Below are 72,089 nucleotides of genomic sequence, written 5' to 3'. Positions count from 1 at the left end.
AGTTATGTGACATGATGCCCTGAGTGATCATCTCATGCCCCCCATGGTGCAAGAGCCCTTACATGATGCCTTGAGTCAAATGTGCATGTGTGTGCCCAGAAAGGGCCATGGGTGCTTGCTGGCAGATGGCCATTGGGGCACAGCCCACCCTGTAGTCATAAAATCAGGTGCAAATGAAGGGATGCAGAAGTTTGCAGAAACAACACTCACCCTCACGACCCGAGTGAGGTCGTTGAATTTCTTTCTGCATTGGACAGGGCTCCTGGTCACCATGCTGCTGGAGTTGACTCTCTGGCATACATCCCTCCAAGCTCATCGGTAGAGAACATCTCGCCGGCGCTCCACTGCGGCCACCAATTGCTCCAGAGCCTCATTGGTGAAGCGCTCTGCTCTCTGTCTCACCTTCTCCATCTGGTCCAAGTTTTTAGCGCCAGAGGAGGCCCTGCGCTGATTCTGAGGCCTGCAAGGCGCAGAGTGTGGATGCTGAAGCTGACTGACCCACCCCTTTGAGAGCTGGCCGGCGCCTGGAAGTCTCATGGTCATCGGTAATTGAGAGCACCTGCGCAGCGCCCGTCCGCTCCGATATTGGGTTGCGCCGGAAGTTTCGTGCCTTAGGAGCCCCGTGTAACGCCTGAATTCGCGCCTCAATCACCTTTAGGGGCGATGCAACCCAATATCGCGCCAGGTGGCGATAAGTTGCGTCTGGCTATAAACTTTGCGCTGCGCCAATTTAAACGCCCCAAGCGGGGCTATACCCAATTTCTAGGCCCTAGTCCCTGCTGGACCTTGTGGCCACGAGTTACCAGTGGCTGTCAAAATCACCAACGCCCTCAAATTTTCTGCTTCTGAATCCTTCCAGGGCTCTGCCGGAGACATATCCAGGATCTCCCAGTCGGCAGCCCACAAATGCATAAGACAGGTTGTTTGCCAGGGCAGGCAATTAAGTAAACTTCACCTGCGATGATGCCAATCAGAATGAGCTTGGATTTGCATCTCTGGCTGGCTTCCCACAGGTGCAGGGCAATCCGGGCACCCCCAGATCAACCAGGAGTATTCATAAACTGCAAGGGCTTCCACTCCATCAATGTGCAGCTGGTGTGCAACCACAAAAAGATAGTTCTGCACAAGATTTCCAGGGAGCTGCCATAATGCAGCAGTCCAAGCTCCCTGACGTCTTTGAACCTGGAAGCACACTTAAGGGGTGACTGCTAGGAGAAAAGGGATACCCTTTTCAAATTTGGCTGATGACACCTGTCAGAAACCCGACCAATAAAGCCCAACAGCGCTACAATGAATGCCATAAGACTAGCAGATGTGTGATCGACCAACCTGAAGATGTGCTTCAGGTGCCTAGACAGATCACAACAGCCAGGGTGTCCAGAAAGGCTGTGGTGTGCTGCGCTCTGCACAATGTTGCTCAGCAGTGAGATTTGGACCTGCAGGAGGAACAAGGCGCAGAGCTCAGATCTTCTTCGGACAATTCTGAGGAGGGGGAGGGGAAAGGCGAGGAGGAGGAAAGTGATGAGGGCAATGCGCCACCAGCTGTTCTCATTGCTGCCCGGGATGACAGGCATGCCATTATTAACGCAAAGTTTGCTTAGGTTGCACCAGTGGACCGATGTCAGAAGCACATACAATGGCCACTCTTCTTGCCCATCCCCCTGCCACTAACATAAAGCAGTCCTGCAAATAACTAACCACCCCTTGCACATCCTCCCATTGGTCCCTATCAATTCCTGTCTTCCCATTCATCATCAAACAAGTTAAAAGACAACTTGGCAGCCAGCAACCAAGAATGGGCAAGACAGGGAAGTGATGCAAAAGAATGAAATTTACATGATTGAACTAACAGAAACTTCACAACATAACATTTTCTCATACACACATGTGCATATCCTTGTGCAACTACAAAGCATTACTCTTCCTTTCCCTACTGCTCTTACATGGGGCAACCCCTGTGGCTTCAGCAGAGGTAAGCTGCTCATATCCCTGCTCTGACTGCTGAGATGCTCTTGGTTGACATCCTCTGGTTTTGGACCCCATGAGGACCTTGCTAAAGACATAGGGACATCAGGCAGCATGTCGTGTATTGACTGAGGTGGGGGTGGGGGGGGGGGGTGGGAAGGGGGCGCAATGGATGAGAAGTGGAAGCGCTTTGAGTGGAGTCCAAACTTCCATGTCCCCTTTTGCCATCATCCCTCTCATGGCTCTCATGAAATAAAGTCATATGACCAAGTGCTGTATGATATGTGAGTTGTTGATATTTAATTGTGTCACCAGATAGCTGGGAAGTCCATGTCTCCGCATCTCTGATGGCCAGGGATGCCGAAATGCCACTAATCTCCAATGCCTCCTCCTCTGCACTTGTGACTGTAATGGCATGTGTTCATCCGATGGATGCAGTGCATTTGGTGAGGGTGACTATCAGGAAGAGGCATGAAATTGCATAAGGATGAGTGCCCAGTGGTGGATGGATAGATGGGGATGTGAGGAAGTGCATAGAAAGAGATGGATGAGTGCGTGTGCAAGGTAAGCGGATGTGAGGAGTAATGTGATGGAGTAGACCTGAGAAGACAGAGTGAGAGGGTGGGATGATGTGCACAGCAGGATGTCGGCGAATGTGCAACTGTACTCACCTACATCCTGCCCAAGTTAGGTCATTAAAGCGGTTCCTGCACTAAATCCAGGAGCATGGCACATTGCTCTTGCTGCTGACCTCCTGGGCAACCTTCAGCCATGTCTTCTTTGTGTCAGCAGCAGGTTTCTTCCTCCCATTGCTGGGGAAGAGTATCTCTCTTCAGCTCCTCATAGCCCCCAGCAGCACAAAAGATTATTGCTTAAGATAAAAAATCACGGGACTGGGGGTAATATTCTGGCATGGATAGAGGATTGGCTATCTAACAGAAGGCAGAGAGCTGGGATAAATGGTTCATTCTCAGACTGGCAATCAGTAACTAGTGGTGTTCCACAGGGGTCAGTGCTGGGTCCCCAACTCTTTACAATCTATATTAATGATTTGGAGGAGGGGACCGAGTGTAACATATCAAAGTTTGCAGATGATACTAAGATGGGAGGGAAAGTAGTGAGTGAGGAGGACATAAAAAACCTGCAAGGGGACATAGACAGGCTAAGTAAGTGGGCAGAGATTTGGCAGATGGAATACAATACTGGAAAGTGTGAGGTTATGCACTTTGGCAGGAAAAATCGTAGAGTAAGTTATTATCTTAATGGCAAGAAACTGAAAGTACTGAAGTACAAAGGGATCTGGGGGTCCTGGTGCATGAAACTCAAAAGGTTAGTATGCAGGTGCAGCAAGTGATTAAGAAGGCCAATGGAATGTTGGCTTTCATTGCTAGGGGGATAGAATATAAAAATAGGGAGGTATTGCTTCAGTTGTACAAGGTATTGGTGAGACCGCACCCGGAATACTGCATGCAGTTTTGGTGTCCATACTTAAGAAAAGACATACTTGCTCTCGAGTCAGTACAAAGAAGGTTCACTCGGTTAATCCCGGGGATGAGGGGATGGACATATGAGGAGAGGTTGAGTAGATTGGGACTCTACTCATTGGAGTTCAGAAGAATGAGAGGCGATCTTATTGAAACATATAAGATTGTGAAGGGGTTGGATCGGGTGGATGCAGGGAGGATGTTCCCAATGATGGGTGAAACTAGAACTAGGGGGCATAGTCTTAGAATAAGGGGCTGCTCTTTCAAAACTGAGATGAGGAGGAACTACTTCACTCAGAGGGTGGTAGGTCCATGGAATATGCTGCCCCAAAAAGCTGTAGAAGCTACATCATTACGTAAATTTAAAACAGAAATAGACAGTTTCCTAGAAGTAAAGGGAATTAAGGGTTACGGGGAGCGGGCAGGAATTTGGACATGAGTCTAGGTTCGGATCGGTCATGGCCCTGTGGGTAGCGGAGCGGGCCCAGGGGCCGTGTAGCCTGATCCTGCTCCTATTTTGTGTGTCTAATTCTGTTAGATTCAGGAGATGGTTCTGTGATAGTAGATTGGCGGTTAGGATCAGATCAGCCGTGATCTTATTGAATGGCGGAGCAGGCTCAAGGGGCCGATTGGCCTACTCCTGCTCCTATTTCTTATGTTCTTATGTTCTTATGTAAGCGAGCTGCCATTGAAGCTAGGAACAGCCTTTGAGCGTCCTGATTCCATAGTGATAATTTTTCCTCTGTTGCTTCCAACTCCAAGTGCCTGAAAATTCCATCTTTGGATTGACCCTTTAAATACTGGAGTGGGTCATGTGGGTTCTCATCACGCCCGCTGCCCGCAATCAACGGCAAACCTGGAAGTAAAATGCTAATGAGCTGGCTGCGTTAGAAAGTCATAGACAGATGCACTGAACTTACTTGCGGGATTCCCCACGATATTGGACCCACCCGCCCACAACGCGTCTCCGAGTTAATATCAGGGCCTGAGAATCAGCTGATCAACACCAGGTGAACTTTATCAGACATCCACACACCTGCACTTACGAGTAGAAGTCACTGGATAGCAATCAGGAGTGGGAACCTGATTGACTTTTTTTTCTCTTTCTAGCCCAGGCTGTGTTGGGGTTAATTGCAGCAGCACTACATCCACTCCAGCTAAGATGAGCTAACTTAGCATGGACTTGTATTAAACGTGTGACCTTCCTGGTTCAGTTCCACACAAGACTTACCAACTGAGTCATTCGGGGAACTTATTTTCTCTGAAGTGATGTTAAAAATGTCAATATCTTCCATTGCCTACCCTTTATGTAGCTCATTCATATTCGTAGCTAGCTGCTCAGAGGATGTCAATTGTGGGTGGTCGCCTACAGGATAAATGGAGAATGGTGTGAGACTAACTCACAGACAGCAACAAATATAGCTCAGACCTTATCTCTGCAGGAAAGCTGGTATGTCTCAGTGTAATACATAAAAAGCAGCTGCTGACTGCATTCTTTCTAGTCTGAAAAACCCATATCTGTTTTTCTATTCCTTTCCAAAATGCACTTTATTTTCCTATTAAAGGTAGTCATTACTAGGTACTACCATAGACGGCCTAACAAATTCCAGCTTAATATTAACATTGTTACCAACAATAGAATATTGAACTGTATAGCCAAAACAGTAGAATATATGTCAGAGAACGCCATGTTCAAACTTTTCAGTGCTTTGGTCAGACCACTCATTGAGTACGGTGTCCAATTTTGGTTTGTGACACAAAAGAGACAGTCAAGCTTTAAAGGCAGTGCAGAAAAGAGGCACAAAGCTGATCCTTAGTCTTAGAGTTCTAAGTTATGAGGAAAAATTAGAGAAGCCTGGGCTTTTCAGCCTTGAAAGGAAGTATCTGAAATGTGATCTTATACGATAGTGAATGGTATGGAAAAAGTAAATCCACAAAATTACTTTATATTAAATTGCAAGAGTAGGACAAGGTTCAAACTAGTAAACGGCAAATTTAGGACTGATATCAGAAAGTTCTTCTTTACACACAGAGTGATGAAGGTATGGATGGGAGTCCCGGATAGAGCATTGGAGACCAAAGCCTGGAATCATTTTAGAGCCAGTTGGATGCTGTAGTGGGTGGATTTCAGGGTCATTCTAGATGGATGAATTAAGATGGTTCAAGTTGCCTTTTTCTCATCTGTATTTATCTTGCGATCTTGTGAACACTGTAAATGTAAATTACTGCTCTGGTTCTTATTGGTAGTAGAGGTCATCTGGCTGGGAGGTGCTATTGAAGTCAGCTTTGTGAGTTGCTACAGTGCATCCTGTAGATAGTACACTTGCAAGTGTATAGTTTTGGTCTCCATGTTACAAAAAGGAGATAGAGGCACTGGAGAAGGTACAAAAATGATTTACAAGGATGATACCAGAACTGAGAGGATATACTTACCAGGAATGACTGAACAGGCTGGAGCTCTTTTCTCTAGAAAGGATAAGGCTGAGGGGTGACCTAATAGAGGTCTTTAAAATTATGAAGGGGTTTGATAGGGTAGGTGCAGAGAAAATGTTTCTGCTTGTGTTGGAATCCAAAACTAGGGGCTATAAATATAAGATAGTCACTAATAAATCCAATAGGGAATTCAGGTGAAAATTCTTTACCCAGAGAATGTAGAACTCATTAACAATGGAGTAGTTGAGGCGAATAGCATAGATGAATTTAAGGGGAAGCAAGACACATGAAAGAGAAAGGAATAGAAGGGTATGCTGATGAAGTGAGATGAAGTAGGGTGGGAGGAGGCTCATGTGGAGCATAAACACTGGCATAGACCAGTTGGGCCGAATGGCCTGTTTCTGTGCTGTAATTCTATGTAATATGTACATACTGCAGTTGGTGGTGGAGGGAGTGGATAATGCACCAGATTTTGCTGAAAATGCGCAAATCGACCAGCAACTTGTAGCGAGGAAGAGATACCCTGTGAATTGTGAATTGCCACAAGTTGCTGGCCAATTTGTGCCACTCCACTGTTGGCTTCATGAAAATGGCATCTTGCCCTTAACCTCCATGTCATTTTCATGAAGTTGCTGCATTTGCACATTAATTGCCCATTAAACTCACCACAAGAACTTAAGTCTAGTAATTAATAGCATGAGTATCCTTTTAATGATGTGATCATTGTTAATGACTGCCAATCAACCTCTCCTGCTCAGAAAGTAAATAATTATAAGTGTGGAGTCTTATTGCTTCAGGTTGTGAATTGTTTTAGGAGATTTTTTTATTACTTTTCCTTTCTATCTTTTTTCTCTCTCTCAATCGAATCAGGTAGTGGGGAGGGTGGATGAAGGTACTGCACTTGATGTTGTATACATAGGGCTAGAAATTTGGTGCATTTGCGCTTCTCGTTACAGGGGGGCGCTAACAGGGCGCAAATGACTTTTCGCCCAGGTGCAGTGCTGCTAACGACTCCCGCTAAATTCAACAGGAGTTTAGCACCAGCGGTAACCGGTAGCTCCCCGCTGCACAGGCTATGACGATGTCATCACCGTGCACAATGCCCCGTTTTCGTCCCACCTGCAAAATTGGCCCACGCCCCCTGAATCTGTGCTGGCCGATGACAGCAACCGATTCAGGGGCGGGAACAAAGCGGCAGGAAGCTCACCGGGCATTAAGTAAAGGGGAGGTGGCGGTCGGGGATACAAAACCTGCTTGCTTACTTGTCGCGACCCATTGCGTCTTTGAACTGCATAAGGGATCGATGACTTTAAAAATAGAGAAATAGGGTTGGATTTTGATTCAGGGGTGGGCTGGGGTCGTGTAATCCGTATTTTGTGTTAGCCACCCGATTCTAAATCAATATGGGAGAATGATGCAATTTTAACTTAATTGGCCAAATGAGTTCCAACGTGTGGGAACTCATGGCAAATGAGTTTTTCCAATCTGAAAGTTGCCTCCGATGATGTCATCATTGCTGCTGCATTTAAGGTCTGCAACAAGCCTTGCTTCTTCTGCAGACTGTCAACCTTTTGGAAGAGGGACCTGGAGGCAGAATGACCAGCGAGAGACCTAGGTCTGTGCCCAGGTTTGATGATGCTGCCCTGCAAGCTCTAGTAGAGGGAGCAAGAGCACATAAAGAGGTGCTCTTCCCTTCTTCAGGGAGGAAGAAGCCTCCCCATCAGACCAAGGCTGTGTGGATCCAGGTGGCAGAGGAGGTCAACTCGTTGTCAGTAACCCGCAGAACCTGGCTTCGGTGCAGGAAGAGATTTCATGACCTTCTGTGCACTGGAAAAGTGAGTATGAATTTCCCATCACCCTCAATCTGATCCCCATTGCCTCTCCTCACCAGCACTCAGCTTTACCAATCTCTTCCTCCACATCCATGACACTGACATCCATGCACCCTTACCCATTCGTTCTCTCTGTATTGTCACATTCACCTAACTATTCGACTATGCAGCCCTCACACTCCCTATCACTGTGATGCTATGAAAACAACTAACATCACACAGGGAGGGTCCTTAGTCTTGCCACCTCACTCCATCTTTGTCTCCTTCTAAGCATCTATGCTATGGATTCTTTACACTCACTCCTTCATTCTCACTCAACCTCCACTTGTCTCCCTCATTGCAGGAAAAGAGAGCTCATAATAAGAGAGAAAGAGCGAGGACAGGAGGAGGGCCGCCCTCAGTGGCCCACCTCACCCCCTGGGAGGATGCGGTCCTGGAGATCGTGGGAGTGGAGGACGATGCGCAAGTGGGGGATGGACAGACGGGTGCATCACAGCAAGCTGGTGACAGAATAGTTTTCCATCTCTCTCAATGACATTGCATGAGTCGTTGATAATGATTCTGAAGCTCTAACAGATGGACTTATGATCATCTGCAATATGCAATGTGCATGTAACCTTGGCATCACATCTCTGACTCTTTCCTTTACTCCCCCACAGAACCATCGCAAGCACCCGTCTCCACTAGCCAGGAGGAAGAGCCTCAGCATCCAGACTCCTCAGAGGAAGCTGCAACCTCTGAGGGCGCAGCGTCAGCAAAATTCAGTGCACCCAGCACCAGCGCAGATACTCACACCTCGGTGGGACCATCGCGAGATAGAGTAGTGTTGTCACCTGGTGTATCACAGCCCACAAGTTAGCATCAGCAGATTGTGGAGACAGGGACAGCAGTGGAGAGTTCTAGTCGGAGGGCGCAGGACTCTGCCAGCTCGGCTCAGCTGCATGTCAACCCTCTGCCTCTGGGTCCATCCATAAGATCAGCGGTGCTGGAACTCCAGGAACAGATGCAGGAGTCTCTGGCAGGTTTTGTCTCCAGGGTCGCTGCGAGTGTGGAGCGAATGGAGGAGTCCATTGCGAACATGAGCAGAGCCTTTGTGGAGTTATTGGCGCATGAACGCATCACCATGGAAAGGATGGCAACCTCCATGGAGGTGATAAGTCGCCAGAGTGCTGAAAACATGGTGAGTGTTCTGAATAGAATGACATCTCTGGAGGAGCGATGGTCATCTATTGAACAGAGAAACCATAAATTCATGGAAGTCCTTCTGAGTAGGACTGCCAGTGCAGATACGGGTCCCCATGACCCCCCTGATGTACAGCAAGGTGCTCTCAATCCACTTGCAAGCGCTGAGGGGGACCTGACCCATGAGAGGGAAGTTGGTGGCAGACATCAAGGAAGTGGGGGCTCCTCTTCAAGCGCTCACACTTCCATGCCACTGCAGAGCCCTAGGTCAGAGCCCCACCAGAGTCCACACCCATCTGAGATCGACGTCTCAACCCCTGCACAGCCGCAGGAGCAGCAGACTGTTGCCGAGCCCTCACAGGTTTGCAACCCCAGAGGACACCCGCCAAAGGTGTTGAGACAGGGGCAGCAGGAAAGTGAGCAAGGGGCCTCCACATCTGCTGAAGCCACAGGGGAAGCACCACGTAGGAGCATGCGTAAGAGAAAGATACTGCACAAATAGTCACAAGGGTAGTCACTTGGGTGAAATTTGATATTTTATGTTAAAAAGCCATCAGATGATTAATGTAAATAAATGATCTGATGGCTACTGCTGTAGTTGTGGCGTGTGTCATTTAGCTAATGGGACTTCCACATTGAGGGCTTAGGATTACTTGGTATATGCCTCAGTTGAGGAAGCACTCAGTGAAGATGGCGAGAGGGGTTTCCCAGGAGGTCACACTGGAGATGGGTGTCAGGCTCCAACCTTCCACAGCTGTGGTTATGCCTTCTAAAAGTTCCCCCAGACCTGAGACAACAAAGTCCTGCCACCTGCAAATGATGGCTGATCAAATATCCTATTTAATGGTGGAGCTGCAGCTAATAGTCAGCAATCCAATTGTGCTCCCGCCAGGTTTCATCGTCGTGTTTCAGAACAGGCGTGCTTCACATCGGAAAAGGGTTAAAATCACCAAGGCCTATCAACATGGCATTATAGAGGCAATTTAGTGCTTGTTAAGGACCTTAACGGCCTATCCCGCCTCTTGGAGGCGGGACGGAGACGGGACCAGTAGACACGATTTAATTAAAATTGCTTGGAGGCGGGATGGAGGCGGGGTTGGGTCCGCCTGCCAGTTTTTGCAATTTTAACCCCCCAGACGCCTCCAATCCCGCCTCAACGGCTCGCTGAAAATCGAGCCCATAGAGTACAAAAGCAAGGAAGGTATGCAAAATTTTTATAAAACACTGGTTAGGCCCCAGCTGGAGTTTTATGGCCAATTCTGGGCATCACACTTAGGAAGGATGGCAAGGCCTTAGAGAGGGTACAGAGGAGATTTACTAGAATGGTACCAGGGATAAAAGACTTCAGTTACGTGGAGAGAGCAGAGAGATTGGGGTTGTTCTCATTCAAGCAGAGATGGTTAAGGGGAGATTTTATAGTATTCAAAATCTTAAAGGGTTTTGACAGAGACTGTCAAACTAAGAGAAACTGTTTCCAGTGGCAGAAGGGTCAGTAACCAGAAGACACAGATTTAAGGTAATTGGCATAAAAAACAAAAACGACATGCGGAAACATTTTTTTTTATGCAGCGAGTTGTTATGATCTCGAATGCACTGCCTGAAAGGGTGGTGGAAGCAGATTCATTAATAGCTTTCAAAAGGGAATTGGATAAATACCTGAAAAGGGAAAATTTGCTTGGCTATGGGGAAGGAGCAGGGGAGTGGGACTAATTGGATAGCTCTTTCAAAGAGCCAGCACAGGCACAATGGGCCAAATAGCCACATTCTGTGCTGCATCATGCTATGGTTCTATAATTCTATTGTTCTTTCCCTTTTATTATTTTGCTTTCTGTACCTGATTTGAGTTCATGCGATACACTGTTTGTCCCGTTGTTCACCAAGATCACAGATGGCCTGTTTCCTTCATGCACCATTATCAGCTTGCACTTCCAGCAGTTTTGTGGGCAAAGAATTTTTGAACTTAAACGTGCACGAACAACTTTATTTAATGGGGTATGCCATGAGATACCCCGCTTCAGCAAAATCTGTCCCATTAAGTCCAGTGACAGGGCTGATGATCAAGTCGACTGTTTCGTCCTGAATGGCATCAAAATTTGAAATCATTTGGCTCATCTTGAGGATATGTTACTGAAAATTCCTTCCTTTCTTCTTTCTTAGTACAGAGGTGATTTTATTTGTAGTGGTTGTGTAGCTAAGTCAGTTCCCATTATGCCAAATCATCGCAATTAGTCTGGTAATTCAACAAGAGAGCAACTGAGCATGCGCAACTTTACGTAGGCAGTTGCTCAGAATTTACAAATGTAACTTGGCCAGTGTGCTGGCATCTTCCCTGATGTACAGTGGAGTTTGGTACAGACCAGCAACGTAGAAAGCTCATTGCTTGACCGTACAGGCAGTCTGATAGCCTGCAGCCCGACTCGAGGTGATGGATCTGACAGAAAGTGCTACTAGCAGGAGCCTTATGTTTTACTAATGGAGGCCCTCAGCAGAGTCCCCACTTGAAGAGGATTTGGTGTTGATACAGGAAAGCATTTAATAATTAAAGGTCCAAGTGTAAAAAAAAATATTTTAATTTAACATTTTCAAAAACATTTTCAGAAGAGATAAGTTGTACATTTGCTTACCCACTAATATAGTACTGGTGAATTTTCCCAGCACCTTGGTCCTGCTGTCTTTAATATCTTCTCTTCTTCTTAGGCAGTCCCTCGGAACTGAGGATGACTTGCTTCCACATTAAAAATGAGTTCTCAGGTGACTGATGAGTCCAATGCGGGACCTACAGTCTCTGTCACAGGTTGGGCAGACGGTGGTTGAAGGGGCGGGTGGGTGGGGTGCTTGCGTTGACGTGCGCTCCTTGCGCTGCCTGCACTTGGCTTCCGCTTGCTCCCGGCGAAGAGACTCGAGGTGTTTGGCGCCTTCTCCTCCACTTTTGGGCCAGGGATTCCCAGGTGTCGGTGGGGATGTTACACATTTTCAAGGAGGCTTTGAGGGTGTCCTTGAAGCGTTTCCTCTGCCCACCTGGGGCTCTCTTGCTGTACTCACACTGAAAATAGATTGAATTTGGCCACTTGAAAAACTGAATGTACATTTTGTGCAACCATGTTGCAAATCAAAAATGTATGTCAGTGCCCCTTTGGAACAAAGTAGAAATACACTGTAAAATCAATCAGATTATTTTCCAATGTGTCATAATGCTTCAGTACACTTTCCACATTCTGCATACAGTAAGTTCTTTCCAGTATATAAAAAAATCAGTATATTGGCAGTAATAAACTTTGCTTCAAGCATGACTTATAACTCCAGTGGCGTAAGGGGTTTGAAATACTGGAAATTTGAAGAGTTCTCAAACAATTGGTTCAGTTGGTGGTTTTACTGATGAGCTTAACCTACGCTGGAAAATATGACATGGTATTAACACCAACAGTGTAATTTCGCTCTTGGCACTACACTCATGCAGAAATTGCTCATATTCACCAAATACAACTGTAGATGTTTAGGCTATGGGTGTAATTTCTGAACCACTGCTATCCATGTGGTGAAGTACTCCCAGAATGCAGTTTTTAAAAATTCATTCATGGGATGTGGGGGTCGCTACAAGGCCAGCATTTATTGCCCATCTCTAATTGCCCTTGAGAAGGGAGCCGCCTTCTTGAACCGCTGCAGTCCGTGTGGTGAAGGTACTCCCACAGTGCTGTTAGGGAGGGAGTTCCAGGAATTTGACCCAGCGACGATGAAGGAACTGTAATATATTTGCAAATCAGAATGGTGTGTGACTTGAAGGGGAACTTGCAGGTGGTGGTGTTCCCATGCACCTGCTGCCCTTGTCCTAGGTGGTAGAGGTCGCGGGTTTGGGAGGAGCTGCCAAAGTTAGGCAGGAAGCTATGGGTTTAAGCCCTGTATTGCCATTTGTGGGTTGTTACTGTCGTATAGCAGTTGCTACATTTTCTTACATAACAAAAGTCACTGCACTTCATAAGTAATTAATTGAGTGAAACATTTTGTTATGAAATAATTGTAAGTGCAAGTATAAGTTCATTGGTGCCAGGCAGCTGACACTATTTAACATCCAAAAGGGCTTTCGGAACGACTTACCTATAAGTGTTCACCCTGGAATTTTTCTCTAAAATCCTGGTACAGAGAGACTAGAAAAGGCAGCCTCAATAAATTCAATTTAAATTAAGGCAAAAATGGCACTTCCTTTGTGGATGATTCCTGTTTTTGTTCCTCCCATAGACAGTTAGCAAAATGCATACAGAGACCACGGCTATGTGCTGATTACAACAAACAACGTTTATGCTGCACTATACACATACATGATTTAGAATGCATTGCCTGAAAGGGTGTTGAAAGCAGATTCAATACTAACTTTCAAAAGGGAGTTGGATATATACTTGAAAAGGAAAATTTTGCAGTTAGCGGGAGCAGGGGAGTGGGACTAATTTGATAGCTCTTTCAAAGAGCCAGCACAGGCATGATGGGCTGAATGGCCTCCTTCTGTGCTGTATGTTTTGATGATTCTTTCAAGCACATTAATAATTTCCACACGTGTACGACTGTGGACAAGTTGCGCCTAATTTTCTTTTTCTGCAGGGAAATGAGGCGGTAGAAAAGGAATCAAGTCTGATGAGGAAATGCGAAACCATCTACTGGGTGATATTGGCATGGGCCAGCATTCCTTTAGCCATTTTCAGCAAGTATTGAAAACAGCTATGGCCCAATATCCAAGCTAACGTAATTGTTAGGAAATGTGAGGCCCCGAGCTCTTCTCTGGTAGTGAGGTGGATGGCACAGCATTGAACATTGTTCGGTTATTCAAACCAAGTTGAAAGGTGGCAGTATCAACAAGTATATTGTGGTCAAAAGCAACCCAGATCACCAGCTGCTTTTGCACAAAGTGATCATGGTTGTAGTCCAGAAAATCACTAAGACTGATACAGACAACCCAGTGGAAGAAAATCATTGATGGAACAATGGTTGAAATTTTTTGATGAGATAACTAACGTGGTGGATAAGGGAGTTCTATTGATGTAATTTATATGGACTTCCAGAATGCATTTGCTAAGGTTCCACATGAGAGACTGTTAACAAAAATGAGAGCACATGGAATTGGAGGCAACCTATTGACATGGGTAGGGAATTGGTTAGAAGGTAGGAGACAGAGAGTAGGGATATTGAATATGTGCTTCAATTGCCAGGGTGTGGCTAGTGGTGTCCCCCAGGGATCTGTACTGGGGCCTCAGCTTTTCACTATATTTATAACTGACTCAGATGAAGGAATAGATAGCCAAATATCCAAGGTTGCTGATGACAAGTTAGGTGGCACAGTAAATAGTGTAGATGGGAGCAAAAAATTGCAAAGGGACGTTGATAAATTAAGTGAGTGGACTAAACTGTGGCAGATGGAGTTCAGTATGGGGAAGCGTGAGGTCATCCACTTTGGGCCTAGGAAAGCTAGATCAGAGTATTTTCTAAATGGCGAGAAGCGAGGAACTGTGGCTGATTGGAGAGATTTAGGGGTCCATGTACAGAAATCACTAAAAGCTAGTGGACAGGTACAAAAAATAATTAAAAAGGCTAATGGAATGTTGGCCTTTATCTCAAATGGGGGGGGGGGGTGGAATACAAAGGGGTGGAAGTTATGTTACAGTTACATGAAGCTCTGGTTAGAGTACTGCATTCAGTTCTGGGCACCACACCACAGGCAGGATATATTGGCCTTAGAAGGGTGCAGTACAGATTCACCAGAATGATAAAAGGGTTAAATTATGAGGACAGGTTGTATAGACTAGGCTTGTATTCCCTTAAGTATAGAAGATTATGGGGTGAACTAATTGAAGTATTTAAGATGATTAAAGGAGTAGATAGGGTAGATAGAGAGAAACTACTTCCTCTGAAGGGAGAGTCCAGGACAAGGGGGCATAAACTTAAAATGAGAGTTAGGCCATTCAGGGTTAATGTCAGGAAGCACTTCTTCACACAAAGGGTAGTGGAAATCTGGAACTCTCTGCCCAAAAAGCTGTTGAGGCTAGGAAAATTGAAAATTTCAAAACAGAGATTGATAGATTTGTGTTAGGCAAAGGTATTCAGGGTTAAGGAAACCAAGGCAGGTAGACGGAGTTAAGATACAGATCAGACATGATCGAAATGAAAGTCAGAAGCAGGCTTGAAGGGCTAAATGGCCTTCTCCTGTTCTTATGTTCCTATGAACATCAAGAAGAAACTACATACTACATGTCATGCTCATCAAATGGTGGTGAGACATGATGGCATCAAAGGAGCCATCATGACTTCATCAGTGAGAGTTTTATGATTTTACACTTGTCACTAAATTAGTACAACTATATTTAATATAATTAAAAAATGTTTCCAATAATTGTTTAATCTCAATATTTTTGAGAAAATACTTCTTGCAACTTAAAAAATGTTTATAAAGATCCAAAAAGAACATAATTTGCTTCCCCAAAGATGCAGCTGGCAAATGCAGTGAATAGCTGAGGCTTAGAGACTATGAAACTTCCAAATTTGATTTGCAGTCTGTATTAAATTAGCTCATCTGTGCCAGGGCACAATAATGGGCTTCAGTGCCCTTGGGTTAGGGAAGGGGATGTCATCCATGTTCCAATTGTTGGTTTTTATCCAATGATCCCTAATGAAATGCATCTGTGTAGACGTTGGATGAGGACAGAATTGGGCTCATATTTGAGGTCCCCTGCAGTTTGAATGGCCTACTGACACTTACTGTCAAGACTCACATATGAAGGTTAGCCACTTGGGTCAAATAATAGAGACTGATTGGCGCCTATGGATCTGCAGCAAGGAGACAACTGCTTTATTGAGTTGAAAAAGAAGCAGAAAAAAGCTTTGGCACTGCTGAATATATTGATTACCAACTGAGTCCTGGTTTACTTTGGTGTTTGCAGCACAAACATTCTATTCTTTTCCTCTCCATTTAGTTGTTTTTTTATTTAAAGAGTAGGTGCCAATAATATCAATAATGTACTGACTTGGAAGAGTGACTGAGCCTGATACTGTAAAGCAGCTGAAATAATATACTGTACAAGGTTGAAGTTGAAGTACCCTGATAATTTAATTGGTATCAACTGTTTAAAATATAGTTCAAAAATTAAAAGAAATTCATTAAACAAAGCACGGATCCTTAAGCACAAATAGATTAAGGGTCACCGAGAGCTAGTTTCTCTGATGATATCACTTGTGTAAAAATAAATCTCTTAAATAGTGTGAAGTGGGTTATTACTTATGTATAAATTTTTGGCCCACTCCCTTCCCTCATACAGCATAGCTTGAGTTTATATCCAAATCACATAAATGAATCTGATTTATCCATCTCACAATACAACAATTTCAACAGCAATTCACAAGCGTACAGAGATCGAAGCCCAGATTTTAACTCGGAATGGGAATCGGGCAGGTGCTGTTGGCTTGAGGCCTGGGCCATTTTAACTCCTGGGCCGCATTAATATTTGAAGAACGGCTGCCCTCCCAATTGCCTGCCATGTGCAATTTATGGCACAATTCCTGGAGGGCTACTTAAAGCATGGGATGCATCTCTTAAAGCAAGGGGGGGGATTTTCCCACTGGAAGCGAGATGGAGGCGGGTTTCAGTTTGCGTGGGTTTGAAACCCGCCTCCACTGATAGGTTTCAAAAATTTGCGAATTTCCCATGATTGGCCACTTGATTTCAGAGGTGTGGGATGCCCCTGCTCAATTAGTGTTTTGGGACTGAAACTTGCCTCTGTTGACAGCACTTTTCCAGTCTGATTTTATGGCTTCTTCCTCCCTTGGCTCATTCCACAGCATTTCTGCGTCTCCTGCACCGCCTCCAACATCTTTTGAGAAACCACTTTGTCCAATTCCAAGGCAAGGGCCTACCCAAGGCACTCAGATGAGGTGCTGCAAATGTTGTTTGAGGGGGTGAGAACTAGCATGGAGGTGCTCTTCCACTCATCTCGGAGGAAGAGGCCTGCCAAAGAAACCAAGGCTGTGTGGGTACAGCTGGCAAGGGATATAACCTCCAGATCTGTGTGCAGATTGGGAGACTGTTTCTGTGTATTGATGAAATGCCATCCCTGTTGGAAAGCATTAAAATGATTTGAAGCCAAAATGTTGGCGTTATGCTATCTGTTCTTTCGCCTTAGGCAGCTCCACATTGCGGGCACTGCCACACTTGCATTGTCAGTTTGGTGGCCTGAGTGAAAGGAGGCCAGAGAGTCAAGTCCATTGTCAATGATGTCCTAGGATGGAGCAAAGGACATGTGCCAACTTGGGCAACCTATGCAAATCTGGCCATGATAAGTTCATCCCTTACATCCCAGGCAGCCACGTGCTCGTGTGCTGCCGCTGCCGCTGGTCGATACACTGGCACTCTGACCTCCTCCTCCTCCTCATCCTCATCTGAGGTCCATGCAGAAAGAAAATGAATGGTTCCCATGCTGCTTTTAGATGCCTCCTTTGGGGAAGCGCTCATTGCAAGTAGGGAGAGGGTCTTCCAAAGAGGTTCCACAGTTGATGGAGTCAAGCTGCAGCACCTCCGACTTCGGAAGGCCTTCTAAAAGTGCTCAGAGACCTTTTAAAGCCAAGGTCTGGCACCTGCAAATAATCCTTGCTGCAACAACCGATATCTTGTTAGACCTGCAGCAGTGAGGAGGCCACCCACGAGTCAGCCCGCCAGGTTTACCTGGTTTAGGAGGTGCGTGGATCACGCTGAGAAGCTGGAAAAATCACTAGGGCCTCTCAAAATAGGCTTAGAGAGGCACTTAATGAGCATTTAAGGATCTTTAATAGCGCAATGGCCAGCTGGAGGCGGGAGCGTTTCCCGACCTCCAAAACCAGCACCGACAATATCCCGCAGAGGTGGGTTGGAGGCGGGTTCCGAACCCGACCTCTTTGAATCTGATTTTCCCGCCTTTCCCGCCTCCAAACCTGCCTCCTCCGATGTCAGAAAATCGCCCCCATGGTTCCATACTTTGCTTGCATATTTTCCTGAACTGCCATGGTAGTTGTCAGCAGAGCTGAGTCACAGTGCTGCCTCCCACTTATCCCACTTTTCCTGCTTTTCTGAAGCCTCCCCAAAGGTACTAGTGGAGGAAGTGAGAGCCAGGAGGTAGATACTCTTCCCAAGAACCTGCAGGAGCATCCCCATGGCCACTGTCAGGCAGGCCTGGACAGAGGTGGCTGACAGGTTCAGTGCCAAGAGCATTATCCCCAGGATCTGGGTTCAATGTAGAAAGAGGTTTAATAACCTCACAAGAGCAGCAAGGGTGAGTACAGCTCTTCACCTCTCTCACTAGCACCTCACAACACTCCAATCACCCTCTCCCAGCTATTACCTCCTCTCCATCACATCCTTCAACATACAATCACAACAATAAGTTAAAACACCTCTCTTGCTCAATCCAAACACACTCACCTCTTCCTTTCCTCTCATCTCACTACACACTAACATAATTCTCTTCTCACATACCTCTTGCACAATCACCAACCACTCCTTCTTCATTTACATCTCACACACTACCCTTTACATTCATCACCTCCCCATCCTCAATCCATCTTGCTTCTTCTATACCTCTCAACATATTCACTATAAGCACAGACCCCACACATCTCTACTGATGTTCTCAACACAAACTCAGTAACACTCACTCACTCTTTCTGCAAGACAAGACTGTACAATATGCCAAGGAGAGAATGAAGACCACTGGAGTGTAATGATCAGTAACATGTCATTCTAGAATGGTACACTAGGTGGAGCTGTATGTTTAGAGTGGGCTACCCACAAGGCGGTAGTCAAGATGGATGCCTGTACACTAGTCCACATGGCTGAATAAATGACTAGCTCAAGCTAGCTGTTCATAATGAAAACATCTATTTATTTATGAACATAACATGGTACCAGAAGTGGTAATATCTGCTGAATATTGTGAAACGCGACATGGAGAATTTGAAGCCACTGGAGGGTTTGAAACTCACGGGGAATGTCGACTGCAATTGGCGGATTTTCAAACAACAATTCGAATACATTGCTGCCATCGGGTTCGGTACGATGCCAGATGCAAGGAAAATAGCGTTGCTGCTCACGGTTGCAGGCCCGCAGGCGATAGAGGTATTTAATACGTTTGTATTTGATCAAGAGGAGGACAGAGAAAAAATGGACGATGTGCTAAAGAAGTTTGATACACATTGTTCCCCCAAAAAGAACGAGACCGATGAGAGGTACGTGTTCCGTTCACGGACACAGCAGCAAAATGAGACTTTTGATAGCTTTGTGACTGATCTGAAACTGAAAGCACAGACATGTAATTTCTCTGAACTGAAATCATCCATGAATCATGACCAGATTGTGTTTGGTATTCATGATAAAAAGGTCAGGGAACGTCTGTTGAGAGAAACCGAACTAACATTGGAAAATGCTGTGAAAATATGCCATGCCAGTGAGCTAGCTCAACAGCACACAAAGACTTTCAATGAAATTAATAATAATGTGACTGTAGTGAATGACTGTGCTGCTGTCGATGCTGTGTCCTACAAAGGGAAGAAACATGGGCAGAACAGAAATGCAAAGCAATCGGAGGATGGAACTTTTAATTGGAAACGCTGTGGTTACCAGCACCTGCGTTTGGGAAAATGTGCACAAAATGTAATGGAAAGAATCACTTTGCCAAACAATGCTTTTCAAAAGTAAAAGCAAAGAAAGGGCAACAAGTCAATGTGATAGAGGACACTGATTTAAGTGAGACATTTTTTGTTGGAATGGTGTCATATGACAATATCAAAAAGGATACAGAAAATGTGCAGCCCTCAGGAATGGACAATGCTGAACATAAAGTTAATGCAGTAAAAGAGGGCAAATGGATAATGCCACTGCAGGTAAATGGAGCATTAGTTACATTGAAACTAGACACTGGGGCAAAAGCAAACTTAATCAGTATGAGCGATATTAAAAATATGAAAGAAAAGCCCAAAATACAGAAAAAGTCAGTACTACTGAAGAACTATAATGGACAGAAAATAGATAGCTTAGGTGTATGCAGACTTAAAGTGACAGTCAAAGAAAAGTGCATCATCTCATGTTTTCTGTTGTGGCTGAAGGACTTGATTCACTACTAGGTGACAAAGCTTGTGAGGACTTAGAACTGGTCAAGAGAGTCTACCGTATAAACTGTGCCATAAGCAGACCAGATGACTTGGTGGATTCTGTAGTGAGTAATTTCCAGGATGTGTTCAAAGGATTTGGAGTTCTACCATTCACTTACTAGATCCAGCTAAAGGAGGATGCTCAGCCAGTGGTACATGCTCCACGGAGAGTTCCAGCACCCCTGCGTGACCGGCTCAATAAAGAACTGGACAGAATGACCACACTAGGAGTCATCAGGAAAGTCGAAGAGCCAACAGACTGGGTTAACTCCATGGTATGTGTAAAGAAAAAGAACAATGATCTAAGAATATGCATGGATCCAAAGGACTTAAATGCAAACATAAAACGTGAACACTACCAGATTCCCAAGTGAGAAGAAATCACCAGTGAAATGTCAGGTGCCAGATACTTCACAAAGCTCGATGCCTCACAAGGATTTTGGCAACTAAAACTGGATGAAGAGTGCACCAAATACTGTACCTTCAACACACCATTTGGCAGGTATTGTTTCCTCAGAATACCTTTCGGGATAATATCTGCATCTGAAATCTTCCATAGAGTGATGGAACACATAATTGAAGGTCTGGAAGGAGTTCGGGTCTATGCTGATGACATCATCATCTGGGGCTCCACACTGAAGGAACACAATGAGAGACTGACTAAAGTGCTACAGAGCATACGCCGGAATGGACTGAAGCTCAACAAAGCCAAGTGTCAGTTTGGCATCCAGGAAGTCACTTTCCTAGGAGATAATCTATCTGGTAAAGGAATAGAGCCAGATATGGAAAAAGTAAATGCCATACCCAACATGCCCCAACCCACTGACAAAAAAGGAGTGCTACGCATCATGGGGATGATAAACTTCATTGGAAAGTTCATTCCTAACTTGTCAGCCCAGACAGCCTGCCTGCGACACCTGCTACATAAAACAAATGAGTTTGCATGGACAGAAAGACATGAACAAGAGTGGATGAACCTCAAAACAGTGCTGACAACCACACCTGTACTCACCTTCTTTGACCCAACAAAGAGAATCAAAGTGTCAACGGATGCATCAAAAGATGTCTTGCTACAAGCAGAGGGTGAAGATTGGAAGCCTGTTGCCTATGCCTCCAGGTCTATGACTGACTCTGAGTGTCGATACGCCCAGATTGAAAAGGAATGTCTAGGCTTGGTAGTTGGACTAGAAAAGTTCCATGGCTACATATATGGACTTCCCACCTTCACAGTTGAGACAGACCACAGCCCACTGGCTGCCATCATAAAAAAAAATCTGAATGAGATGTCTCCAAGGATTCAACGACTCATGATGAAGCTGCAAAGATATGGCTTTGAACTGATCTACACACCAGGCAAACACATAGTGTTAGCAGATGCACTATCCCGAGCACCCACAATGAGTCATGCGAGCTCTACTGAGGAAGACATGGATGTTCATGTGAGTATGGTCACTGCTGCGCTGCCCATGTCAGACACAAAATCAAAGCAAATAGCAGAAGAAACAGTAAAAGATACATTGTTACAAACAGTAATAGAGAACATTCATCATGGTTGGCAAAAAGGTTCCTGTCCAAAGTACTATCACATCAGGTCAGAGTTAAGTGTTGCAAGTGGACTATTACTAAAACAGAACAGAATAGTCATTCCACAGGTTCTACATCAAGACATGCTCAAAAGGATTCATGAGGGACACCTCGGAATTGAAAAATGAAAAGGAGAGCAAGAGACACTGTTTATTGGCCTGGCATAAATAAGGACATTGAGAACATGATAGGCATATGTGAGACATGTCAGAAACACCAAAACAAACAAGCAAAGGAACCAATTATAGTAGCTGACTTACCAACAGCACCATGGCAAAAGGTTGGTATGGACCTTTTTCATTTGAATGGTAAAGACTATCTAATAGTGATTGACTACTATTCTAACTATCCTGAGATGGCGCTGCTCTCAAGCACATCAGCAAGCAGTGTCATAATGCATGTTAAATCCATCTTTGCCAGACATGGAATTCCCAGGATTGCCGTTAGCGACAATGGTCCGTGCTTCAACTGTAAGGAGTGGCAACAGTTTGTAGCACATTATGACTTTCAGCACATCACGTCCAGTACTCTGTATGCTCAGTCGAATGGTAAGGCAGAGAAAGGTGTTCAAGTTCTCTAACAGCTACTGAAGAAAGCAACAGAAAGCAAGTCTGATCCTTATCTTGCCCTGCTGAGCTACCGAGCCCCCCTTTAGACTGTGGTTCTTCACCTGCTGAACTTCTAATGGGTTGCAAGTTGCGCACCACGCTACCCTGCTGTGCAAAAGAAAAGCAGAGTAAGGAACTGAGACAGAGACTTCAACTGTTAAAGCTGAAACAGAAATCACACTATGACAAGTCATCCAAAACTCTGAAACCATTGACAAGGGATGATGTTGTCAGGATTGAGGATCCAGATGCATGGAACAGGAAAGCTACAGTTCTTGAGGAAGTAGGACCAAGGTCATACACTGTTAGAACTGAGGAAGGACAGATTCTCAGGAGAAACCGCCATTCCCTCCTGAAAACACAAGAAACTATCCAAGAGCAAATCGATGACAATGCCGCAACTGAATCTTGTCACTCACCACCAGAACAATCTAACACAAACACACATACAGGCTCTCATGAAAACACATCAGACTTACCTGTGCTGAGAAGATCCACACGTGAAGTAAAAAAGCCTGATAGACTTAGTACAAAGAAAACTATAATAAAAGAATGAAAAGCTTAGAGTTCATAAAGTAAAGCTTTGAAAATGTGTTGACTGTTGTGAAGATGTTTATGTCATTATGATTGATTGATATTGATTGATATTGATTTTGTTTAACCTCTAAGGAAGGGGGATGTAATGATCAGTAACATGTCATTCTAGAATGGTACACTAGGTGGAGCTGTATGTTTAGTAGTGGGCTACCCACAAGGCGGTATTCAGGATGGATGCCTGTACACTAGTCCACATGGCTGAATAAATGACTAGCTCAAGCTAGCTGTTCATAATGAAAATGTCTATATATTTATGAACATAACATGGAGGAGTCCCTCGTGCCATTGCCCTCGTGCAGGCAGAACAAGTAGCCCTGGACATCTTTGGCTCAGGAAGAATCATGAGTATCGGGGAAGGGGAGGCTGGCAGTGTACCTAAGCAGGGTGTTTACATTTATATCCTGTCATTCAACTCAGAAAACATGCAGCAAGCTTGATAACTTCAAGCTGCATTCACCAGACTGCCACCTGCTCATGTGCTACTTCTATCTCGCATCCTGACTCTTCTATCCTTTCTCTTTCTTATAGGTCCTTCTCAACACCAAGAAGCTGCTACAGAAGAACAGACCTTGGAGGAGGACAATCTTTCTGAGGATGCACTTTCATGCGCACCACCCCTCCAGGTAGCAGCTCAGACTTTGGCACTTCATGTGGGACAGGTAGTGAACTACAGGGATTTCCATGTGGTATAACGCCCAGCATTAGTGGGCAGCAGCAGGTAATAGTGGCAGGGCAGCCCAGGAGACACCTTGCCAGAGGGTGAAGCCCTCTGCCAGCTCTGCTGAGGAGGACAGAGTAGAGAACTTTGTGGTTCCAGGCATGAGAAGAAAACTACTGACTTCACCCAAACAACTGTTTGAGGTATTGAATGGCGTATTTTTGAAGAGGTAACAGAGAGAGTAGACAATGGTAATGCAGTAGATGTAATTTATCTAGATTTTCAAAAGGCCTTCGATAAGGTACCCCATAATAGACTGATGAACAAGGTCAGAGAATAAGGAGTCAGGGGACAAGTAGCAGAATGGATTGCTGGCTGGACAGAAAGCAGAGAGTAGGAGTAAAGGGTAGCTATTCACAGTGGCAGAAGGTGGGTAGTGGTGTTCCACAAGGATTAGTGCTGGGACCACTGCTGTTCACAATTTACATTAACGATTTAGACTTTGGAATCAAAAACACAATTTCTAAATTTGCGAATGACACCAAATTGGAGGGGATAATCAATACTGTGGAGGATTGCAACAAATTACAGGAGTACGTTAATAAACTTGCAGAATGGGCATATAATTGGCAAATAAAGTTCAACACAGATAAATATGAGATATTACATTTTGGTAGGAAGAATAGGGAGGTCACTTATTACTTGGAGGGTGCGAGTCTAGGTGGGGTATAGGAACAAAGGGATCTCGGAGTGCAAATACATAAATCACTAAAAGTTGCGACACAGGTTAGCAAGGCCATTAAAAAAGCAAACCAAGCACTTGGGTTTATTTCTAGAGGTATAGAATTGAAAAGTAGTGAAGTTATGCTAAACCTGTATTGAACCTTGGTTAGACCACACTTCGAGTACTGCGTACAGTTCTGGTCGCCATATTATAAAAAGGATATAGAGGCACTGAAGAGGGCGCAGAGAAGATTTACAAGGATGATACCAGAAATACGAGGGTATACATATCAGGAAAGGATGAACAGGCTGGGTCTCTTTTCTCTTGAAAAAAGAAGGCCGAGGGGTGACCTAATAGAGGTCTTTAAAATTCTGAAAGGTTTTGATAGAGTGGATACAGAGAGAATGTTTCCACTTGTGGGGAAGAGCAAAACTAGGGGCCATCAATATAAGATAGTCACCAAGAAATCCAATAGAGAATTCAGAAGAAACATCTTTACCCAAAGAGTGGTGAGAATGTGGAAGCCACTACCACAGGGAGTAGTTGAAGCGATTAGTATAGATGCATTTAAGAGGAGGCTAGACAAGCATATAGATTTAGATGAGGAAAGAAGGGAGCAGGCTCGTGTGGAGCATAAGCCCCGGCATGGACTGGTTGGGCCGAATGGCCTGTTTCTGTGCCGTATGTCCTATGTAATCCTATGGATCCTAAGGAGTTTGACCACTATGGCTGAGAGTGTGGAGGAGTCCGCATCCAGCCTCTGTGGTGTTATCTCACATGGCATCACCACTTTACAATCTATCTTGGTCACCATCTTCTTTTTTTTAAAAAGCACTACGGTTGATCACCTGAGTGAGAAATGAATGGAAAACAATAATTATGTTTGGCATTAAGTTAATTACCTTTATCGCATTTGGCACTTTGGTCTTCAATGTAGTTTCATAGCAGTTTCTGAGTCTGCATTGTCAGAATGTCATTGATGTAGAAGTTGTCTGAATGGTTTGAACATTCTTCAATGTAGGATGAAGGGGGTGAGGAAGAATGTAACAAAGGCTGTTATTCAGAGGGGCTCTTTGTAAGTTCTGAATGCAGGTGTGTGAGAAGCTGGGTGGAATTTGTGAACTATGAACTATGAGCTGATCCCTGGCATCTTGGGATACCTTGCTGCAGCTGTACAGGGCACTGGTGAGACCACACCTCGAGTACTGTGTACAGTTTTGGTCGCCTCATCTGAGGAAGGATGTTCTTGCCATGGAGGGGGTGCAGCGGCGATTCACCAGGCTGATACCAGGAATGGCGGGAATGACCTATGAGGAGAGACTATGTAGTTTAGGGATGTACACACTGGAGTTTAGAAGATTGAGAGGGGACCTCATAGAAGTGTATAAAATTCTGACAGGTCTAGACAGACTGGATGCAGAAGGAATGTTTCCCTTGGCGGGTGAGAACAGAACTAGAGGACATAATTTAAGGATAAGGGCTAAACCATTTAGGACAGAGATGAGGGGGAATTTCTTCACTCAGAGAGTGGTGAACCTGTGGAACTCATTGCCACAGAGGGCAGTGTACGCCAGCTCATTAAATATATTTAAGAGGGAATTAGATATATTTCTACGGGCAAAAGGGGTTAAGGGTTACGGAGAGAAGGCGGGGACGGGATACTGAATTAAAGGATCAGCCATGATCTCATCGAATGGCGGAGCAGGCACGAAGGGCCGAATGGCCTACTCCTGCTCCTATCTTCTATGTATCTATGTATCTGCAAGATCTTGAGGTGGTCCTCCTTCCTCTGCTCCTTCCTTTTCTTCCCCCAGGTCTTCCTCATCTGATGATGATTCTGGCCACTACTCTGCCTCCTTCAAATGCAGGCCTCTCTGCAGTGCAATGTTGTGCAATATGCAACAGAATGCGTGGCACTCTATCTGGAGCATATTGCAGCAAACCCCTTGAGCAGTCCAGACACCTAAACCTCTGCTTGAACATTCCTATTGTGTACTCTAACATGATCCTGCTGCTCGGTTGTGGCGGGGTTGCACAGAGGTGTCATCAGCCAGTTTTGCAAGGGGTATCTCAACACAATGGAGAGTATCCTCAGTGTGGAGACGGGACTTTGTCTCCACAAGGACTGTGCTGTGGTCACTGCTACCAATACTGTCATGGACAGATGCATCTGTGACAGGTAGATTGGTGAGGATGAGGTGAAGTAGGTTTTTCCCTCGTGCTGGTTCTCTCACCACCTGCCGCAGGCCCAGTCTGCCAGCTATGTCCTTCAGGACTCGGCCAGCTCGGTCAGTATTGTATTTCCGAGCCACTCTTGGTGATGGACATTGAAGTCCCTCACCCAGAGTACATTCTTTGCCCTTGCTACCCTCAGTGCTTCTTCCAAGTGGTGTTCAACATGGAGGAGTTTTGATTCGTCAGCTGAGAGAATGTGGTAGGTGTTGTGTATGTACCTTTAAGAGAGAACTGCTTTTATACTGTAGTACCGGCAGTGACCACACCTGTATATAAAGCCGTAGCAGGCTTCTGTACTTCCAGTTCCAGCATACCCTCTGTTCAGTAAACACCTGTTATTACCGTTCTCCTGCAGTCCGTGTGTTATTGATACGCGGACACTACAGTGGCGACGAGCAGGTTCGAACTCACCTGCAGTACGGCATCACCTCACGGGGATCCATCCCTGAAAAGAAGCTTCTTGGAGGTCGAAGCCAGAGCAACGGGCGTCGACCGTGGGCAACCGCCCAGTGATCCATCAGAGTTCAGTGAATCGCAGGGGAAGCTGTGGAGAGCTGGGCTTGGCTCCCCAGTCAAGGTGTTCCAGCAAATCGTGCTGGTAGCAGGTAGTGCGCTGACCCTTCCGGACTGCGGCTGGCTTGAGCTCGATTGAGCGGCTCTGCAAGGGGGCAGTGCAGCGTCGTCGGGAAGGAAAAGAGAGAGAGAGGGTGGAGCGTACAGGCCGCGGTCGGTGCTCAAGAGCCGGGCAGCGTTAGAGAAAATAAAAGAGGGGAAGGAAAAGAGACGTGCAGTGGACAGCGTCGAAGAAGAATAAAATGAAGGAATTTAACTAACAAAAGAGAGACGCGCCGAAGCCGCGAGGCGCCGCCATTACTATTTAGAACGCTAGGAGCAGCATTGGCAACAAGGGGAAGAAGGAAAAGCGCGGGAGGCGCCATTTTAATCCATTGGGGAAGAAGGAAAAGCGCGGGAGGCGCCATTTTAAACCACCCAAGATGCCGAAGAGTGGCAGTATCACTGCTTTCGACAACAAAATAGAAGACTGGACCACGTATGTGGAAAGAATTGAAGTGTACTGCAAGGCAAATGGGGTGGCCGATGAAAAGAAGGCATCGGTATTATTAAATTTGATGGGCGCGAGAGCGTACGGCCTATTGCGGAATTTAATTACCCCAGCTAAACCAATGGAGAAAAGCTTTGAAGAGATTGTCAGTATTTTACAGGAACATCTAAACCCTATGCCGCTGCTGATAGCAGAAAGATTCAAGTTCCATAAAAGAAACCAGCACAAAGATGAGAGCAATGCTGACTATCTTACGGAACTACGCAAGTTATCGAAGCACTGCCAGTTCGGAGCAGGACTGGCAGATACCTTAAGGGATAAGTTTGTCTGCGGGCTCCAGAGTGAAGGAACCCAGAAATGACTACTTTCGGAAAAGATCCTTACGCTAGAAAAGGCTTTCAGCGTGGCAGTATCCTACGAAGCAGCATCATGGGGAGCTGTGGAAATACAACAGAAACCGCAAGAATATAGCACCAACGAAATGGCATATGGAGCAGAAAAGTGCTATCACTGCGGCAGAACAACCCATGACCAGAAGGACTGCTGGTTTGAAGACAAAGTATGCAGGCAATGTGGAAAAGTGGGACACATAGCACGAGTCTGCAGGTCGGGAAAGAAAACCAACACTAAAAGAACGACTAAGGAAAAGTACAAGAAAGTAAAAAAATGACAGACAGTAGTTCAGAAGATCAGGAGAGTGATAATGACTCCGGGAGCAGGAGACTAAGTTGTCTAAAGTTACACAACGTGATCGCAAAGGAGGATCACCGAACCATTTGGGTCACCCTCATGATAGCAGGGTCCCAAGTAAAGATGGAATTGGACACAGGATCAGCCCTAACAGTCATGAATCGACGAGACTATGAGCGGCTATTCTCACACATGCCCTTGAAGGACACGTCCATTGTATTGAAGGCATATACGGGACAAAAAGTCTACCCCAGAGGAAAAATAAGGGTGCCCATTAAATACAACGGCAAGGAAACACAGAAACTGTATCTCTATATACTACAAGATGGAGGACCACCATTATTGGGACGTGAATGGATCCGAAAAATACAATTGGATTGGCATTCCATTCAGGCGCTAACTGTGGCTGACAAAAAGGATGACGACGTCACACCTGGACGACTGTCAAAAATTCTAACTGACGTGAAAGAGGTGTTCCAGCAAGGACTTGGGACTCTAAAAGGAGTAACGGCAATGATAAAAATTGAAGATAACGCAAACCCCAAATTTTTTAAGGCCAGACCGGTACCGTACGCGATCCGCCCGGCCGTCGAAGCAGAGCTGGAGAGTCTGGAGCATTCGGGTGTGCTGTCCAAGGTGGACTGGAGCGAGTGGGCCACACCCATCGTTCCAGTAATGAAGAAATCATTGAGCAGCACGCCTGGGGTGTCGAAGAAGGTTCGCATCTGTGGGGACTTTAAGGTAACTGTGAACCCAGTCCTGCACACAGTACAATATCCACTTCCGTGGATAGAAGATATTTTCGCCTCACTATCTGGAGGGAAACGCATTACGAAGATTGATCTGGCCCAAGCGTATCTACAAATGGAGGTAGAAGAAGCATCTAGAAAATACCTCACGATAAACACTCACAAAGGTCTTTACCAGTACAACCGACTGGTATTCGGGGTAGCATCAGCTCCGGCTATTTGGCAGAGGGTGATGGAACAAGTCCTGCAAGGGATCCCGGGGACCCAGTGTTATTTGGACGACATCCTGGTTACGGGTGAAAATGACAGTGAACACCTTGCCAACCTGGAGTAGATGCTCACTAGATTACAAGAATATGGGCTACGAGCCAACCGCCCCAAATGCGAGTTTTTCAGGAAACAAATCTCGTATTGTGGCCACATGATTGATGAAGAGGGGTTACATAAGTCCCCAGACAAGATTGAGGCAGCAGTCAAGGCTCCAGCACCAGAAAATGTGTCGCAACTGAGGTCGTTCCTCGGGTTGGTGAACTACTACCATAAGTTCTTGCCAAATTTATCTACAATTCTGCACCCACTGAATGCCCTGCTGCAAACTGGAGTAGCATGGAAATGGAGTGATGAGTGTAAGCGTGCCTTTCAGAAATGTAAATGCCTAATCACTTCAAAAGAAGTATTGGCCCACTACAATCCAACACTACCGATTCGGTTGGCATGTGATGCGTCTCCCTACGGCATTGGGGCGGTGCTGTCACACAAATTCCTTGACGGTTCAGAGAGGCCAATAGCCTTTGCGTCGTGCTCGTTAACCTCAGCTGAGTGTAACTACACCCAGATTGACAGGGAGGCCCTCAGCCTGGTGTGGGGGGTGAAGAAGTTCAATCACTATCTGCACGGGCAGAAATTCACCCTACTGACTGATCACCAGCCTCTTGTCTCCATTTTTAACCCAAAGAAGGGCGTTCTGGTGATGACGGCGCAACGGCTGCAAAGTTGGTCCCTTTTTCTAGGGGCACATCAATACGACATAGAGTACAAGGGTACGAAACAGCATGGAAACGCTGATGAGCTGTCGCGCCTGCCGTTGCCTACGGTGGAGGTAGCACCTTCAGTGGACCCTGTTGAGATATTCCATTCGACCATAGTCGAATGTCTACCTGTTACAAACTCAAGTATAGAGAAGGGAACCCGAAATGACCCGACACTCTCTCGGGTCTATGATTTGACGGTGAAGGGATGGCCAGCACATGGCGACTCACTGTTGCCAGCATTCTCGCCAAGGAGAGAACAGCTGTCAGTATACCGGGGGACCTTGATGTGTGGACCCCGAGTGGTAATTCCACCCAAGTTGAGAGATAGAGTGCTCAATGAGCTTCATGAGGGTCATCTGGGAGGGGTAAAAATGAAGAGCCTAGCCAGGGCGTTTGTGTGGTGGCCAGGAATCGATAAAGAAATTGAGGATATGACCAAGAGATGCACAGGATGCCAGAAAGTCCAAAACGCTCCACCACAGGCCCCGCTACACCCATGGGAGTGGCCCTCATCTCCATGGCAACGGGTACACATTGATTTTACTGGTCCATTTATGGACTCAATGTTTTTAATCGCCGTGGATGCACATTCGAAATGGCCAGAGGTCATCAAAATGTCCTCCACCATCATCTTCGCCAGGAATGGTGGCTTGCCAGAACAGATTTGCTCCGACAATGGACCACAGTTTGTGTCCGAGGATTTCCGGAGGTTTTTGAGGAATAATGGGGTAAAACATTACACATCTGCCCCCTATCATCCAGCCACAAATGGATTGGCTGAGAGGTTTGTTCAGACCTTTAAAAAAGCTACAAAGGCGATGTATAACGACAACATACCAATACAACACAAGGTGGATAATTTCTTGTTTGCTTACACATGCAGTCACCAGCCAAGCTCCAGCCATAATGTTCTTTAACCGAAGGTTAAGATGTCGCCTGGATTTGCTCAAACCAAATATAAGACGAGATGTTGAGGATAAGCAATTCCAGCACATCAATGAGAAGCCAACCAGGAGCTTCAAGATAGGGCAACCAGTCTTGGCCCGCGACTACCGAACAGAAAAATGGCAGCCAGGAACAATATGCACACAGCAGGGACCACTAATGTACACAGTGGACGTTGGAGAGAGCATCGTGAGACACCATGCTGACCAGATTCTAGAGTCACAGGAACAAGTCACAACCATACCACGAGCATGCGCACCTGGTGATGAACCCGAAGTACAGCTTGCGTCTACCTCAGAATCAGTGGTATTGGAAGCTGACGAACCAACCAATGACAATGAGCCAGAATCGACTCCGCCGCAAGAACAGGATACTCGAGAAAGGCGCTATCCAGACAGGATCAGGAAGCCTCCTCAAAGACTGAATTTATAAATGATTACTTCAGTTGATGTATATAGTACAGAGAACATTGTAATTGTAATTAGTTATTATTTAATTGTTAAATGAATGTTATGTACTGTTTGTCTAAAAGGGGAGGAATTGTTGTGTATGTACCTTTAAGAGAGAACGGCTTTTACACTGTAGTACCGGCAGTGACCACACCTGTATATAAAGCCGTAGCAGGCTTCTGTACTTTCAGTTCCAGCATACCCTCTGTTCAGTAAACATCTGTTATTACCGTTCTTCTGCAGTCCGTGTGTTATTGATACGCAGACACTACAGTAGGTGGTAATCAGAAGGAGGTTTCCTTGCCCATGTTTGACCTGATGCCATGAGACTTCATGGGGTCTGGAGTTAATGTTGAGGACTCCCAGGGCCACTCCCTCCTGACTGTATACCACTGTGCTGACACCTCTGGTGGGTCTGTCCTGAAGTTGGGACAAGACATACCCAGGGATGCTAATGGAGGAGTCTGGGACGTGTATTGATACAGTGGTATCCTATTCTGTTTACAAATTTTGCTGGCTTGTGCTTTGTTGCCTTGATAGCCACGTGTGCACAATTGATTACTCCCTGCATACAAGGGAAGCCAGGCACTGCTACAAAGCCACAAACTGTCTCTTGTCAGCTGCTTGAGAGCCACTTGGCTCTGACAAAGAGGGCGCCATTTGTAATGTATGTACCTTTAAGGGGGGGAACTACTTTCTACAGCTCATGTATACTGGAGTACCGGCAGTGACCACACCTGTATATAACGCTGAGTAATAATCTGTTGTTTCAGTTGCAGTTTGAACCACGTTGAGTAAACACCTGTTGTACCGTTCTCTGCAGTCCTTTTCTTATTATTATACGGACGTAACAGTGGCGATGAGCAAGTTCGAACCTACCTGCAACTCTGCATCACCTCCCAGGGATTCACTCCTGGAGAACAGTGGAAGAAGGTCGAGTCCAGAAGCACGGGCGTCGACCACGGGCAACCGCCCTGTCATCCAGTGGAGATTTGAGCATCGCAGGGGAGGCTGTTGAGAGCCAGGCTTGGCTTTCCAGTCACGGTGGTCCAGCGAAACGGGCTGGCAACAGGTACTGCGCAGACTCTTCCCGGACAGCGACGGGCGAGAGCCCGACCGAGTGGCACAGAAAAAGGCTGAGCAGCATCGACGGGGGAGAGAGAGAGGGCAGAGCACACAGGGCGCAGCCGGTGTTCAGGACTGAGCGGCGTCAACGGGGGAGAGAGGCGAGAGAGAGCAGAGCGCAGCCAGTGTTCAAGGGCCGAGCAGCGTCAACGGGGGAGAGAGGCGCGCAGGAAAACACGAGGCGCTGCCATTGCCACAAGGACCGCAGAGAGCGGCGTTGGCAGCAGCGCAGGAGCAGCGCACGAAACCCACAATGCATCGCCATTTGCCACGAGGACCGCCGAGAGCGGCATTGGCAGCAGCGCGGGAGATGCCATTTTAAGCCGCAGCGGGGAAGAAAGGAAAGCGCGGGAGACGCCATTTTAAGCCAGTCTAACCACACCCAAAAATGCCGAAGTGTGGCAGTATCACAGCGTTCGACAATGAAGTTGAAGATTGGACAACATATGTCGAACGCATAGAAGTATAATGCAAGGCGAATGAAGTGCCAGATGACAAGAAAGCGCTGGTATTGTTGAATTCAATGGGGGCAAAAACGTATGGCTTACTACGAAACCTAGTAACCTCAGAGAAGCCAGTAGAAAAGGATTTTGAAAACATAGTGTCAATCCTACAGGACCACTTAAACCCCACACCGCTGCTGATAGCAGAAAGATTTAAGTTTCACAAAAGGAACCAGCATAAAGATGAAAGTAATGCTGAGTATTTAACGGAACTGCGCAAGCTATCGAAACACTGCCAGTTTGGAACGGGACTAGCAGATACCTTAAGGGACAAGTTTGTGTGTGGGCTTCAAAATGAAGGAACCCAGAAACGGCTTCTATCTGAAAAGGACCTTATGCTGGAAAAGGCTTTCAGCATTGCGGTCTCATATGAAGCAGCAGCACGGGGCGCTGCAGAGATACAACAGAGACCGCAAGAATATGGCACAAACGAAATGTCATATGGAACAGAGAAGTGCTATCGCTGCGGCAGAACAACACACGACCAGAATGATTGCTGGTTCAAAGACAAAGGGTGCAGACAGTGTGGAAAAGTAGGGCACATAGCACGAGTCTGCAGGTCAGGAAAGAAAACCAGCAATAAGAAACCGACCAAAGGGAAGTACAAGAAGGTACATAAGATAACGGAGAATAGTTCAGACGAACAAAAGAGTGATAACGACTCCGAAAGCAGGGAACTGAGTTGTCTGAAACTACATAATGTGATCACAACGGAGGATCACCGAACCATTTGCGTCACTCTCAAGATAGCAGGAGTCCAGGTAAAGATGGAATTGGACACAGGATCAGCCCTAACAGTCATAAACCGACGGGACTACGAGCAGCTATTCTCACACATACCCTTGAGAGACACAAAAATTATTTTGAAGACATACACGGGGCAAAAAGTCTACCCCAAAGGAAAAATAAGGGTGACCGTTATATATAACGGTAAGGAAACACCAAAACTAGACCTGTATGTATTGCAAGATGGAGGACCACCATTACTGGGACGTGAATGGATCTGAAAAATACAACTGGATTGGCATTCCATACAGGCACTGACTGTGGCTGACAAAAAAGATGACGACGTCACACCTGGGCGACTGTCAAAGATCCTAACTGACGTGAAAGAAGTGTTCCAGCAAGGACTCGGAACACTAAAAGGCATGACAGCGATGATTAAAATTGAAGAAAACGCAAGCCCAAATTTTTTTAAGGCCAGACCGGTACCTTATGCGATCCGCCCAGCCGTCGAAGCAGAGCTGGAGAGTCTGGAACGTTCAGGTGTACTGTCCAAGGTAGACTGGATCGAGTGGGCTAAAACCATCATCCTTGTGATGAAAAGGTCGTTGAGCAGCACGCCTGGGGAACCAAGGAAGGTTCGCATCTGTGGGGACTTTAAGGTAACAGTGAACCCGGTCCTTCACACCGTACAATATCCACTTCCACGGATTGAAGATATTTTCGCCTCGCTATCTGGTGGGAAACGCTTCACTAAGATTGATCTGGCCCAGGCGTATCTGCAAATGGAGGTAGAAGAAGCATAAAAAAAAACCTCACAATCAACACCCATAAAGATCTCTACCAATACAACCGGCTGCTATTCGGGGTAGCATCAGCTCCGGCTATTTGGCAGAGGGCAATGGAACAAGTCCTGCAAGGGATCCCAGGGACCCAGTGTTATTTGGACGACATCCTGGTCACGGGGGAAAATGACAGTGATCACCTTGCCAACCTGGAGCAGGTGCTCACTAGATTGCAGGAATATGGGCTCCGAGCTAACCGCCCCAAATGCGAGTTTTTTTAGAAAACAGATCTCGTATTGTGGCCACGTTATCGATAAAGAGGGGTTACATAATAATAATAATAATAATAATAATCAACTTTATTGTCATTGTTCGTGCACAAGTGCAGTACAAAGAAATGTAGGCTTGCGGCTCCCGAGAGTGTACATTTAGATTAAGACATTTAAACATTCAACATTCATTTGGCTTGTAATACATTAACATAAACATAACCATAATAAAGTGCATTGGCAGATGTGCAGGCTTTAGAGTTTATTTGTGGAGTTCAGTAGGATGACAGCCCTGGGAAAGAAGCTGTTCCTAAATCTGGTCGTTCGGGTGCGAATGCATCTGTAGCGTCTCCCAGATGGCAGGAGGGCGAACAGACTGTGGCTGGGGTGGGTAGGGTCTTTGATGATGGTCCGTGACCTCCGGAAACAGCGTTTCTGGTATATGTGCTCTATGGTCGGTAGCCGGGTGCCGGTAATGCGTTGGGCAGTTTTGACTACCCACTGCAGGGCTTTCCGGTCATAGTAGCTACAGCTGCCATACCATACTGTGATACAGTTCGTCAGGATGCTCTCTATTGTGCAGCGGTAAAAGTTAGAGAGGATCAGGGGTGACAGGTTACATCCCTTCAGCCTCCTTAGGAAATATAGGCGCTGCTGGGCCTTCTTCACCAGAGAGGAGGTATTGAGGGACCAGGAGAGGTCTTCCGTGATGTGGACTCCGAGGAATTTAAAGCTGTCCACCCTTTCCACCACAGCCCCATGGATGTGGATGGGGGTGTGACTTCCGCCTTTAGACTTCCTGAAGTCCACAATGATTTCTTTGGTTTTCTTGATGTTAAGGGCCAGGTTGTTATCGGCGCACCACTTCACGAGATGCTGGACCTCCTCCCTGTAGGCTGACTCGTCGTTGTTGGTGATCTGGCCTACTACCGTGGTATCATCCGCAAACTTGATGATGGTGTTGGAACCATGAACAGCCACACAGTCGTGGGTGAAGAGGGAGTAGAGGAGGGGGCTCAGCACACATCCTTGTGGGGCCCCTGTGTTCAGGGTCAGCGGGTGGGAGGTGTGGTTACCTAATTTGACAGACTGGGGTCTGTTTGTTAGGAAGTCCAGGGTCCAGTTGCAGAGGGACGTGTTCAGGCCAAGAGTGTGGAGTTTGGTGGCCAGCTTGTTGGGGACGATAATGTTGAATGCTGAGCTGTAGTCTATGAACAGCATTCTGATGTAGGTCTCTTTACCATCTAAGTGATTCAGTGCAGAGTGTAGAGGAGTTGTGATTGCATCCTCCGTTGATCTGTTTGCACGACAGGCAAACTGGTGTTGGTCAAGAGAGGCGGGAACACTGGCTTTGATGTGAGCCAGGACCAGTCTCTCGAAACACTTCATTATGATGGGTGTGAGTGCGACAGGTCGATAGTCGTTCAGGCATGTCACAGCCGTTTGCTTTGGCACAGGAATAATGGTAGCGGTCTTGAAGCATGTAGGGACTACTGCCTGGGCCAATGACAGATTGAAGATGGCGGTGAAGACATCAGCCAGCTGATCAGCACATTCCTTGAGTACCCGTCCAGGGATGCTATCCGGTCCAGCAGCCTTTCGTGTGTTCACTCCGCGTAGAACACCCCTTACGTTGGAGTCCCCAGAGAAGATTGAGGCAGTAGTCAAGGCTCCAGCACCGGAAAATGTGTCACAACTGAGGTCGTTCCTCAGGCTGGTAAACTATTACCATAAGTTCTTGCCAAATTTGTCTGCAATACTACACCCACTGAACACCCTACTGCAAACTGGGGTGCCATGGAAGTGGAATGAGGAATGTAGACGAGCTTTCCAGAAGAGCAAAACACTAATCACATCGAAAGAGGTATTGGCCCATTACAACCCAGCGTTACCAATTCGGTTGGCTTGTGATGCGTCACCCTACGGCATTGGAGCGGTGCTGTCGCACAAATTCTCGGACGGCTCAGAGAGGCCAATAGCCTTTGCGTCACGATCACTAACCTCAGCCGAGCGTAACTACGCCCAGATTGACAGGGAGGCCCTCAGCCTAGTGTGGGGAGTGAAAAAGTTCAATCACTATCTGCACGGGCAGAAATTCACCTTGCTGACTGATCACCAACCTCTTGTCTCCATTTTTAACCCGAAGAAGGGCGTTCCGGTGATGACTGCGCAATGAATACAAAGATGATCACTTTTTCTAGGGGCGCACCACTATGAGATTGAATATAAGGGCACGAAACAGCATGGAGATGCTGATGGGCTATCACGCCTGCCACTGCCTACTGCGGAGGAAGCACCAGCAGTGGATCCTGTCGAAATATTCCATTCGACTATAGTTGAATACCTACTGGTAACTAACGCTTGTATCGAAAAGGAGACCCGAAATGACCCGACACTGTCTCGGGTATATGATTTGGCGTTGAAGGGATGGCCAGCATATGGCGACTCACTGTTGCCAGCATTCTCGACAAGGAGAGAACAGCTGTCAGTGTGCCGGGGGACCTTGATGTGTGGATCCCGAGTGATAATTCCACCCAAGTTAAGAGAGAGACTGCTCAATGAGCTTCATGAGGTTCATCTGGGAGGGGTAAAAATGAAAAGCCTCGCCAGGGCTTATGTGTGGTGGCCGGGAATCGATAAACAAATCGAGGACCTGACCAAAAGCTGCTCAGGATGCCAGAAAGTCCAAAATGCACCACCACAGGCCCCTCTACACCCATGGGAGTGGCGCTCATCTCCATGGCAACGGGTGCATATTGATTTTGCTGGTCCATTCATGGACTCAATGGCCTAGAAATTCGGTATGGCCCCGCCAGGACTTTTGCACCCAAAATTTTGCGCCCGCCAGGATTCCCGTAGCGCCCGCCTAAAATTCAGTTGCGACGGTCCAAGACGGCGGCGGGCGCTATTGCAGGGTTTGGCCGCCTCGCTAGGGGCGATGAATGTCACTTTCAGGCGTCCAGCTCCCGCTGCGGCACCCGATGCGGTGCGGCAGGCTGGGGTACTGCAGGCCTCCTCCTTCTCTTAAGGAGGAGCTGCCTGCAGCCATCAGATCACCGGTGGATTCCCCCGGCAAATGAGCCCGGCACCACGGAGAAGAGCCGGGCTCGCGGGACTCAGACATCAATGCCGCGGGGGGGTGGTGCAGGAGTCCGGGGAGGGAGGTGCGGGCAGGCGGCCGCCGGGAAAGCGGCCGGCCGCCGCTCCACCTTTATGCGCCGGCCTTTCGGAGCTGCAAGACCCCGTTTCACAAAAGCTGTTTGCGGCTGCCACGGGCGAGGCGGCCGCAACTGAATTTGGCCATCGGGCCGGAATAGCATTGCAACCGGGGTGCTGCGCACACCGATGACATCATCGGTGCCGGCGCGGCGCTACCGGCTAATGCCGATGTTAGGGTCCATCTGAATTTCGGGCGATAAAAAACTTCAGGCGCAAACCACTTTATAGCCAATAAGTGGGCGCAAACGCGACTGAATTTCTAGGCCAATGTTTTTAATAGCCGTGGATGCGCACTCAAAATGGCCTGAGGTCATCAAAATGTCCTCCACCACCATGGAGAAAACTATTGCAGTCCTACGGACCATTTTTGCCAGGAATGGCTTGCCAGAACAGATTTGCTCCGACAACGGACCACAGTTTGTGTCCGAAGAGTTCCGGAGGTTCTTGAAAAAGAATGGGGTAAGACATTACACATCCACCCCGTATCATCCAGCCACAAATGGATTGGCTGAGAGGTTCGTATAAACCTTTAAGAAGGCAATAAAGGCTATGTACAATGACAACATTCCGCTGCAGCACAAGGTGGACAATTTCCTGTTCGCCTACCGGAATGCGACACATGCAGTCACCAACCAGGCCCCAGCCATGATGTTCTTTAACCGAAGGTTAAGATCTCGCCTGGATTTGCTCAGACCAAACGTACGAAGAGATGTTGAGAGTAAGCAATTCCAGCACATCCATGAGAAGCTAACAAGGAGCTTCAATGTAGGGCAACCAGTCTTGGCCCGCGACTACCGAACAGAAAAATGGCAGCCAGGAACGATATGCACATGGCAGGGCCCACTAATGTACACAGTGGATGTTGGGGAGAGCATCGTGAGACACCATGTTGACCAGATCCTAGAGTCACAGGAACAAGTCAACCCCATGCCTCGCCCATACGTACCTGGTGATGAACCCGACGTACAGGTAGCATCTACCCCAGAAACAGTGGCATCGGAAGCTGATGAACCAACCAACGACAGGGGGCCAGAATCGCCTCCGCACCAAGATCAAGACACTCGGGAAAGGCGCTATCCAGAAAGGATCAGGAAGCCTCCCCAAAGACTGAATTTATAAATAGACTATTTTCAGCTAATGTTGCATGTTAAAAGTGTTAATTGTAATTAGTTTGATATTTAATTGTTAAATGAGTGTTATGGTACTGTTAATCTAAAAGGGGAGGAATTGTAATGTATGTACCTTTAAGGGGGGGAACTACTTTTTACAGCTCATGTATACTGTAGTACCGGCAGTGACCACACCTGTATATAACGCTGAGTAGTAATCTGTTGTTTCAGTTGCAGTTTGAACCACGTTGAGTAAACACCTGTTGTACCGTTCTCTGCAGTCCTTTTCTTATTATTACACGGACGTAACACCATTGACCTCCTTAATGCAGTGGTGAACTGCAGACTGGGAGATGAGGCTGATGTCCTCTGTACCAGACTGGAAGGATCCAGTGGTGTAAAAATTCAGGGCTGTGGTGCCTTTGAGGGCTACTGGCATGGCATGTCCCCCTGGCACAGCAGGCAGCAGGAGTTGTTTTAGGAGGTTGCAGAGACCTGTGACAGCCTGCCTAGAGAAGCACAGCCTCCTCCTGTACTGCTTCTCAGATAGGTTCAAGAAGGCGACTCTTGACCTGTAGACTGTGTATGCTGGATATGGCCTGATGTGCACAGCCTTCCTCACCTGTTGTTTTCTAAGAGGCCCAGGTGCTGCTGGTGGTGTTTGCTGAGGCTGCTGCTCTTCCTTCTCCAAGTCTTACTCCATCCAGAACAAAGAAGCAATAATGGCACCCATTGTAAGTAGATAAAGCTTACTAAGGGTTGTAGGGCAAAAAAGGTGTATTAATAGTGAAATAACAACAGAAAATGCTGGAAAAACTCAGCAGGCCAGGCAACATCATTGGAGAGAAATTAGAGTCAATGTTTCGGGTCAAAACCCTTTATCAAGACTAAAGAGGCACAGGGAATGAAATAGATTAAGAGGCCGGGCTGGGAGAGAACAAAAGAGACGAGACATTAAGAGGTATTCAAAACGAGACGAGATGGTGATAGGTCTAGTGGAGACAAAAGACAGCTCTAGATTAGGTGTGAAATGCGCTGGCAGAATGGGAGACAGCTGCCATGTGGGAGAGAGAAAAAAAAGGAAAGGGGGGCGGCGGGAAAACCCAAAACAAAGGTGTGGATAAAATATATAAGTAAAAATGTAATAGGGGCCGAGGTTATGATCTGAAATTGTTGAACTCGATATTGAGTCTGGAAGGCTGTAAAGTGCCTAATCGGAAGATGAGGTACTGTTCCTCGAGTTTACGTTGAGCTTCCGTGGAACAATGCAAGAGGCCAAGGACGGTGAGGTCCGAGTGGGAATGGGGCGGTGAATTAAAATGACAGGCGACCGGAAGCTCGGGGTCACCCTTACGGATTGAACGGAGGTGTTCCGCAAAGCTGTCACCCAATCTGCGTTTGGTCTCCCCAATGTAGAGGAGACTGCATCGTGAGCAGCGAGTACAGTATACTAGATTGCAAGAAGTACAAGTAAATCGCTGTTTCACCTGGAAGGGGTGTTTGGGGCCCTGGACAGTGGGAAGGGGGGAGGTATAAGGGCAGGTGTTGCATCTCCTGCGCTCACCCTCCGCCATTTCCGCCACCTCCAAAATGATCCCACCACCAAACGCATTTTTCCCTCCCCTCCCCTTTCAGCATTCCATAGGGACCGCTCCCTCCAAGACACCCTAGTCCACTCCTCTATCACCCCCAGCACCCCTTCCCCTTCGCCTGGCACCTTCCCGTGCAAGCGCAGGAGATGCAACACCCGCCCTTATACCTCCCCCCTTTCCACTGTCCAGGGCCCCAAACACCCCTTCCAGGTGAAACAGCGATTTACTTGTACTTCTTGCAATCTAGTATACTGTATTCGCTGCTCACGATGCGGTCTCCTCTACATTGGGGAGACCAAACGCAGATTGGGTGACCACTTTGCGGAACACCTCCATTCAGTCCGTAAGGGTGACCCCGAGCTTCCGGTCACCTGTCATTTTAATTCACCGCGCCATTCCCACTCGGACCTCACCGTCCTTGGCCTCTTGCATTGTTCCACGGAAGCTCAACGTAAACTCGAGGAACAGCACCTCATCTTCTGATTAGGCACTTTACAGCCTTCCGGACTCAATATCAATTTCAACAATTTCAGATCATATCCTCGGCCCCGATTACAATTTTACTTATATATTTTATCCACACCTTTGTTTTGGTTTCCCCCCTTCCTTTTTTTTTTCTCTCTCCTACATGGCAGCTGTCTCCCATTCTGCCAGCACATTTCACACCTAATCTAGAGCTGTCTTTTGTCTCCACTAGTCCTATCACCATCTCGTCTTGTTTTGAATACCTCTTAATGTCTCTTCTCTTTTGTTCTCTCCCAGCCTGGCCTCTTAATCTATTTCATTCCCTGTGCCTCTTTAGTCGTGATAAAGGGTTTTGACCTGAAACATTGACTCTAATTTCTCTCCACGGATGTTGCCTGTCCTGCTGAGTTTTTCCAGCATTTTCTGTTGTTATTTTGTATTAATAGCGATTTGGAAATTGGAAAATCTCCTGGAAAACCAGACAGCAATAGATCCTCAGGTACAATGAGCTGCGGCTGAGAGCCCTTGTTTATACTGTGGCACAGAAATTCCGTTCGCAGCCCTCCCGCGGGCGGAGGGCTGCAATCCTGAAAAATCTGCGCCTGGACCGGAGGGTTCCGAGAGGCGCAGAATTCCATTGATGAGCCTCCTCAAACTGCCGGTGTGCAGGGCCCACGTATCCCAGGGGCGCAGCTAGTTCGCAGCGTACCTGGGATCATGTGGGCCATGGGGAGCCAATCAGAGCAGGGAATCTCCATTCATAGATTTGACAGGAAGGCCTGTCAAATCTATGAATAGAGATCAGCCCCAAAACATAAGTAAAACTTCAAATATATTTTTTTAAATCACATTTTTAAAATGACTATAAGTTACATAAATTAACTATTTTAAACAAAAATTTAAATTTTTGAAAAAAATAATTAAAGTTTTTAACGGGGCTAAAAATAAACTTACCTTTCTTTAAAGTATTTTAAAATGATAAATCAGTGGGAAAAAAACATTTCTTTTACTTTCTTCACCTCTTACCTTGTTAAAAGCAGGCCTTGCGCCTGCTTTTCCAGGCGCAGCTGTTTCAGACTTACCTGGACTGAAGCAACTGTTGAAAAAATGGAAGTTTCAACTGTACGCGCTGCCTATCCAGCGCAGGTGTTTGTCTTGTGAAGCCCTTTCTTTGAAGAATGGAAGTTCCAGTTTCCAGCGCATGCGCAGTGCATGCGTAAAACCGGCACTTCCGCTGGCCCTACGAGTGAGTACACAGCGTGTACACACCTGTAGGGAACGGAATTTATGGGTCACTGCCTTAGGTGCTCTCAGAAACCAATCTTGCCAGGTTTTGCTGGCAGGTCCGAGTCTGAGTGGAGCCTCAACGAATTTGGTTTAAAATAGAGTGAGAATGGGTATGGCATCATCAGAGTCAGACTTTGACCTTTTAATTAGGACCCTGCTTGCCTAGAGTGGGTGCCTGATGCAAAGCCCAAAAATGGTGAGCCAAAATGTTGGTGGAAAAAAGTGGTATATCAAGGGTGCAGGGAGGCCCCAGACGCAATTTTAACTTTCTGCCCGCCCCATTTCCGCCGGGCAGGATGGGTTCTAATCAACACTTAAACCAAGCAAAAACAGAATGGTTACCCAACCCTAAGAATTTTTTTTTAGCTGGAATTTCAGGGGCTTACCTTTAAAATATGACTAACTCGTTCTCACCTCCTTAACATCACAATGCACTATTAGCATAGATCATCCCAGTTCTTGTGGAGAGAATTAATATGGTCAGTTTATAGTAAGGAGCAGTAAGCTATGCTCTGGTTTTAAGGGATAAATGATTTGCATATATGGTCATTATTCTTTTACTGTTCTGTATTTTCTTTTATTTTTTGCAATCTCATTCCTGGGTCAATACTTCAATTTCCATTATTAACAATTTTTAAACATTTTTCCCCTCAAATTTTGTCTGACCTTTTGAAGACAATCACTCTGGCAAAGTATGGTCCCATGTGTGCTGGTAATTCTAGTTGTCATTCTTCAGGGTGAAGCCTAAAGGAAGTGTTTAGGCTGTGAGTGCCGGTAGGCGATTAAACTGTGAAGAGCCCAATCCTGTCATCCATCCAATATTACACACACATATACTTTTCAGCAGGGTTCACTAAATAGTGATCAGAAGCAGGAACACTGGCTGACCTTTCACCTCTCTAATCCAAGCACACTGAGGTTATTTGTAGTGCCCCTACTGTTGCTCCAGCACAGAACAGTGCTAATGGGCTCCTTCCTGTCTTTGAATTGAAATCTTTGTGCAATATCTGGTATGACCTATGACAATGTATATTTTACTGAAGATTATTTATTTATCTCATGAACATTTGCTTCTTGATGATTAATTTTCCCATAATTGAAGTTTGTCAGCCAATCCTTTAATTTTGATGAAATAAGAGTATACATAGTCTCCGATTTCCTCTTTCCAACTCATGATACTGCATATACAAATACTAAAGTAAGTTTCTCACATTATCAATTTCAATGCTTTAAAAAAAAAAATTTTTTAAAAGATGCCCTTTGCTAATTCCAACAGTAATTTTTCACAAAAAGTCATTACTATTTGTTAACAATTGTATTGGAGTTTAACTGTAGTTATTTAATTTTACATGATTTTAAACAGGCCTCTTTATACATCTGAATCCAATTATAATAGCTATGTTTAAAAAAAGCATGGGAATTCACAGTACATATTTTTGATTAAATATTATTATTGAATTAGTCTAAATACTAAACAGGATGAGCATGTGTAAATTTGTTGCAGTGCATTCTTGCGTTTTAGAAAAATGTTGTCCCATGGTCTTTCGGTGAACAACAAAATATGCTGAATTTAAAGACTTTTGACCCCATTCTGCACTGGCTTATTTTCTCTCCAAAAACTGGAAGCATGTTTTTAATGGAATGAAAATTTAAAATCTAAGGAACCATTTGTAACTGTCTCTGAAAGGTGCTGTGTTTTACCACAGGAAGAGAGAACACAATTATGATAACAGCTCAGAATAACCAATCTTATTGCTGCAGTAATACTTTCTGCATGGCATCATCATTCAACTTCCTCTATGCTTCTCCCTTCCCTTTACCCACCAAGCTAAAGCTCCCCACAGGATCCCCCTGCCCTAGCCCATCTATTTCTCTTAGTTTCTCTCCCATCTCCCCTCATGCTCTCTCCAAGCTTATCTCATCCATGAAACCCACCTGCTGCTCCTTCAACCCCATTCCCACTAAACTGCTGGCCACCCAACTTCCCTTCTTGGCTCTCAAGTTAATTGACATTATAAATGGTTCCCTCTGCACAGATAGCACCACCCTCCCTTACAAAACTGCCGTCATCACCCCACACCAAAAAGCCCGCCATCGACCATCTGTCCTTGAAAAGTACTGCCCCATTTCTAATCTGTCTTTCCACTCCAAAGTCCTTGAATATGTTTCTGCCTCCCAAATCCATGTCCATCTCTTCCACAGCTCCCTGTTTGAATCTCTCCAATCAGGTTTTTGTCCCTGCCACAGCACTGAAATGTCCCTCACCAAAGTTACAAATTACATTACATAGGATATAAGGCACAGAACAGGCCATTTGGCCCAACCAGTCCATGCCGGCATTTATGCTCCACTCGAGCCACCTCACGTCTTTCCTCATCTAAATCTATCAGCATAACCCTCTATTCCCTCCTCCCGCATATGTTTGTCCAGCCTCCCCGTAAATGCATCTATGCTATTCGCTTCAACCACTCCCTGTGGTAGCGAGTTTCACATTCTCATAGAAACATAGAAATATAGAAGATAGGAGCAGGAGTAGGCCATTGAGCCTGCTCCGCCATTCAATGAGATCATGGCTGATCATCCAAACTCAGTACCCTGTCCCTGCCTTCTCCCCATATCCCTTTATCCCTTTAGCCTTAAGAAATATATCGAACTCCTTCTTGAATATATTTATAGAATTGGCCTCAACTGCTTTCTGTGGTAGAGAATTCCACAGGTTCACCACTCTCTGAGTGAAGAAATTCCTCCTCATCTCTGCCCTAGATGGCTTACCCATTATCTTTAGAATGTGACCCCTCTTATGTTCATTAAAAAATAGACATTCTTACTATGAACACAGCTAGCTTTTGCTAGACACTTTTATTGAGCACATGTGGACTAGGTACAGTATCTGTAGAGGCATCCATCTTGACTGCTGCCTTGTGGGTAGCCTAGTGCCTCATGGGTAATGTAGTCTTAATATACATACAGCTGGGTAGTGTAGTCTTATATACAGCTCTACACAGCTCTACGGCTCCACCTAGTGTCCACTATAGAATGACATGTTATTGATCATTACATCCTCCTTTCTTTGAGGTTTAACAAAATCAATATCAATCAACTTTCAAGAAAACAATAAAGATAATATCAGTAACACTTTTGTTAGTGCTCTATAAACATAAACATTTTCAAAACAGTCAACACATTTTTAAAGCTTTACATTGTACTCAAAGATTAAGTCTATCAGGCTTTTTTACTTCACGTGTGGATCTTCTGAACACGGGTAAGTCTGATGTGTCTTCATGAGATGGTTCTGGTGGTGAATGACAAGATGCAGTTGCGTCATTGTCATCGATCTGCTCTTGTATAGATCGAGGTCTCCTTGCGATCTTTGCTTGGAGAGGGTTTCAGTGTTTCCTTCACTCTTCATGCCATAACTCTCAATGTAGTCAATGCACTCTCGAAAAACTGCTGGCAGCTGGATCCCATCATACAGCATAGTCCTCTCAGCAGCCTCGGCTAATGGAACACCAAAGATTGGCCTGAGGGAAGAAGGAGTATCCACCGGAACTGCCTCCTGCTCTGGTGCAGGCTTCTTCTTTTTCTTTTTCTCTTTCCACTGCTTAACAACATCTGCTCCGGTTATATCTTTGGACTTTTTCTCTTTGTGTTTTTCCTCTTTGTGCTTTTCTTCCTTTGGCTTCTCTTTGACCTTAAAGTCTTTTTCTTTCTTCTTGGAGAAACTAGGCTTTTTGAAGACATGGATACCCTTTGGCCTTTTCATCCTTGATGGGCTCTCTGCTTCATCACCTGAGTCATCTGGTCTACTTATGGCACAGTTTATACGGTAGACTCTCTTGACCAGTTCTAAGTCTTCACAAGCTTTGTCACCTAGTATCGAATCAAGTCTTTCAGCCACAACAGAAAACATGAGATGATGCACTTTGTCTTTGACTGTCACTTTAATCTGCATACACCTAAGCTATCTATTTTCTGTCCATTATAGCTCTTCAGTAGTACAGGTAGACTATCCTTTATCCGAAAACCTCGGGACCAGCCGTGTTTCGGTTTTCGGAGAATTTCGGATTTCGGAAGGTGAGCGAAAACACTTCGGTTTTCAGAGTAATTCGGTATGCGGGAGTGCGGATAAAGGATACACTATCCCTTATCCGAAAGGGTGGGGGTCGGCGGGGGTGGGGGTCGGCGGGGGGGGTCGGGGGTGGGGGTCGGCGGGGGATCGTGGTCGGGGGGGGTCGGGGGTGGGGGTCAGCAAGGGTGGGGTTCGGCGGGGGGGTCGGGGGTCGGTGGGGGTCGGGGTCGGCGGGGGTCGGGTTCGGCGGGGGGGTCGGCGGAGGGTCGGGGGTGGGGGTCGGCGGGGGTCGGGGTCGTGCGCACGACTTACGCTGAGCGATTTTGGTTTTCAGAAGTCATGCTTTGCGCCACTTTCGGCTTTCAGAGGTTTTCTGGTTTCGGATGTGCGGATAAAGGCTGGTACACTTACGCAGAGCGATTTCGGTTTTCAGAAGTGCGGAAAAATGCTACACTATCCCTTATCCGGCTAGGCCTGTAAGTCGTGCGCCACTCTGGTCATGTCGTGCGCACGACTTACGCTGACTGAAAAAACCTTTGGTTTTTAGAGGGTTTCGGTTTTCGGAAGTTCGGATAAAGGGTAGTCTACCTGTACTGACTTTTTCTGTATTTTGGGCTTTTCTTTCATATTTTTTATGTCACTCATACTGATTAAGTTTGCTTTTGCCCCAGTGTCCAGTTTCAATGTAACTAATGCTCCATTTAGCTGCAGTGGGATCATCCATTTGTCCACTTTTACTGCATTGACTTTATGTTCAGCATTGTCCATTTCTGAGGGCTGCACATTTTCTGTATCTTTTTTGATATCGTCACATGACACCATTCCTACAAAAAATGTCTCACTTAAATCAGTGTCCTCAATCACATTAACTTGTTGCCCTTTTGTTGTTTTTACTTTTGAAAAGCATTGTTTGGCAAAGTGATTCTTTCCATTACACTTTGTGCACATTTTTCCAAATGCTGGGCATTGTTTTAACTGGTGTTTGTAACCACAGCGTTTACAATTAAAAATTTCATCCTCCGATTGCTTTTCATTTCTGTTCTGCCCACGTTTCTTCGCCTTGTAGGACACAGCACCGACAGCAGCATTATCACTCATTACAATCGCATCATTATTGATTTCACTGAAAGTCTTCGCGTGCTTTCGAGCTAGCTCGCTGGCTTGGCATATTTTCACCGCATTTTCCAAATTTAGTTCGGTTTCTCTCAACAGACGTTCCCTGACTTTTTTATCATGAATACCAAACACAATCTGGTCACGAATCATGCATGATTTCAGCTCAGAGAAATTACATGTCTGTGCTTTCAGTTTCAGATCAGTTATAAAGCTATCAAAAGTCTCATTTTGTTGCTGTGTCTGAGAACGGAAGATGTATCTTTTATAGGTCTCATTCTTTTTGGGAGAGCAATGTGCATCAAATTTTTTTGGCACATCTTCTAATTTTTCTCTGTTCTCCTCTGGATTAAATACAAATGTATTAAATACCTCTATCGCCTGTGGGCCTGCAACCGTAAGCAGCAACGCTATCTTCCTTGCATCTGGCTTCATACCGAATCTGATGGCTGCAATGTAGAGTTCGAATTGTTGTTTAAAAGTCTGCCAATTGTAGTCGATTTTTCCTGTGAGTTTCAAACGCTCTGGTGGCTTCAAATTCTCCATGTCGCTTTTCACAATTTTCAGCAGATCTTCACCACCCTGGTACCATCTTATGTTCATTAATAAATAGACACAGCTAGCTTTTGCTAGACACTTTTATTGAGCACATGTGGACTAGGTACAGTATCTGTAGAGGCATCCATCGTGACTGCTGCCTTGTGGGTAGCCTAGTGCCTCATGGATAATGTAGTCTTAATATACATACAGCTGGGTAGTGTAGTCTTATATACAGCTCTACACAGCTCTACGGTTCCACCTAGTGTCAACTATAGAATGACATGTTATTGATCATTACAACCCCTGTTTCTGGACTCCCGCGCCATCGGGAACATCCTTCCTGCATCTAGTCTGTCTGGTCCTGTTAGAATTTTATAAGTTTCAATGAGATCCCCTCTCATTCTTCTAAACTCCAGCGAGTATAATCACAATCGACCCAATCTCTCCTCATACGTCATTCCTGCCATCCCAGGTATCAGTCTGGTGAATCTTCACTGCACTCCCTCCATGGCAAGAACATCCTTCCTCAGATAAGGCGACCAAAACTGCACACAATATTCAAGGTGTGGTCTCACCAAGGCCCTGTACAACTGCAGCAAGACATCCTTGTTCCTGTACTCGAATCCTCTTGCTACGAAGGCCAACATGCCATTTGCCTTCTTAACCGCCTGCTGCACCTGCATGCTTACCTTCAGCGACTGGTGCACAAGGACACCCAGGTCTCGTTGCACTTCCACTTCTCCCAATCTATTGCTGTTCAGAAAATAATCTGCCTTCCGGTTTTTGCCACCAAAGTGGATAACCTTGCATTTATCCACATTATACTGCATCTGCCATGCATCTGCCCAATCACCCAACCTGTCCAAATCATACTGGAGTTTTTCGGCATCCTCCTCACAGCACACACGCCCACCCAGCTGTGTGTCATCTGCAAACTTGGAGATATTACATCTAGTTCCCTCGTCTAGATCATTAATATATATTGTGAATAGCTGGGGGCCTAGCACTGCTCCCTGCGGTACCCCACTAGTCACTGCCTGCCACTCGGAAAAAGACCCGTTTATTCCAACTCTTTGCTTCCTGTCTGCCAACAAGTACCTTGCCCCCAATCCCTTGTGCTTTAACTTTACACGCTAATCTCTTATGCAGGACCTTATTGAAAGCCTTCTGAAAGTCCAAATACACCACATCCACTGGTTCTCCCTTATCTATTCTACCAGTTACATCCTCAAAAAATTCCAGTAGATTAGTCAAGCACGATTTACCTTTTGTAAATCCATGTTGACTTTGTCCGATCCTGTCGCTGTTTTCCAAGTGCTCTGCTACTACATCTTTTATAATGGACTCTAGCATTTGCCCCACTACCGATGTCAGGCTTACCGGTCTATAATTCCCTGTTTTCTCTCTACCACCTTTTTTGAATAGTGGGGTAACATTAGCTACCCTCCAATCCATGGGTACTGTTCCAGGTTCCATCGAATGTTGGAAGATGATCAGCAATGCATCTACTATTTCTTGGGCCACTTCCTTAAGTATGTACTATGTTGGTAGAGAATGTATATACCTTTTTTTGGCAGGAGGTATGTGTAGGAGGTTTGAATGTAGTCCTCACAATATGCTTTAATATCTAAGATAAAGTACTAAGTGCATCAATTTGTGTAAACTTATAATCATAACTTTATAGAAGTTGGTGGGATCAACAGCTCAAATTTCATTTAGTCAAAAGAAATTAGTTAAAAATTCCTTTTTAATTTGAATTATATTTGACCTAAAAAAGCCCTGTACGAGACCCATGGAGCAAATAATTTTATAATGACTTGAAGAAAGTGAAGAAAGTTGAATTTACAGCAGAAAGTCAATGCATTAAAAGGATTAACTGTTCAAAAGGCACTGTCTAGGCAGAAGTTTTTGGTTGGCCTTTTTTGTTTGTTGTTCATGATTTTCTTTCTCGCTGCTATACCTCCTCCCACACCCACCCCCGAGGGAACCGTTCCACTTGGACAGATTCAAATCATATATCTGTAGGATAGATTGTGTTTGGTAACTAACGCCGACTTGTTTTTCCATCATGATAATACGTATTATGCTAGGTTTTTTTTAGTGTATTTGTACCAATATACTATAGGAAAAATTGAACTTGTGTCCATTTGCTTTAAAGTACTCATACCTTAAATCACCCACCTCAAATTGGTGCCAACACTACCCGTATCGCTGACGAACTTGTGATCACCAGAGCTCCAAATACTATCTCCAGTCATAACCCAATCTGTACTTGTATTGATGGGTGCTTCTCTAGGTCAAATGGACATAGTATGAAAATTTCATATTGGTGCTTTACGGTCATTAGTGTTGTACTTGGATTTCAGTAGTGATTTTGATGAATCCCATGAGGAAAGCTGATAAAGTGACATGACTTCTGCAGTATTGCAGATTAGTCTCGCCACTCTTTGGGTAAAGAAGTTTCTTCTAAATTCCCTATTGGCTTTCTTGGTGTCTATCTTTTATTGATGGCCTCTAGTTATGCTCTTCCCCAGAAGTGAAAACATTCTCTATGTATCCACTCTATCAAAACCTTTCATAATTTTAAAGACCTCTATTAGGTCACCCCTCAGACTTCTTTTTTCAAGAGAAAAGAGACCCAGCCTGTTCATCCTTTTCTGATATGTATACCCTCGCATTTCTGGTATCATCCTTGTAAATCTTCTCTGCACCCTCTCTGTGTTGCCTCTATATCCTTTATATAATATGGTGACCAGTGTAGTGTATGTAACTGTTCTACCTTTAAGAGAACTATTGTATGTAACCATTCACCTTTAAGAGAACTATTTTAGGTGTGGTACTACTTTATCTTGGCTGCTGTATACTGTAATACCGACGGTGACCACACCAGTATATAAGTGCTGTGTCAGGATTTATTGGGCAGATTCGCCCTGACCTTCGAATAGTAAAGTCCTGTTTAAGTTACTCTTGTAGTCTGTGTATTACTTCGCTATACAACCCACAGACTTTACAGTGGCGACGAGTTCGATCTTACCCTGCGGCAACAATACTTCTGACGAAGTAAACGAGCGTCGAAAAGAGGCACCCGCCCTCGTCATTTTGCTGAGAGAAAACACGAGTTTGCAGACCAAGAAAGGAGGAAGTTTTCAAACAAGAAGTCTTCCATCAGCAACAGGCACGGATTGTCCCTTCTGCCACGGTGGTGAGTGAGCCGATCAACACGAGAAGCAAGTCGGCCACGGTGACTGAGTAAAGGGAAAATAGAAACAAATAAACAGAGGATAAGGGCGGTGCACTCGACCACGGTCGAGGGGGAAAGGAGCCGGACAGAAGTCGGGCCCAGAGGCGCTGAGACTGGGGCAGCGTGGAGCAGAAGCCGCGGTACAAGCGGGCTGGGGAGCGTCGTGAGACGGCTAGACCGCGACGGCGAAAAAGGCCGGACAACTACCGCGACCACGAGGTGCTGCGACCGGGATCGTAAGGCGCGGGAAGATATAAAAATAAATAAGCCACGGAGAACTCAGCCGCAGCCGGGGAGGAAAGCACCGGACTGTGAGAAGCTGGGAGGCGCGATTGGGGTGAAAAAGGCCAGACAGTGATTGAGGCCACGAAGCGCTGCGACCGGATCGTAAGGCGCGGGACGATATAAAATAAATAAACCGCGGAGAACGTAGCCGCAGCCGGGGAGGGAAGCACCGGACTGCGAGAGGGCTGGAGGCGTGATTGGGAGCCCGAGCGAGCGGGAGAGACAGAGCCCGAGCGAGGAAGGCTGAGCGAGATCCAGCCCAGCGGCTGAAACTGTTCGCCGCCAACGGGTTGTACCCAGCACCGGCTGCCCTGCCGAGAGAAGGGAACGCGCTGAAGCCGACGCGCAGGCTGCAAACCCGAAAGCCAGCGGCCGTCGCCCGAGGGAAGCTTACCCCTCCTGCCAGGGGAAGAAACGCGGGAAGCCGCCAGTAGGCGGGGAAGAAGACAGAAGCGGGAACCGCCATTTTTAAAGTGGGTGGGGAAAGAAGATAAGCGCGGGAAACCGCCATCTGGAAAAAAAAGTTAAAGAATATTGTTGTTGTTTCTCAGGAAGAGTGTGAAGATGCCTAAGCATAGTAACAGCAACGGTTTCAATGCCGAGGTGGAAGACTGGCCCATGTATGTAGAACGCATCGAGATATATTGTACGGCTAATAAGATAGCAAATTATGAAAAAGCTCTAACCTTATTAAACTCAATGGGTGCGAGGACATACGGGTTATTGAAGCATCTTCTATCACCAGCTAAACCGACGGATCAGTCTTTCGATAATATTGTTGCTGTCCTGAAGGATCATTTTAACCCCGCACCGCTGATGTTAGCGGAACGATCTAAATTTTACGGGAGAACGCAACGAAAAGAGGAAAGCAACGCGGAGTACTTGGTCGAGCTGCGTAGACTAGCGAAATACTGCCAGTTTAGAGGAAATCTGACAGAGGCATTGCGAGACAAGTTCGTGTGTGGATTGTCGAAGGAAGGAACGCAAAAACGACTACTCGAAGAGAACGATCTTACACTTGATAAGGCTGTCCTTATTGCAGCATCGCACGAAGCCGCAGCGAGAGGCACGGCGGAAATGCAGCGGAAGACAGCGGTACTCAGTGTGGATCAAATGACTTCGGGTACAACGAAATGTTCTCGTTGTGGGAAGACAACACACGACCAGAACCAATGCTGGGTTAAAAACCAGGACTGTAGGAAATGTGGCAAGCTTGGCCACATAGCTAAGGTATGCCGGTCAGGAAAGAAGAACAACAATAATAAGTCACGGCAGAAGAAGTACAGAAAGGTACATGAGGTGACTGGGAAGAGTCCAGATGAACAGAATTCGGACTCAGACTCCAACAGCAAGGCACTGGGTAGTCTGAGGATTCATAATGTGAGTAAAGAAGCTAACCGACAAACTATCTGGATCACACTACAGGTTGCAAAAGTCCAAGTGAAGATGGAAGTGGACACCGGATCGGCGTTGACGGTCATGAATAAGCATGATTACAAAAAGTTATTCAAACATATTCCCCTACGGGATACGGAGATAGTATTGCAGACATACACGGGGCACAAAGTATACCCCATCGGAAAGATAGAAGTCAAGGTGAGATACAAAGACAAAGATCACCAAAGGATGGACTTGTATGTGCTGCCCGAGGGAGGTCCACCACTTCTGGGATGGGAGTGGATCAGGAAAATAAAGATAGACTGGCATTCACTAAACACAATGACGGTAGATTCCGGGAAGGAAGAGGTCAAACCTGAACGGTTGTCCAGAATATTGGACGAAGCTAAAGAGGTATTCCAGCAAGGACTGGGAACACTGAGAGGAATTAAAGCAAAAATCAAGATTGCAGAACATGCAAGCCCAAAATTTTTCAAAGCCAGATCGGTACCTTACGCGATACGACCTGCTGTGGAGGCAGAACTAGAAGAGCTTGAACGTTCAGGGGTACTGTCTAAGGTGGACTGGAGTGAGTGGGCCACGCCCATTGTTCCCGTCATGAAGTCTTCATCAAGTAACAAGCCAGGGGGACTGGGGAAGGTCCGCATCTGCGGAGATTTCAAGATCACAGTTAATCCGGTGCTTCACACGGTACAATACCCGCTTCCGCGGATTGAGGATATCTTTGCTTCATTGTCTGGCGGGCAACACTTCACCAAGATAGACCTGGCACAGGCATACTTACAAATGGAAGTCGAGGAAGAGTCGCGCCAGTATCTCACAATCAACACGCACAGAGGCTTGTATCGTTATAATAGACTGGTTTTTGGAGTAGCTTCGGCTCCAGCAATTTGGCAGAGGGCAATGGAGCAGGTCTTACAAGGTGTTCCAAGCACGCAGTGTTACTTGGACGATATCCTGATTACGGGAGAAGACGAGGAGGAACACCTCACAAATTTGAAACTGGTGCTCACCAGGTTGAAGGAATATGGCCTTCGAGTTAATCGCCAGAAATGTGAGTTCTTCCAGAAACGGATCTCGTACTGTGGTCATGTCATTGACCAAGAGGGGCTGCACAAGTCGCCTGACAAGATAGAAGCTGTCGTGAAGGCCCCCGCTCCGGAAAACGTTTCACAGTTGAGATCGTTTCTGGGGTTGATTAATTATTATCACAAGTTTCTGCCAAATTTATCCACGGTGCTACATCCGCTGAATGCTCTGTTACGGAAAGAAGTGCCATGGAAGTGGAGCGAGGACTGTAAAAAGGCCTTTCGCAGAAGCAAGGCGTTGATTACCTCTGAGGAAGTGTTGGCTCATTTCAACCCAACGTTACCTCTTCGTCTAGCTTGTGATGCTTCCCCTTATGGAATTGGAGCAGTACTTTCACACAAGTTACCAAATGGCTCGGAAAGGCCAGTCGCATTTGTGTCCCGATCGTTGACCTCCGCGGAGCGAAATTACACTCAGATAGACAGGGAGGCCCTCAGCCTTGTGTGGGGAGTAAAGAAATTCAATCATTACCTGCAGGGCAAGAAGTTCACATTACTGACAGACCACCAGCCGTTGGTGTCCATATTCAACTCTAACAAGGCCGTTTCCACTATGACAGCGCAAAGGTTACAGAGGTGGTCCGTGTTACTTGGGGCACACCAATATGACATTGAATACAAAAGCTCCAAATGGCATGGAAATGCTGATGGGTTATCGCGCCTACCGTTGCCGGTAGTAGAAGAGGCGGCTACAATGGACCCGGTAGAGATGTTCCACTCATCCATAGTAGAATGTCTACCAGTAACCAATTCGATGATCGAGAATGAAACAAGAAATGACCCGACTCTCTCACGGGTCTACGATCTAACAGTGGAGGGATGGCCAGCACATGGCGAACCAACACTGCCAGCATTTTCGCAACGGAAAGAACAGCTGTCAGTGTGCCGAGGAACCTTGATGTGTGGATCGAGAGTGGTGATTCCACCCAAACTTCAGCATAAGGTGCTAAAGGAACTTCACGAGGGGCATCTGGGTGGAGTGAAAATGAAGAACCTAGCAAGAGCGTTTGTGTGGTGGCCAGGTATTGATGGAGACATCGAGGAAATAACCAAGAGTTGTCTAGGATGCCAGAAGGTCCAAAACGCGCCACCACAAGCTCCTCTGCATCCATGGGAGTGGCCCTCATCTCCTTGGCAAAGGGTACACATCGACTTTGCTGGTCCATTTATGGACTCAATGTTTCTAATAGCGGTGGATGCACACTCCAAGTGGCCGGAGGTAATAAAGATGTCCTCCACCACCACGGAAAAAACCATCACAGTATTAAGGACCATGTTTGCCAGGAATGGGCTGCCGGAACAGGTCTGTTCTGATAATGGACCACAATTTGTGTCCGAAGAATTCAGGAAGTTCTTAAAAAGCAATGGGGTCAAGCACTACACGTCAGCCCCATACCATCCCGCCACCAATGGCTTAGCTGAAAGGTTTGTCCAGACCTTCAAGAAGGCCATAAAGGCCATGGGTAATGAGAACATCAATTTACAACAGAAGGTAGATAACTTCTTGTTGGCGTACAGGAATGCAACACATGCGGTCACAAATCAAACTCCCGCCATGATGTTTTTCAATAGAAGACTAAGATGCCGGCTGGATTTGATTAAGCCAAACGTCAGAAGGGACGTAGAGAACCGGCAATTCCAGGGCATGAATGAAAGGCCAACTAGATCTTTTCAGACAGGTCAACAAGTTTTGGCCCGGGACTACCGTACCGAGAAATGGCAGCCTGGAACTATTGTAAAAAGGCTAGGGCCGCTGCTGTATACAGTGGACATTGGTGACAGCATAATAAGGCGCCATGTTGACCAGATCATAGGGTCATCCACAAAGAGCCAACCTACTCCACAACCTTACACGGCTAATGTAGAAACAGAGATACCCAGAGCACCTACCTCCGATCTGGTAATACTGGAATCAGATGATCCTGATACTGTCCTTCAAGCTGAATCGGCCTTGCCGGAAGAACCTACTACCCCACCGAAAACTACTACACCACCGAGGCATTATCCGGACAGAGTCAGGAGACCTCCAGAGAGACTGAATCTGTGAACTGGTTTTACATAATTTGTATATATGTTCTAATGATATGGTTAATGGGGAATAAGTATGTTGTAAGCTAAAAAGGGAGGATTGTAGTGTATGTAACTGTTCTACCTTTAAGAGAACTATTGTATGTAACCGTTCACCTTTAAGAGAACTATTTTAGGTGTGGCACTACTTTATCTTGGCTGCTGTATACTGTAATACCGACGGTGACCACCCCAGTATATAAGTGCTGTGTCAGGATTTATTGGGCAGATTCGCCCTGACCTTCGAATAGTAAAGTCCTGTTTAAGTTACTCTTGTAGTCTGTGTATTACTTCGCTATACAACCCACAGACTTTACAACCAGAACTGTATGCAGTACTCTAAGTCTGGTCTAACCAAGGTTCGATACAGGTTTAGCATAATTTCCCTACTTTTCAATTCTATACCTCTAGCAATAAACCCTAGTGCTTGGTTTGCATTTTTAATGGCCTTGCTAACCTATGACGCAAATTTTGTTTATTTTTGTATTTGTACTCCAAGATCCCTTTGCTCCTCTACCCCACCTAGACTTGCACCCTACAATTGATAAGTGACCTCCCTATTCTTCCTACCAAAATGTAATAACTCACATTTTTCTGTGTTGAACTTCATTTGCCAATTATATGCCCATTCTGCAAGCTTATTAATGTCCTCCTGTAATTTGTTGCAGTCCTCCTCAGTGTTGTCTATCCCCCCCCCCCAAATTTGGTATCATCCATAAATTTAGAAATTGTGGTCTAGAAATTCAGTTGTTAGCCGCAGCCGCTAGCGCCTTAGGAGGAGGAGAAGTGGGGCGCTAAGCGGCTAGCGCCCGGGCGCGGCGTGATCTGCGCCTCTCTAGAACTTCACTTAAGATTTAGTGGCGGCGCAAAGCCGTAGCGCCCGCTCAGCTGTGCGCGCCGATCCTGACGTCATTTCATGGTACAACGCCCTTGGTGCGCCCCAACCGGAACTTCAGTGGCGCCGCCCTTATGTGCGCCTGGCGCCCCCAGCGACTGGTAGAGGGGAACGGTTCCCAGTTGCTGCGGGGCCCAGGGGGTGCTAATTAAAGGGGACTCCTCCTGCAGTATAAGTGGCAGCCATTTTGCTCCACTCCTTCTTTGTGAGAGACGGATGTTTGGAGAGAGACAAAGGGAGAGAGCTTTCTGGTTTGACTCAATGCTCGCACAGGTGCCTGTGTCTTCAGGCCAGAGCTTTTTACTTGGATTTAACTTTCAGTGCCATGGCCTTGATTCAAAACATATAATGGGGGCTGCAATGGGTGGAAACGTTGACTTACTGCATTGCATTCAAGAGGCTCAGAGACGCTGTGAGAGAGTGCCAGTCATGGCCAGACGGAGAAGGGCCAACAGGCGTCGGCACAGGAGGCCTTACCCACCCAGGGTACACCGCCAGCAGTTCTCATATCTGAACATGTCTGAGGAGCAGTGTGTTCGGAGGCTGCGATTCAGAAGGGAGGTGGTCAATGAGATCTGCCACCTGCTTCGCAGAGATCTGCAGTCACAGCTGAAGAGCAGGACATCTCTGTCGGTGGCAGTGAAGGTGACAGTGGCTCTCAACTTCTATGCCACCGGCTCCTTCCAATCCGCTACTGGGGACATCTCCAACATCTCCCAGTTCGCGGTACATTGCTGCATCCGCCAGGTGACCAATGCCCTTTTCAGAAGGAGACGTCAGTTCATCTCCTTCCCCATGACCCTGGACAAGCAGCAAGAGCGTGCAATGGGATTTGCAGCATTAGCGGGCTTCCCCATTGTGCAGGGCGCCATTGACTGCACGTATGTGGCTTTGCGGGCACCTCTAGAGAATGCCGAGGATTACCGCAACCGGAAGGGCTACCATTCGCTCAACGTGCAGTTGGTGTGTGACCACAGGCAGCTCATACTAGCTGTCAATGCCCGCTTTCCAGGCAGCAGCCACGATGCCTTCATCCTGCGCCAGACTTCTGTGGCAGACATTTTCGAAGCCCAGCCTCACCCACGAGGATGGCTTCTCGGGGACAAAGGCTATCCTTTGTGCACCTGGCTGATGACCCCGCTCCGTGCGCCCAGCACCCCTGCTGAAGAGCGATACAATGACAGCCATCAAGCAACCAGGAATATCATTGAGCAAACAATTGGCATGCTGAAGCAACGGTTCCGCTGTCTGGATCGTTCCGGGGGAGCCCTGCAGTACTCGCCTGAGTGAGTCTCCCATTTTGTTGTAGTGTGCTGCATGCTGCAGAACCTGGCTATCCGCAGGACTCAGCCACTGCCAGCAGACATTGGAGGACCACCAGAGGAGGAGGAGGAGGAGGAGGAGGAGGGGGAGGAGGAGCACCAGCACGGGAGGGAGGCACAAAGTGCAAGGGCCGTCCGTCGGCGGCTTATTGCAACTCGGTTCTAGGCCCCCTCTCAGGGAATGGCTTGTGTCAATGAAAGAAGATGAATGTAGCCGCTCCGCAAGCCCTCAGCCGGTCAAGGCAACAAATACTTCCAAAAGCAAACATGGACAGTGCGATTAAAGAACATTTTTTACTGTGCAAACTCTGTGCCCTTCCCGCATGACAAACTAAGTCAGAGAAACCCCCCAAAAAACAGAGACATAACTGGCTCTCACAACCTTCAAAAATGACCATTATCCTCGGCCTTTATAAAAAACAAACACAACAGTCTCGGCCTTCATATATAAAAGAACACAACAGTCTCGGCCTTCATATATAAAAGAACACAACAGTCTCGGCCTTCATATATAAAAGAACACAACAGTCTCGGCCTTCATATATAAAAGAACACAACAGTCTCGGCCTCATATATAAAAAAATCATTTGGCCACACCTTCTACTTTTTCCCCTGCGAGGGTGATCTGCCTCGCTTCCGCGAGTGGCCCCTTCCTGCCCTGCAGCCCCTCCTCAATGGGGCCCCAGTAGCTGCAGCAAGGCTGGGGGAAGGCTGCTGAGGGTCAGATGGTGAGATGGCAGATGCCCTTGGGGGTCGGCCTGGACCAGCTCTGGGCGTGGAGGGGCCGGCTGCTGACTGCTCCAACTCTGCTTGGGCGGCAGCAGTCTGTCCTACGGGTGGTGGCAACGGCAGTGGAGGAGTGACAGTGTTGGCTGCAGGAATGCTGCCAACCTGACAGAGCACAGGCACTCCCTGGTTGGCTGATACACTGGCACTCGCACGGGCCAGCACTGCAGCATGCGCAGCAATCTGCTGAATCACAGACTGCTGGGCTGCTGCGGTGCGGCGAGTGCCCCGGCGATGCCTGGCCGATCCAGCGAGGGTGGCAGCAGTTAGTGCTCATGTGGCCCTGGTCTGTGTCTGCGTGACACCAGCCAGTGAATGCACGGCACGACTGAGCACTTGGCTGGAAGCCGCCTGTGATGCAGCAAAGTCCTGCAGACTCCTGGCCTGTGCTGCACTGAATTCTTGCAGACTCCTGGCCTGTGCTGCCCCGAATTCCTGTACACTCCATGCCAGTGACTCTATGGAGTCAGGCATCCTTGCCACTGCAGCCATGAGCTCAGTGTGTCTGCGCTCAGCCTGGGCGCCCATTTCTGCAAGGAGCCACACCGCCTCTGCGCTCACTGTAGCAGGACTGGAGGCCGCACTCACCCTCCGGGGAGAAGGCCGCCGAGCTTCCCCACCCCTCCCGCGTTGCTGCAGCCCGCTGGGCCCCGGAGCTTCACTCTCCTCCGACCCTTCCCCCCTGCTCCCCTCCAGGGAAGACGTGTCCCCATCATGGCCATGGGCTGCCTCAGCTGAGGGTGGCACTGATGGTCTGGCTTCCTCTTCCTCCTCCTTGCCTTCCGATTCACTCACAGTGCCAGCTTGAGGGGCCCCCTCCTCACCTGGCGGTTCACCATCTGAAAGCAGGGAGGCACAAGAGTTGCTTTAGAGTGAGGACAGGGCGGCAGTGAGGGAAGCATGAGTGCTGCTATGCACTGCATTGGTTCGATAGTGGCAAAGGATGCTGGTGTGAGGCGCAAGTGGAAAGAGAGAGGTCAAAAAGGTGATGCCCTTACCATTGGGGCCCAGAACAGGATCGGCATCTCCACTGGCGACGGGGCCAATCAGCCGGCCTGACATAATGCGCTCCACACGCTGCTCCAGGTCGCTGAGCTGTTTGAGGTCAGGACGGCCTCCCCCGGTCTGTCGCTGCTGCCTTCGGTTGTGCGCCAGCTTGCCCTGCAAGAGAAAGGATGGCCTCTAAGTACAGTGTGAAGCCCTGATCTTGCCTGCACTGCCTCCCATGGTGGAATAGCCCTGACAGTGTGAAGCCATCATCTTGCCTGCACTGCCTCCCATGGTGGAATAGCCTTGACAGTGTGAAGCCATCATCTTGCCTGCACTGCCTCCCATGGTGGAATAGCCCTGACAGTGTGAAGCCATCATCTTGCCTGCACTGCCTCCCATGGTGGAATAGCCCTGACAGTGTGAAGCCCTCATCTTGCCTGCACTGCCTCCCATGGTGGAATAGCCCTGACAGTGTGAAGCCCTCATCTTGCCTGCACTACCTCCCATGGTGGAATAGCCCTGACAGTGTGTAAAGTCCTGAATGTGCAAGTGATTTTCATGACAGTCCCATAGCTGCTGGATGAGGGCTGGGCATTAGGGCTTTCAGGTCCCTTTGGCCATAAAGTGAGGTGCACATGCAGGGATGAGGAGGATACTGGAAAGGGTACTCACCCTGACAACCCGAGTGAGGTCATTGAACATTTTTCTGCATTGAATTGGAGTCCTGCCAACCACGCTGTTGGAGGCCACCCTGTTTGCCACCTCCCTCCAGGCTTTCCGATGCTCGTTGGGCAGCGGCCTCCTGCCACCTTCAGGGAAGAGGACAAGGCGCCTGTGCTCCACTGCGCCAACCAATACCCTCAGGTCACCCTCGCTGAAGCGCTGCGCTCTCTCCCTGGCCTTCTCTATTGTCCTGGGCGTTGAACAGTTCAAGCAGCAGTGTCAGGCTGTGCTTCAGGGCTGCAGTGTGCAGGGCGTGGCAGCTAAACAATTCCATCCTCCCCCTTTAAGAGCTGACCGGCGCCAGAGTGTCTGCCTTCAATCAGCAACTCGCCGCACCTGCGCTGCGCCCGCCCTCGGTAGTAGCGCCCCGGCTTGCCGGCTTAGCGCCTTATGATAGTCATGCATTGCCTGCTTTAGCGATGCAACTGAATATCGGTGAAGGTGGCGCTAAGTTGCGCCGGGCGCAAAATTTAGCGAACGCCCGGCTGTTGCGCCCCAAATGTGGCTGTACTGAATTTCTAGGCCTGTGTTTTTGATTCCAAAGTCTAAGGCCTAGAAATTCGGTGGGCTGCGCCACCAGTTAGCACCCAAAGAGGGCACTTAGTGGGTTTAGCGCCACTGGCCACGCCTCTCGTGAAATTTAGCGGGGCGCTAATGGCGGCGTTAGCCGGTAGCGCTGCGCCGCCACCGATGATGTCATCGGTGAGTGCAGCGCCCCGCTACCGCCCCAATCGTGAAATTTGGTAGCGCCCCCTGCTGTAACGCCGGTCGCAATTTGCGACCGGTTCAGGGGGGCCTACCTGCGGCGGTAGAGACGCTGAGGTGCGGGGCGGCCATTTTTTTTGCTGGCCGCCTGCCAGCACCTCCTCGTGCAGCCGTCCCCGGCCTCCTGAGCCCCCCCCCCCCCGGCATTGTGCCGGCTGTCTCCCAAGAGCCCGGCACTTCTCCTTGGTGCCGGGCTCTTTTGCCGGCACTCGCGATCTCCGATCGCGCTGCAGCAGGCTCCTCCCCTTTAAGAAGGGGAGGAAAGCCTGCAGTACCGCAGCGCGCCGTGTCACAGCGTGTGGTGCTGCGGCATGTTGCGCTGCGATTTTCAGTTGCAGCGCCCCAAGACGGATGCAGGGCGCCTCGAGTAGCGCCGTGCTTCCGTTTGGGGCGCTCAACCTGAATTTACGGCGGGTGCTCGTGACTCCTTCCGGGGCGGTACTTCCGGCGCCCAGGCGAGACTGGCGCCCCAAACGGGGCGCCACTGAATTTCTAGGCCTAAATTTTTAATGTAAATAATGTAAATTGTGAACATCAGTGATCCCAGCACTGATCCTTGTGGAACACCACTACCCACCTACTGCCACTGTGAATAGCTACCCTTTACTCCCACTCTCTGCTTTCTGTCTTGAAGCCAGCCAACAATCCATTCTGCTACTTGTCCCCTGACTCCTCATTCACTGACCGTATTCATTAGTCTATTATGGGGTACCTTATCAAATCTAGATAAATTACATCTACTGCATTACCATTGTCCACGCTCTCTGTTACCTCTTCAAAAAATTCAATAAGGTTGGTCAAGCAAGATTTTCCCTTTTGAAATCCATGCTGACTATTCATTATTTTACTTTTCATTTCTAGATGTTCTTCTATTCTCTCCTTTAGTAGGGATTCCATTATTTTTCCTACCACTGATGTTAAGCTGACTGGTCTATAATGCCTTCTTAAATATAAGTATTACGTTAGCTATCTGCCAGTACTCTGGCACTATACATTTTTCTAAATGCACTATAATGTGGATAAATGTGAGGTTATCCACTTTGGTGGCAAAAACAGGAAGGCAGATTATTATTTGAATGGCAATAGATTGGGAGAAGGGGAAGTGCAAAGGGACCTGGGTGTTCTTGTGCACCAGTCGCTGGAGGTAAGCATGCAGGTGCAGCAGGCGGTTAACAAGGCAAATGGTAAGTTGGCCTTCGTAGCAAGAGGGTTTGAGTACAGGAACAAGGATGTCTTGCTGCAGTTGTACAGGGCCTTGGTGAGACCGCACCTTGAGTATTGTGTGCAGTTTTGGTCGCCTTATCTGAGGAAGGATGTTCTTGCCATGGAAGGAGTGCAGCGAAGATTCACCAGGCTGATACCTGGGATGGCAGGAATGACATATGAGGAGAGATTGTGTCGATTGGGCTTACACTCACTGGAGTTTAGAAGATTGAGAGGGGATCTCATCGAAACCTATAAAATTCTGTCAGGCCTGGACAGACTAGATGCAGGAAGGATGCATCCCGATGGCCGGGGAGTCCAGAACCAGGGGTCATAGTCTAAGGATAAGGGGTAAGCCATTTAGGACAGAAATGAGGAGGAATTTCTTCACCCAGAGAGTGGTGAACCTGTGGAGTTCTCTGCCACAGAGGGTGGTGGAGGCCAATTCATTAAATATATTCAAGAAGGAGTTGGATATATTTCTTAAGGCTAAAGGGATCAAGGGATACGGGGAGAAGGCAGGGACAGGGTACTGAATTTGGATGATCAGCCATGATCTCATTGAATGGCGGAGCAGGCTCGAGGGGCCGAATGGCCTACTCCTGCTCCTATTCTTCTATGTTTCTAACAAATTATTAATTTTGTGTATTAATGCCTCTTCCCTAGATTCTTTTAAAATGTGTGAATGCAATCCATCTGCACCAGGAGTTTTATCCTCTTTGAGTTTGATTAGTTTATTCAATAATATCCCCTTTTTTATTTTAAATGCCCTTATCTCATTACTCATCTCATCATCCAATGTCATGTCCACCTGTTCTGGCTCCCTGGTAAATACCGAAGCGAAATAATGATTTAATATTCCGCCATCTCCCTATCGTTACCTGTAGTATTGTCATGTCCATCCCTTAATGGCCCTATTCCCATCCCAACCTTCCTTTTTTATTGATGTGCCTGTAAAATATTTTACTATTTTGTTTTATGTTCCTTGATAATTTAATTTCATAGTTCCTCTTTGCCTTCCTAATTGTTTTTTTGGCTTCTCTCCCAATCCCTTCGTATTCTCTCTTATCATGCACTCCTCTGCTATCTATGTACTTAATGCATGCTTCGTTCCTTACCTTCAATTGTTTTCTTATGTCTTTATTCATCCATCGAGTCTCATTAGTGTTTAGCTTGTTCTTTCCTTTTAGCGGAATATATTTTTTCTGCACTCTGTTGAACATCGTTTTAAATGTTTCCCATTGTCACTGTACATCATTGTTTGCCAATATTGTTGCCCATTTTATCTTCCCAAGTTCTATTCTCTGCGACTATGACCATGGTGTATTACCTCACCTGTTCCTTCTTGACCTCTCTGCAGCAATTAAGATGGTTGCCCACATCATCTTCCTTCAACCCCTTTCCTCTGTTGTTCAGTTCAGTTGGATTGCCCTTATGTGGTTCCACTCTTAACTATCCGATTGTACCCGTAGCATTTCAGTCAATAGCTGCTGTTTCACCCCATAGTGTCATCTCCAAAGTACCCCAAAGATCTATCCTAGGTCCCCTTCTGTTCCTCATCTACATGCTGCCCCTTGGCTACATCATCGGTGGGCATGGGGTCAACTTTCACATTTATGCTGGTGATATCTAGTTCTACCTTCCCACCACTTCTACTGCCTCGCCCAACACCCAACCTTTGTATGAGCGACAATCTTCTCTATTAACCATTGGGAAGACTCCCCATTCCTCTGTCTCTAGCCTCTTGTGCATTCCCCACCCCCCATTTTGCCCTAACATTGGCCTTCATCTGCCAAGGCCCCACTCTATGGAATTGCTTCCCTAAAGCCCTCTGCCTCTCCACCCTTTTCTCTTCCTTTTAGACCCTCCTTAAATCCCATCTCTTTGATCAAGCTTTTGGTCACCCCGCTTAATATCTTCTTCTTTGGCTCAGTGTCCATTTATTTCATTACACTCTGTGAAGTACCTTGGGGCTTTATTTCTACAATAAACGTGCAATATAATTGCATGTTGTTGTTGTTGTTGAATGGTCACCAGGGACTACTCTGTAAAATCAGAGATGGTAAGCGCTTATTAATAAAATACATATATACAAACATACAAAAATGCCAGGCAGGAAAAGATCAGCTGGTCCATCAAGCCTACCCCGCACCATGATGGCTCGACCATCATGACTAAATATTCCTTCTCTCACAATTAGCCCCGTAACCATGTAATCTCCTGGGAGAGACAAAAAAAAGAAAAAGAAACAGGGCTAATAAGGGAAAAAATACTCTGCAAAATTCCTCTCTGACCCCCTCAGCGATCAAAACCATTCCAGGAGATCACATGGACTGAGTGTGACCTATAAAGACACTTGCCTTCTATATAATGCAATCTCTGCCCCAGTCAAGAACTGGTTCAGCTCCCTCTTGAAGGTGTATGGAGAGTCAGCACCCACCAAACCAGCTGACAGTGCATTCCAGAGCTTCACTACTCTCTGGGAAAAGGACATAGGAACATAACACAAGAAATAGGAGCAGGAGTCGGCCATTTGGCCCTTCGCACCTGCTCCGCCATTCAATAAGATCATGGTTGATCTGCTACCTCAACTCCCCCTTCCCGCACTATCCCCATGTCCCTTGATTCCCATAGTATCCAAAAATCTATCCATCTCTGTCTTGAATATACTCAACAACTGAATATCCACAGCTCTCTGGGGTAGAGAATTACTAAGATTCACAATTCTTTCAGTGAAGAAATTTCTCTTCATCTCAGTCCTAAATGGTCGATCCCTTATTCTGAGACATTGACCCCTAGTTCTAGACTCCCCAGCCAAGAGGAAACATCCTCCCAGCATCTATGCTGCCAAGCCCATTAAGAATTTTATATGTTTCAATGAGATTGCCTCTCATTCTTCTAAACTCTAGGGAATATAGGCCTAGTCTGCTCAATCTCTCCTCATAAGACAATTCCCTCATCCCAGGAATCAGTCTAGTGAACCTTCATTGCACTCCCTTTAAGGCAAGTATATCCTTCCCTAGGTAAAGAGACCAAAATTGTACGCAATACTCCAGATGTGGCCTCATCAAGGCCCTATATAATTGTAGTAAGACTTCTTTACTCATATGCTCCAATCCCTTTGTAATAAAGGCTAACATACCATTTGAATTCCTAATTATTTGCTGAACCTGCATCTTAACATTCTGTGATTTGTGTACAAGGACACCCACGTCCTTCTGAGTACCAACATTTCCTAGTCTCTCACCATTTAAAAAAAATTTCTGCTTTTCTATTTTTCCTACCAAAGTGGATAACTTCTCCACATAATATTCCATCTGCCATGTTCTTGCCACTCAGTAAACCAGCCTATATCCCTTTGCAGCCTCTTTCCATCCTCCTCACAATTTACTTTTCCACCTAACATTGTATTGTCAGCAAACTTGGATACATTACACTTGGTCCCCTCATCTAAGTCATTGTAAATAGCTACGGTCCAAGCACTGATCCTTGCGGTACCCCACTAGTTACAGCCTGCCACTGGTCCGTTTATTTCGACTCCCTGTTTTCAGTACATTAACCAATCCTCAATCTATGCTAATATATTACCCCCCAACCCCATGAGCCCTAATTTTGTGTAAGAACCTCTGGTTTGGCGCCTTATCGCCCTTCGAGCCTGCTCTGCCATTTAATGAGATCATGGTTGATCTTCTGCCTCAACTCCATTCGCCGGCCCTATCGCCATATCCCTTGATGCCTTTACTAGTCAGAAATCTATCGACTTCTGTTTTGAATATACCCAATGACTGAGCCTCCACAGCCCTTTGGGGTAGAGAATTCCAAAGATTCACCACCCTCGGAAGGAATTTCTTCTCATCTCAGTCCTGAATGGCCTACCCTTTATCCTGAGGCTGTGGCCCCTGGTTCTAGACTCCCCAGTCAAGGGAAACATTCTCCCAGCAACCATCCTATCAAGCCCTGTAATAATTTTGTATGCTTCAATGAGAGCCCCTCTCATTCTTCTCATTTCAAGAGAATACAGGCCTAGTTTATTCAATCTCTTCTCATACGACAGTCCCGCCATCCCAGGAATCAATCTTGTGAACCTTCATTGCACTCCCTCTATGGCAAGTATATCCTTCCTTAGGTAAGGAGACCAAAATTGTACACAGTACTCCAGGTGTGGTCTCACCAAGGCCCTATATAATTGGAGTAAGACTTATTTACTCCTGTACTCAAATCCTCTTGTAATGAAGGCCAGCATACCATTAGCTTTCCTAATGGCTTGCTGCACCTGCACATTCACTTCCAGTGACTCATGTAAAAGGACACTCTTTAGGAAATACTCTGCCTTTCTGTTTTTTCTACCAAAGTGGATAACTTCACATTTATCCACATTATATTCCATCTGCCATGTTCTTGCCCACTCACTGAGCCTGTCGAGATCCCCTTGAAGCCTCTTCACATCCTCTTCGCATCTGACACTGCCACCTAGCTTTGTACCATCAGCAAATTTGGAAATGTTACATTTAGTCCCCTCATCCAAATCATTGATATAGATTGTGAATAGCTAGGGCCCAAGCACTGATCCTTGCACTATCCCAGTAGTCACAGCCTGCCATCCTGAAAAAGACCCGTTTATCCCTACTCTTTGTTTTCTGTCTGTTAACCAATTCTCAATCAATGCTAGTATATTACCCCCAATTCCATGTGCCCTAATTTTGTTCATCAACCTCTTGCGTGGGACCTTATGGAAGGCCTTCTGAAAATCCAGATACACTACATCTGCCAGTTCCCCTTTGTCTACTCCACTAGTTACATCCTCAAAGAACTCCAATAGGTTTGTCAAACAGGATTTTCCTTTCATAAATCCATGTTGACTCTGCCCAATCTTACGATTAGTTTCTAAGTGCCCAGTTATTGCATCCTTTATAATAGATTCCAGCATTTTCCCAGCTACTGATTTGAGGCTAACAGGTTTGTAGTTCCCCGTTTTCTCTCTCTCTCCTTTCTTAAATAGCGGGGTTACATTTGCTATCCTCCAATCTGCAGGAACCGTTCCAGAATCTATAGAATTTTGGAAGATGACAACCAATGCGTCCACTATCTCAATGGCCACCTCTTTCAAAACCTTAGGATGTAGGTCATCTAGTCCTTGAGATTTATCGACTTTGAGTCCCATTAATTACAAAGGCATTCTGTCGGTCTACCGGATTTTCCTCATCCACTTACCCTAGTGACTTCCTCAAAATCAAATTTGTTAGGCATGACCTTATTTTTGGAAGCCATGTTGTGAGTTAATATGAGAAACTTTGCTTTACAAATGACTGGTAGACTATCTTCATACAGTCTGACTGCGATAATGCATAAAATGGGTACTGAAATAAATCTTCTCCAACAAAAATGGACTTGGATAAGGGCATGAACATTGGTCTGTGAAATTAAATCAAGACTTACATGGTTCGATACACTGCACAGAATGCATTGGATACCTGTGTGCCTGAGCATGTAAACTGTGCATATTCTGATGAATAATAGCAGCATTAAGCTAGCAATTGTACATTTATGAGAGTTATGGAATAGCTGCCAACTCTATCCCTTTTGTCATAAATGTTTGGTGACTCCACAAAGTTGTGAGGTTCCCTGTATCAGCAGATCCCCTCCTAACAATTTTGAGCAGACTTTTATGAATGCTAAATTTGTTTGAGAACATGGTTAAACATGTCCTGGCAAAAAAAAAGACAACTCTTAGACACACTGAGGGTGTAGTTAATTAGTACTGAATGCATCTTTCTCAGAATACTTGATAGACTGAAGTGACATTTGAACATAATCATAATAAAAGTTAAAATAAGAAAAGGTCATTCGACCTAGCATTCAGCTTTATATCCAACTATATTCCGAATGCCCCTAAATTCTGCATCTCTACTAGCCTGTCTGGCAGAGACATTTATCACCCTTTATGTGAAAAAGCTCCATCTGATGTCTGATCTAAATTTACTGTCCACTGATTTATATTTATGACCTCTGGTCCTATTATCCTGCTTTATTTTAAAGTAATATATTCTATATTTACTTTTTCTAAGCCATTTAATATTTTATATGCTTCAAAGGGAGCCCTTTAACCATCTTATTTCTAGGCTGTAGAGTGTGGAATTTCTGCAGGAGTTCCCTGGCGGGAGATTGGCAGAACCTCCACTTAAGTTATGGCGTGAGATCAGAACTTATTGGAAATTCAGGGCTTGAGTATTTTTAAATTATTTCTCATAGTTTATCTTCCTTGGAACTATTCTTGTTGCTCTTCATTGTACCTTCTTCAATGTTTGTGTACCCCTTTTGTGCTGTGGTGATCAGAACTATGCACAGTACTTCAAGTGTGGTTTGACCAGTACATTGTCCTCCTCCACGGTCTCTAAATTGTCAGACTGCTTGTCAGACATCCAGTTCTGGATGAGCAGAAATTTTCTCCAATTAAATATTGGGAAGATAAAGCCACTGTTTTCAGTCCCCATCACAAACTCCGTTCCCTAGCCACTGACTCCATCCCTCTCAACATCTGTCTGAGGCTAAACCACACTGTTCGCAACCTTGGTATCATTTTTGACCCTGATATGAGCCTCCGACCACATATCCGAAACATAACTAAGACCACCTATTTCCACCTCCATAACATCGCTCATCTCCGCCCTTGCCTCTGCTGAAACCCTCATCCATGCCTTTGTTACTTCTAGACTTGACTATTCCAATGCACTCCTGGCTGGCCTCCCACATTCTACCCTACATAAACTTGAGGTCATCCAAAACTCGGCTGCTCGTGTCCTAACTCGCACCAAGTCCCGTTCGCCCATCACCCCTGTGCTCGCTGACTTACATTGGCTCACGGTTAAACAATGCCTCGATTTCAAAATTTTCATCCTTGTTTTCAAATCCCTCCAGGGCCTCGCACCTCCCTATCTCTGTAATCCCCCCAAGCCCCACAACCCCTCAAGATATCTGTGCTCCTCTAATTCTGCTCTCTTGAGCATCCCTGATTATAATCACTCAACCTTTGGTGGCTGTGCCTTCTGTTGCCTAGGCCCTAAGCTCTGGAATTCCCTGCCTAAACCTCTCCGCCTCTCTTTCCTCCTTTAAGACACTCCTTACCTCTTTGACCAAGCTTTTGATCACCTGCCCTAATTTCTCCTTATGTGGCTCGGTGTCAAATGTTTTCTCTTATAACACTCTTGTGAAGGGGCTTGGGATGTTTTACTACGTTAAAGGTGCTATATAAATACAAGTTGTTGTTGTTGTTGTCCAATCTCAGCATAATCTCAGTCAATTTGTATTCCACTACTCTGGCAATATAGTACTGATTTTTTGATTCCAGCAAAATTGGGACAGGAGTCATTTGTGACACATGCACACCCGTGAGAGCATCGGGAGGGCCAGTCTCGTTGAATTTTCTGAGGCAAGCTGCTCTTCTCAGTAGTATAGGCTCCTTGCACAGGTAGTAAGCTACAAGTTGGTTGGCTTCAAATTGGAAAATTGGGCATGCTAATAACTCTTTAAGGCTGCTGCTCACTGCTATATTTCAAGTGGTTTAGCAGAGAGCAAAGCAGAGGGATGGAGGAGTGGAGAAAAGGAGTTCCAAACAGAAGGGCCAAAGCGGCTGAGATCTCACCAGCAATGGTGGGGCAAATGCACAAAAAGCCAGTCAAAAGGTGAAAGGATGTGAAAGAGAATGTAAAGGTACAGGAGGTTACAGAGAGATTTGAAGACAAGGATGAGAATTTTAAATTTCATATATTGGTGACAGGGAGCCAATGTAGTTCAGCGAAGATAATGGTAATGGGTGAGTGGGACTTAGTGTGGGACAGGATACATAGAATTACAGCATGGAACCAGGATCTTCTGCCCAACCAGTTCGTGTTGTTGTTTTTCCTCCACACGAACAGTAGTTCTGATCCCATGTGACTGTCCTGTTCCCATATCTTTTTATCCCCCTTGCTATCATTTACCTAACTCACCTATTTTTAAATGTTGAGATGGTCTCTTCTTCAAACACAATGGCCGCGAAATTCCCATGCTTAGTGCTGGCTGTTAAGTCTGGTTTGCAGTCCCCCTCACACTGCAGCATGACAAGGAAATGGAGCAGCGGCACCAAAGACAAGCTGCTCACAGAGGTAAGAAGAGGAAGGGGAAGAGGACTCTCAGCAGGTCTTACCCACCTTGGGTCTTCAGGGAGCACTTCTTCTGCCTACACATAAGCCAGGAGCAGTGTATTTGGAGGCTCCAAATCACAGATGTCACAGATCTGCCACCTCCTGCAACCAGACCTGCAGCCTCAGAGCAAAGCAACGACCAATGTTCCCATTATGCTGTGTGGCCGCACAGCTCCCAGAAATTCCCACGCAGTCGGCTCACTGGCTCACCAGCTTTTAAATAGGAAAAGCCGCGCTCACAGGCCATTTTGAATGGGCCGTGCAGCCACTTAAAGGGGCCATGCACCCAAAAAGAAATTAAAGGCAACATTGGCGATGACGGCTCTTCCAGTGGCTCGCAAGGTTACCGTGGCACCAAATTTTTTCGCCAGCAGATCCTTCCACGCTGGAGCAGGAGCGTATTGCAGTTCGCCATCCATCGCTGTATCCAAGAGGTCACAAAGGCTCTGTACAGAGAGAAGCAGGAGGAGTGCGCACATGGCTTTGCCAGGATATCAGGCTTCCCCATGGTTCATGTCACCATTGACTGCACACACGTGGCTTTGTGGGCACCGCATATAAATCCAGAGATATACTGCAAAGGATACCACTCTCTTAACGGGATGTATCCCAGGCTGCTGTGTGAGGCAAGGAAGGAGATTGCAGGGGCTCTGACACAATTTTTCAGAACCTCTCTGGCCACAGGGGAGGTACCAGAGGACTGGAGAACATTTGTAGTACCATTATTCAAGAAGGGTAGTAGGGATAAACCAGGGAATTACAGGCCAGTGAGCCTAACATCAGTAGTAAGGGAATTATTGGAAACAATTCTGAGGGACAGAATTAGTTTCCACTTGGAGAGGCAGGGATTAATCAGGGATAGTCAGCATGGCTTTGTCAGGGGGCAATCATGTCTGACCAATTTGATTGAATTTTTCGAGGGGGTGACTAGGTGTGTGGATGAGGGTAGTGCAGTTGATGTAGTCTA

Source organism: Somniosus microcephalus, chromosome 1 (assembly GCF_052327205.1).
Source record: "Somniosus microcephalus isolate GS21.2 chromosome 1, FLI_Smic_1.0, whole genome shotgun sequence".
Taxonomy (NCBI): domain Eukaryota; kingdom Metazoa; phylum Chordata; class Chondrichthyes; order Squaliformes; family Somniosidae; genus Somniosus; species Somniosus microcephalus.
The sequence above is the reverse complement of the archived record's forward strand: the minus strand, read 5'-3'. Positions refer to the sequence as shown.